We start from the raw sequence: 72,089 nt of genomic DNA, 5'->3' as shown, positions 1-72,089 counted from the left end.
TCTTTATCCATTCATCTATCAATGCACACTTGAGTTGCTTCCTTACCCTGGCTATGTAAATAATGCTGCAATAAACACATGAGTGCATATCTTTTCAAATTGCATTTTCATTTTTTTAGGGTAAATACCCAGTATTTACTGGATCCTATAGTAATTGTATTTTAAATTTTTTGAGGAACCTCCGTAATATTTCCTACAGAGGCTCCAACAGTTTGCATCCCCACCAACACTGCATGAAGGTTCCTTTATCTCTACATCCTTGCCAACAATTGTTTGTGTTTTTTATTTGAGCCATTCTGACAGGTTTGATGTGGTATCTCATTGTGGTTTTCACTTGCATTTCACTGATGATGAGTGATGTTGAGCATCTTTTCATGTGTCTGTTGGTCATGTGTCTTCTTTGGAGAAATGTCTGTTCATGTCTTCTGCCCATTTTTAAATTGGATTATTTAGGGGGGTGGTTTGTGTTGAATTGTAGAAGTTTTTTATACATTTTGGATATTAACCCCTTACTGGATATGTCCTTTGCAAATATCTTTTCCTGTTCAGCCAGGTATCTTTTTGCAAAACTTTTCATTTTGATGTAGTCTCAACAGTTTATTTTTGCTTTTGTTTGCCTTGCCTTAGGAAACATATCTAGACTAATGTTCCTATCCCAATGTGATAGAAATTACTGCCTATGCTCTCTTCTAGGATTTTTATTGTTTCAGGTCTCACATTTGAATCGTTAATCTATTTGGAGTTTATTTTTGTGTATGATGTAAGAAAGTGCTTTAGTTTCATTCTTTTACAGGTAGCTGTCCAGTTGTCCCACCACCATTTATTGAAAAGACTATCTTTTACTCATTGTAGATTCTTGCTTCTTTTGTCAATAGATTAATTGACTATATAATCATGGGTTTATTTCTGGCATCTCTATTCTGTTCTGTCGATCTTTGTGTCTATTTTTGTGCCAGTACCACACTGTTTTGATTACTATATCTTTGTAGTATATATTGAAATCTGGTTTTATAATACATTCAGCTTTGTTCTTTTTTCTGAGAATTGTTTTGGCCATTCAGGGTCTTCTGTGGTTCCATATAAATTTTAGTATTGTTCGTTCTAGCTTTTGAAACATGCTGTTGGTGTTTTGATAGGAATTTCATTGACTCTGTAGATTGCTTTGGGTAATATGGACATTTTGACATTAACTTTTCTAATCAAAAAGCATAGAATATGTCTCCATTTGTATCATCTTTAATTTCTTTCATCGGTGTTTCATAGTTGGAGTACAGGTCTTTCACCTCTTTGGTTAAACTTATTCCTAGGTATTTTATTATTTTTGGTATAATTGTAAATGGAGTTTTTTTAAATTTCTCTTTCTGTGTATAGAAACACTACCAATTTCTGGGTATAAATTTTGTATATTGCCACTTTACTGAATTTATTACTTCTAGTAGTTTTTTTTTCCTTTTTGCTGCAGTTTCAGGGTTTTCTATGTACAACATCATGTGATCCACAAATAGTGACAGTTTAACTTTTTATCACTATGGATACCTCTTATTTATTTTTCTTGTCTGAATGCTGTGGCTACAAGTTCCAGTACTTTGTTGGATAAAAGTGGTGAGAGTGGATATCACTGTCTTGTTCCTGACCTTAGGGGAAAAGATCTCAGCTTTTCACCACTGAGTCTGATGTTTGCTGTGGACTTTTCATATATGGCCTTTATTATGTCAAGCTATGCTTCCTCTAACTCCACTTTGTTGAGAGTTTTTTTTTTTTATCATGACTGGATGTTGAATTCTGTCAAATGCTTATTCTACATCTATTGAGATGATCATATGATTTTGTTTTGTTTTGTTTTACTGATATAGTGTATGACATTGATTTGTGAATAGTGAACCATCTATGCATCCCTGGAATAAATCCCACCGGAATGTAGTGAATGATCTTTATAATGTATTGTTGTATGAGGTTTGCTAATATTTTTTTGAGGATTTTTGTATCTCAGGGATACTGGCCTGTAGTTTATACTGGCCTGTAGTTTTCTCTTTTGTTAAAAAAATTTTTTTACATTTATTTATTTTTGACAGGCAGAGAGATAGAGCACAAGTGGAGAGGGGCAGAGAGAGAAGGAGACAGAATCCAAAGCAGGCTCCAGGCTCTGAGCTGTCAGCACAGAGCCCGATGCAGGGCTTGAACTCACAAACCGTGAGATCATGATCTGAGCCAAAGTCCGACACTTAACCAACTGAGCCACCCAGGTGTCCTGCAGTTTTCTCTTTTTGTTGTATCTTCACAGAAGGCACTACTTAAGATATATATCCTTTGACTACACCACAATGTCTCTCACTCTATAAAAGCTGTGGATTAAGGCCTAGACTGCAGAGAATAGCTGCATAATGACATGGGTTATCATCTGCTGAACCCCTATCAGTAAGTTACCCTGAATAAAACTCTGTGTAAATGGTATAGAGTTGCTTTCCAAATCCGAAGCAGGCTCCAGGCTTTGAGCTGTCAGCCCAGAGCCCAACATGGGGCTCGAAACCACTAGCCGTGAGATCATGACCCAAGTCAAAGTTGGACGCTTAACCAACTGAGCCACCCAGGTGCCTCAACATTGGGTTATTTTTAAGTCCAGGAGCATGCTATAATAGCTCCCTTAGAAAATGAAAAATCCCTCACACATTTCCGTTCAAATACTGTTCTATTACTCTGCTCCCCTTTAGAGTCAAACTCTTCAAGAGATTTCCTTAAATGCACTGCCACTCTCTCTTCACTTATGATATCCTTTGAACCCATTCTAATCAGGCTTTCATTTTCATGACTAGACTAAAATAATAATTGTTAAGGTCCTTGAAAATCTCAATTTTCCCGATCTAATAATCCATTTTATTTAAGAAAGTATTTCCTACAGGAGCACCTGGGTGGCTCAGTCAGTTAAGCGTCCAACTCTTGATCTCAGCTCAGGTCATGATCTCACAGTTGGTGAGTTCAAGTTCTATGTCGGGCTCCACACTGATGGTGCGGAGCCTGCTTGGGATTCTCTGTCTCCCTCTCTCTCTCTCCCCCTCCCCTGCTCATTCTCTCTCTCTGCCTCAAAATAAATAGACATTTAAAATATATGTTTTCTATTTAAGAATTAAAGAAAAGAATTAGGCAAAAGAGTTTGGTCTAGAAGCCTTAATGGTCAATGTGATCCAGGAACTAGCAGCATCTTCATCACCTGGAATCTTATTTAAAATGTAGATTCTCAGACCCATCCCCAGCCTTGGGAAATCTCTCTGAGCCTCAGTTCATTCATCTCTAAAACAGGTAATAGTCAATTCTTGATCCCCCTCTTACTCAACCTAACTGCAGCAGTGGACGAGTTGATTCTCTTTCCTTTTCGAATCACTTTCTTTACTTGGCTTCTGGAATGCCACATGGTACTAATTTTCTCTTACCACCTGCAAGTTCTTATCGGTCTCTTGCTAAATACTCTCCTACTCTGTGACCTCTAAGTGTTGAAGTTACCATGGCATGCTTTTTGACTACTGTCCTAACCAGTGTGAGCACACAGGTTATAAACGTTTCTGAGATGTGATTCCTGGAGGTTCCTGGTCATCACCTCTAGCTTCACACAATTTTGTCTGTTTGCCTCTTCAAGTATACAGCTATTATAATTTTTTATGTAGTCAGTGACATAAGAAAGATTAGAAAGCACTGCCCTGGATGATCTAACCCAATTATATTGTTTTAAATACCACTTACATATTGATGATTTCCAAATGTATATATTGAGCTTCAATTCTCCCCTGAACTCCAGACTCCTGTATCTAATGCCCTAAGCAACATCCTTACCTGTATGTCTAATAGGCATCCCAAACTAACACACCAAAGTGATTTCATAGCACCTCATAGCATCTCATGCAACTTAGATAAAATTAAAAGGAGTAATCCTTGACTCCTAATCCATCAGCAAATGTAAGAGCGAAATTCAAAGTAGTCCCCAAGTATGACCACTTTTTATTGCCACTATTACCTCAACCCTAGGCCATGCCACTGTTATTCCTCATATGGACCACTTCATTTCTCTTCCAACTCCCTCCTTGGAGGCTGGAGTGACTATTCCATAATATAAACCAAATCATGTAATTTCCTTGTTTTGACCTTTCATTAGGTCATTGCACATCACACTTAGAATAAAACTGAAAGCCTTTCTGATGACCTATTAAACTGTAAATGACCTGGTTCCAGGTTATCTCCCAATAACATTTCCATTAAATTCCCAAATATCCATGCTGCATCCACACTGGCCTCCTTACGATTCTTAAAAACCAAGTATGCACTCACCTCTGGCCTTGTACTTGTCGTTCCTCAGTGTCTAGTCCCTTTTTGTAGGTGGGTGCAGAGGTGAGGTGGTAGAAACAGCAAGAGACTGACATCTAATTTTAAGAAATTGCCACAGTTATGTCAACCTTCAACAAGCACTATCTTAATCGGTCAACCATCAACACTGAAGCAATACCCTCCACCACTAAAAGCAATAATTCACTGAAAGCTAGGATGATTGTTAGCATTTTTAGCAACAAAGTATTTTTAAATTAAGGTATGTACATTTTTCAGACATAATGCTATTATACACAATAGACACAGCATAGTGTACATGTGACTTTTATATGCACTTAAAACCAAAAAAATTCATTTGACTCATTTTATTGTGACACTCACTTTTATGTGTGATCTGGAATTGAAGCCACAATAACTCTGAGATAGACCTGTAAAATAAAAACAAAACCTACTGATATAAAACAACTAGAAATTACAGGATACAATATGGCATTATTCTTTTAAAATACATAGCTTGGGTTTCAGTTTCAATTCTTCAATTTGCATCTTCCCAAGACCTCATCTTGGCAGATGAGGGAAAATTGGCAGAAGTAGCCACAAAGCATCTCTAGAGTGATACCCATGAAAGTCAGATGATAGCAGATTTCTACAAGATACAACTCCATTAGAAATGATTACACAATTCAAAATTGCAATACATAAAAAAATAATATAACAGAAGCAAAGTTCATATGACAAACAAAACAATAGGTATAGGACAAATTTCATGAGTTTTTATAACCAGTGGGACTTAAAGCCTATAATTTTAAAAATCAGCATGCTTGGCTCTGGGAGAGCCAGGAGAGCAAGAGGGAAACTGAACTACCACCCTTAAAAAGACAGCACAAATAACAGCCCCTAGAGATACAGGACAGAAAAAACAGTTTGGAAAAGGCCTGGGGGCATAGAGAGGGAGTTATTTACTAATCTCAGAATGTGTCCTGGAGAGACAGAGATCTCTGGAAGACTCCTGCAGAAACAAAGGAGCTAGCAGGTACCATTTCCCTCCCCAGGCCCCAGCATAAATACATGGTCATCTGCAGGAATCAACATAGCGCATAATTCATTACCTAACTTGCTTACACCCTGCCCTGTCTGGCTTTGGCAAATCTGTCTTCTCCAGCCAGGCCTGCCTCAGTCCTGGTGCTATGGGTTCCCTCCACACAGAAAACCAGTATGAGCCATGCCAGCACTGTCTCCCTGCCAGCACACTTTATGTAACGTTGGTCCTAGCAGTATGGTGGCAGGTCCCCTCTGGTGGAGGACCAACATGCAACCTTGCTAAAACTGTGTATCCGAACCTCACATGCTTTTTGGGATTGCACCCTCCACTACAGTCTTGGCCAGAGCCCATTCAAACCAGGGCCACAATCCTGGCAGTATGCAAGCATCTCTGACAGTCACTCCAAAGTGACTTCTGCCATAAGGAGAGGGAAAGGCAACCACACATACTAGTCAGACTGTGGCCCCAGCAGTGGGCTGGGGTCAGACAGCTGGTCTGTTATAGGCCCTGCCCACCAATGAAAGCTTCTCAGGGGACAACACAGGGAAAGCACCTTGTGGTATGGTGCTACTGTGTCTCTGCAAATGCCTGGTCTAACTCAATTCAAGCTCAAGGCAGCTCTAGCCTAGTCCACTATCATCGCAGGGACCAAACTCTGCCCAGAACAGTCAAAGAGAGCCATTGCAGCTGACTGGACTGAAGGAAAAAGCAGATCAGCCCCAACAGCAGAGTGCAAATAACACACATAGGAGACATCCTAAACTGCCAGCTTCTGGTAACCAGGAGACACTCCATTGCAAGGCCACTACAGGACCTCATCTTCATAAGGTCACTATTTTCAAAAGCAGAAGTGGCTGACTTTCATAACATACAGAAAGAGACAGAGGAATATGTCCCAAATGAAAAAAAAAGGGCAAAACCATAGCAAGAGACCTAAGTGAAACAAAGATAAGTAAGATGCCTGATAGAGAATTTAAAGTAATGGTCATAAATATACTCACTAGACTTGAGAAAAGAGTGGAGGGCATCAGTGAGACCCTTAACAAAGAGATAAAAAAGAACCAGAGATGAAGAACACAATAAATGAAATTAAAAACATGCTAGATGAAATAAATAGCAGACTACAGGAAGTAGAATGAATCGTGACCCAGACGACAGAGTAATGGAAAACAGTCAAGCTGAGCAGGTGAGAGAGGAAAAAAAATATGCAAAATGAGGATAGACTTAGGGAACTCAGCAACTCATCAAGTATACTAACATTTGCATTACAGGGATCCTAGAAGGAGAAGGGATAGCAAAGGAGGCAGAAAATCTATTGGAAAAAATAATAGCTGAAAACTCTCCAAATCTGGGGAAGGAAACAGAAATTCAGATCCAGGAGCCACAGAGCCCCCAACAAAATCAACCCAAGGAGGTCTATACCAAGACACATAGTAATTAACTGATGAAAAGTACTGATACAGATTGAATTTTAAAAGCATAAAGAAAAAACAAAACAGTCTCATAAAAGGGAAACTCCATAGGCTATCATCAGATTTTTCTGCAGAAACTTTGCAGGCCACAAGGGAGTGGCATGATATATTCAAATTGCCAAAAGGGAAAAATCTGCATCCTAGAATACTCTATCCAGCAAGGCTATCTTTCATAATAGAAGAGATAAAGAGTTTCCCAGATAAACAAAGGTTAAAAGAATTCACAATCACTAACCATCTCTACAAGATATGTTAAAGGGGACTCTGAGTGGAAAGGAAAGACCATATGTGAGAACAAGAAATGTAGGAAGCACAAAGGCAAAATCAGCCAAGGGACTCCCACCATCTATCTAAAATGTAGGGGGGGGGGGCGTGCGAGGGGGGAGGAGTAAACAATGTGTTCAAACTTACATGACCAACAACTTAATATAGACTGCTATATGCAGAAGACATTATATACAAACCTAATAAGGGTAACCACAAATCAAAAACTAGTAAAAGATATGCAAAAAAAAAAGAGAGAAAGGAATCCAAGTATATCACTAAACAAGGCAGCTTATGGTGAGACAAGAAAACAAGGAAAGAAATGAATAGAGAAGAATTACAACAATAACCATAAAACAAGTAATAGAATGGCAATAAGATGGCATAGGATGGCAAAAGATACACATCCATCAGTAATTACTTTGACTGTAAATGGACTAAACACTCCAATCAAAAGACACAGGGTGACAGAATGGATAAAAAACAAGACCCATCTATATGCCGCATACAAGAGACTCATTTCAGACCTATGACACCTGCAGATTGAAAGTGAGGGGATGGAGAAACATCTACCATGCAAATGGCTATGAAAATAAAGCTGGGTTGGCAATACTTATATCTGACAAAGTAGACTTTATAACAAAGACTGTAACAAGAGACAAACAAGGACATTATATAATCACAAAGGGGGACAAACAGCATGAAGATATAACAACTCTAAATATGTATGCACCTAGAACAGAATCGCCCAAATACATAAAACAGTTAATAACCAACATAAAGGAACTGATAGTAGCACATTAATAGTAGGGAACTTTAACACCCCACCTACATCAATGAACAGATCATCCAAACAGAAAATCTGTAAGGAAATGATGACCTCAATGGCATATTGGAACAGATGGACTTAACAGATATATTAAGATCATTCTATCCTAGGCCAACAGGCACATGAAAAGATGTTCAACGTCGCTCCTTATCAGGGAAATACAAATCAAAACCACACTCAGATACCACCTCACGCCAGTCAGAGTGGCCAAAATGAAGAAATCAGGAGACTATAGATGCTGGAGAGGATGTGGAGAAACAGGAACCCTCTTGCACTGTTGGTGGGAATGCAAATTGGTGCAGCCGCTCTGGAAAGCAGTGTGGAGGTTCCTCAGAAAATTAAAAACAGACCTACCCTATGACCCAGCAATAGCACTGCTAGGAATTTATCCAAGGGATACAGGAGTATTGATGCATAGGGGCACCTGTACCCCAATGTTTATAGCGGCACTCTCAACAATAGCCAAATTATGGAAAGAGCCTAAATGTCCATCAACTGATGAATGGATAAAGAAATTGTGGTTTATATACACAATGGAATACTACGTGGCAATGAGAAAAAATGAAATATGGCCTTTTGTAGCAACGTGGATGGAACTGGAGAGTGTGATGCTAAGTGAAATAAGCCATACAGAGAAAGACAGATACCATATGGTTTCACTCTTATGTGGATCCTGAGAAACATAACAGAAACCCATGGGGGAGGGGAAGGAAAAAAAATAAATAAATAAAGAGGTTAGAGTGGGAGAGAGCCAAAGCATAAGAGACTGTTAAAAACTGAGAACAAAGTGAGGGTTGATGGGGGGTGGGAGGGAGGGCAGGGTGGGAGGGAGGGCAGGGTGGGTGATGGGTATTGAGGAGGGCACCTTTTGGGATGAGCACTGGGTGTTGTATGGAAACCAATTTGACAATAAATTAAATATATTAAAAAATAAAAAAAAAAAAAAAAAAAAAAAAGATCATTCTATCCTAAAACAGCAGAATACACATTCTTTTCAAGTGCACATGGAATATTCTCCAAAACAGATCACAATATTAGGCCCCAAAACAAATCTTAACAAATTAAAAAGACTGAAGTCACACCATGCATCTTTTCTCAACACAAAGCTGTAAAACTAGCAATCAACCGCAAGAAAAAAATGTGGAAACAGAACAAATACAGGGAGGTGACATAGCATACTATTAAATAATGTATGAGTCTACCAAGAAATCAAAGAGGAAATAAAAAAATACATGGAGACAAATGAAAATGAAAACACAATGGTCCAAGATCTTTGGAAGGCAGCAAAAGTGGTCCTAAGAGGGAAGTTTATAGAAATACAGGCCTACCTCAAGAAGCAAGAAAAGTCTCCAATAAACAACCTAACCTTACACCTACAGGACCTAGAAAAAGAACAACAAACAAAATCCAAAACCAGTAGATGGAAGGAAATAATATGGATGAGAACAGAAATAAATGATATAGAAACTCAATGAAACCAGGAGCTAGTTCTTTGAACAGGTCAACAAAATTGATAAATATTGAGAGAGAGAGAGAACTGAAACAAAATCACAGTGTAAAAGGAGAAATAATAACCAACACCACAGAAATACAAAGGATTATGAGAGATTATGAAAAATTATATGCCAGCAAATTGGTCAACCTAGAAAAAATGGACAAATTCATAGAAACATAGAACCTCCCAACAATGAAGTAGAAAGAAATAGGAAATTTGAGCAGACCAATTACCAGCAAGGAAACTGAGTCAATAATCAAAAAACTCCCAACAAACAAAAAGCCCAGAACCAGATGGCTTAACAGGTGAATTCTATCAGACATTTAAAAAAGAGTTAATACCTCTTCTTCTCAAACTATTCTAAAAAATAGAAGAGGAAGGAAAACTTCTAAATTCATTCTATGAGGCCAGCATTACCCTGATACCAAAACCAGGTAAAGACACTACAAAAAGAAAAAGAGAACTATAGGCCAACATCTCTGTTGAACATAGGTGCAGAAGCCCTCAAGGAAATACCAGCAAACCACAACGACAATACATTAAAAAGATCATTCATTATGGTCAAATGGGATTTATTCTTAGGATACAATGATGTTTCAATATTCACAAATCAATCAACATGATATGGCACATATGTAATGTAAAAGATAAGAACCACATGATCATTTCAGTATATGTAGAAAAAGCATTTGACAACATCCATTCATGATAAAAACTCTCAACAAAGTATGTTTGGAGGGAACATACCTCAACATAATAAAGGCCATATATGAAAAATCCACAGCTAACATCATCCTTAATGGGAAAAGCTGAGAGCTTTTCCTCTAAGGTCAGGAACAGGACAAGGATGTCAAATCTTACCACTTTTGTTTAACATAGTACTGGAAGTCCTAGCCACAGCAATCAGACAGCAAAAAGAATAAAAGACATCCAAATCAGTAAAGAAGAAGTAAAATGTTCACTATTTGCAGATGACATGTTACTCTATGTAGAAAACCCAGAAGACTCTACCAAAAAACTACTAGAACCCATAAATTAACTCAGTAAAGTTACAGAATACAAAATCAAAGTACAGAAATGCATTTATATACACCAAAAATGAAGCAGCAGAAGGAGAGATTAAGAAAATAATCCCATGTACAACTGCATCAAAAATAGGACACCTAGGTATAAAACTAATCAAAGGGGTGAAAGACCTGTACTCTGAGAATTAGAAAACACTGATGAAAGAAACTGAAGCTGACACAAAGAAATGGAAAGATATTTCATGCTTATGGATTGGAAGAACAAATATTGTCAAAATGTCTATACTACCCAAATCCATCTCACATTTAATGCAATCCCTATCAAAATACCAACGGCATTTTTCACAGAACTAGAACAAGCTATCCTAAAATTTGTATGGAATGACAAAGACCTCAAATAGCAAAAGCAATCTTGAAAAAGAAAAACAGGGGCGCCTGAGTGGCTCAGTCAATTAAGCATCTGACTCTTGATTTTGGCTCAGGTCATGATCTCATCGTTCGTGAATTCAAGCCCCACGTCGGGCTCTGTCTGCATTGGTGGTGTGGAGCCTGCTTGGGATTCTCTCTCTCTCTCTCTCTCTCTCTCTCTCTCTCTCTCTCTCTCTCTCCATTTCTCTCTGACCTATGCTCGCCCCCTCTCTCTCTCTTTGTCTCTCTCATAATAAACAAACAAACAAACTTTAAAAAAAAAAGAAAAAGGAAAACAAAGCTGGAGGCACCACAAGTTATATTACAAAGCTATAGTCATCAAGACAGTATGGTACTGGCATAAAAATGACACATGGATCAATGGAACAAAACAGAAACCCCAGAAATAAACCCACACTATACGGTCAATTAATCTTAAACAAAGCAGGAAAGAATATCCAATGGGAAAAGGACTGTTTCTTCAACAACTGATGTTGGGAAAACTGGACAACACACAAAAGAAAGAAACTGCACCACTTTCTTAAACCATACACAAAAACAAATTCAAAATGTATTAAAGATCCAAATGTGAGACCTGAAGCCACAAAATTCCTAGAAAACAACACAGGCAATACCTTTTTTTGACATCATCCATAGTAACTTTTTTCTAGATTGGACCCTGAGGTAAGGGAAACAAAAACAAAATAAACTATTAGGACCACATCAAAATAAAAAGCTTCTGCACAGAAGAGGAAATAGTCAACAAAATTAAAAGACAACCTACTGAATGGGAGAAGATATTTGCAAATGATATATCCAATAAAACAGAGAAAGAACTTCAATAACTCCACACCAAAAAAAAAAAATCCAACTTAAAAATAGGCAGAAAACATCATTAGGCATTTTTCCAAAGAAGACTTATGGATGGCCAACAGACACATGAAAAGATGCTCAACATCACACGTGGTCAGGAAAATGATGACTCATCAGAATGGCTAAAATCAACAACAGAAATGACAGGTTATGGCAAGGAGGTGGAGAAAAAGGAATCCCCTTGCACTGTCGAGAATGTGAACTGGTGCAGCCATTGTGGAAAACAGTATGGAGGTTCCTCAAAAAGTTAAAAATAGAACTAACTTATGATCCATGAATCACACTACTGGGTTTTTACCCAAAAAATACAAAAACATTAATTCAAAGGGTACATGCATCCCTGTATCCCTGTGTTTATTGCAGCATTATTTACAATAGCCAAAATATGGAAGCAGCCCAAATTTCCATCAATAGATGAGTGGATAAAGAAGATGTAGTATACACACACATATTCTCTCTCTCTTTGTCTCCCTCCTTCTCTCTCTCTCTCTCTCTCTCACACACACACACACACACACACACACACACACACACACTGGAATATTACTCAGTCATAAAAAAGAATGAAATCTTGCCATTTCCAACAACATGGATGGATCTAGAGAATATAATACTAAGTGAAATAAGTCAGTTAGAGAAAGACAAATACCATATGATTTAAGAGACAAAACAAAAAAAGCAGAAAAAAAAGAGAGAGAGAGAATCCAAAAAACAGACTTAACTATAAAGAACAAACTGATGGTTACCAGAGGGAAGGTGAGTGGGAGAATGGATATTAAGAGTATACTTATCATGATGAGCATTGAATAATGCATAGAATTGTTGAATCACTATATTATATACCTGTAAATAATATAACACTATATATTAACTACACTGAAATTAAAAAAAAAAAGGCCACCTAGCTATTTAAGGTGGTCATAGGAAATTTTTGGGAATTGTTTACTCAATCAGACCTAGTTCTAAAGAATCTTCTGATGCCTTCTTAAATACTTCTATTTATATTTACTTGTCTCATAGATATCTGATGTCTGTTGTCCAGAGTCTTAAATATTTCTGCATAATCACCATCTTGACAGATGACTAAAATGATTCCAGACAAACACAGGATAATATCACACTAATGCTCCATCTAAAAATCCTATCTCTATAAACCATAGCTTTAAATAGAATCAACAACTGTGGTAAGATCTAGAAAATCTTTGATTATCTCTTCTAGAGCTCTGGATGAATGAGAAAAAGGGAGAATTGAGAATTTAAAGTTTCTACAAGCTTTATCTAAAGTGACTGTTCTATAACCATGGGAACAAGTAGCCACCTGAATCAGTTTTAACCCTATTCAATAGAAAAACAATAACTCCTCTTAGTGAATGCACTTTTGCAAGTCAACCAAATATTATCAGCAACCTGCAGCTAAAAGTCAGCTAGTCAGGGGCAAATTCACCCCAAAAGTATAACAGACCTAAAGTGTCAAGAAATCAACCACTATCTTACCCTAGTAATGATGCTACCGCAACTAAAGATGATGTGAACACCTTTATAACTTCAAAGTCCACCAGTCCATGAATTCCTGTTTTCCACCAGTACAATCATTTGGCCACCATCTTTGTTTCCTCCATTGGCCAGGAATAATTATAGCACGTATAGAAGCCCTTATCAAATTCACCCAGCAAACCTTAAATGATGGCTAACAAAGCCTGTCCTTAACTGAACACTGAAATGTTTTTAATGAGAAAAACTGTCTTCCAAAATAGAATGGCCTTGGACATTACTAATGCCTTGTAATAGGCACCTATGCCATTATCCAAAGTGCTGTGTGTCCATACCTGATGAGTATACTAATGTGTCATCTTTATTAAATCATATGAGGATACAAGTGAACTCCTTGAGTGATCCAACCCATAGCCTAAGGGACTTAGCAATCAATGGTTTGGATCATGGGACTCTTGGTGGAAAAAAATGTTACTTAATTTGGGAATCCTTTTCATGATCTGTGTTTTCTCTTGCATGTGCCTCTACTGATGTTGTGATATCGGCCTACAGTTACCACAGAGAGCTACAATGGCTATCCAGTGCAGCCAGATAGCCACCAGACAACTCACTTCCATGTTAGTGAAACCTGCTGACTGCTCAAGACACACCATGGAAGAGGAAGGTACGTAAGACTATAAGAGCCAGTCAAGAGTTGGTGTTCTGGAGGAGGTCACTGAATGTGAATGATTGCCAGTTGACCATAGAACTAAACACTGGGCATGGGCAATCAGAGGCTCCTTACCCCCACCCACCCCCACCCCCTGTGCTTGGAGTATATACTTTCCCCACTGTTCCCATTGTGGAAGGTGTTTTCAAGGACATGGCCTTCAGAGATCAATGTATTGAGAATATCTGGATAGTATAACATGACTGAACCCAGTTAAAGACTCTATATAAACTTTTAAAATTTGGTGGATGGATGCAGAGATCTACTGGTCTTGTGGCCACCTGAGAGAAATCTGTATGGTATGCCTTGGCTTATCCAACCTGCCACTGCCCTATATGGAGTGGTCTCTTTCTTAGGTCTCTCCTTGCCCTTCTTGTTCTGGGGGCCAGTTTCAGATTTCACTCAGGAAGCTCCTGAGGTTGGTTGTGCTTAGGTTAAAAGAAAGAAGTGTAGTTGGACCAGAGGTGTTGGATTGGGGCTGGGGAAGATGTGTAGATGAAATGATGGGGAGAGTGAAATATATGCATGAGCCTGAAAACAAGAGAGAATATTTGAGTGACATAAGGAGGGTCACTTGAGAGTTACACCACACAATTTAAATGGTCGGCTGTCAAGCAATGCTTACTTCAGAAGCTTTGTAATATTACTCTACTTTCCAGATAAATCAAAGCTGGGAAACTCAATAGAGAACAGGGGGGCTAGGAAAGAAAAAAAAAAAAAAACCTCTGGGGATTAATTTTATTTGCCTAAAATGCTTATTACATTTTACATGAGACAAATCCTCGCCAGAGAAATGACACTTTAAAGCAAGGAGGCTGACACGTCTAAATTTGGTTCAGAGAGTCTGGGTTCATAGCCTCAGAGCAGTTTCATAAGGGATTAACTTCTCTGTGTGTACTTCATACTTTTGGCAGTAAATGCAAAAAAAAACACTTAATGTTCGTGTGAAGGGACTATTTTGGTTGTAAACATTGGGGAACAGGACAAAATTCACAGTGCGATGTGGATGTGTGTCCTCCCTTTTGTCCAAAGCAGTGATTGAGGGCAAACCAGAAAACTGTAGGATTTCAATATGAATGAGGGGCACCTGTGGCTGTGGGGACACTGAGACAATGAGGGACAGTCGAAAAGACTACCGCTCAGCAACATCCAGAGTAATTTCCTCAAAATCATTCAGTAGTCTCCCATTCCACTTTGGGCCAAGCAGTACAAGTGGAAAAGTGGTTAGAAATGATCAACGAGCAAGGAATGCCAAAGAAGTTGAATAGCCTGGAAAGAAACTGGGAAGTCTCCCAGTTACAGAAGAGAGTCAGTAAAATAGAGCTTGAAGGTAGCATGCAGGGCACGGAGATGAACAATGCCTGAGGCATGGCAAAATAATACACAAAAAGCCCACAGAGCCAGCCAGAAAAGACATGTGCAGGAAAAGGAGGACAATGAGAGCATGAGTCCTGCCAGATCAAAACTGAAACATATTTATAAATGTCTTTCAGAGGTAAGCCAGAGTTTTAGAATTTATTTTGAAGACCCAAGAGTATTTGGGGATGGGGCGGGGCAGAGGGAATGGGAGAATACTTAAGAAAGTATATTACTGTATAGAATTTAATTGAGTAATTATTGTTGAATTGGTTGAATGTACCTCTTAACATATTCCTGTGCATTTTAAAAAATATTTTTTTCTCTAATTTAAGGATTAAGATGTAATCTGCCTCAAGTTCTGAGTCGTGAGTGGGTGTTGAGCAGTGGAGAGATTCTACATAGTTAGCGGTTCTTGGGAAATAATTTATTTCTCCCTGAGTAACCCTGCACCAGCCAGATTTCCAGTGGTTACTAAGAAGGCTACAAGGATATTCTTGAATCTCCTCCTTTCAGTTGAGAACAGAACTAATTCCTCACAGTTACATCTTCTCTTCAAAAATGTCTGATTGTTGGAGTAGGTGCTCAGAGGTGCCAGTGAGGTCAGCAATCCAGAGTGCATATTACCTGGGCTACAAGTTTCTCTCTCCACCAAGCACAGAGACTCTCCTGCCCCAAGGGAGAATTCAACTGATCATAGAGGAATTAGGGAAGCTTCTTTAGATTCCACTACAGAATTCTACTTCTTAGAATAAGCATGTGTGTTTAAAAGAAAAAATATTTACCTGCTTATTATTTATAGGGTTGGAGGAGTTGCACTAAATGGATTCACATATAACAGGGCCATCAAAATAAACACAAAAGATCTAAAGTGAACTGAAGGTGGAGATAACAGAAGTACAGGCTAAGAGAGTTACTGCAATTAAATTCTAAAATTAGCTCAACTTCTTGGCATTCAAAACATATCAGGAAACACAATGGGCTATATATTTCCCACAGTCTGATAAAACCAAGCACGCTGGTTCTGACGGAGACAAGACTTCCTCACACTCTAAATTTACAGTTATCTTCTAGACGGCTCTATATTCTCCTGCTTCTCTCCACGGTCATGCCACAAACCCAGCCCAAAGTCCCAGGATCTCTTTTCTGAATTACTTGTACGTCTCTAGTCAGCACCTTCTCCAGATCCTGGCACAGCCTCCATACCACAGTAGTGGTCCTTTGAAATGCAAATATGAGATCACATTTGCATTTTAAATTGCATTTTAATTGAAATTATATCTCAATTTAAAATTGAGGTATAATTGACATATAGAATTGTATTAGTTTTAGGTGTATAGCATATGATTTGATATATACAGTAAAATGATTACCACAATACGTTTAAGTTGACATCCATCACCACATATAGTTACATTTTTTTTTCTTGTGCACACATGTCATTGATTCAAAGGCAAAATCCAAAATCCTGTGCGCTACCTATAAGACACAGTCTGGCCCCAGCCTTCTTCTTCAGACCAGTGACAAACAGGTCTACCCATACAAATAGTTCTAAGCCCATGCTTTGCTTAGCAGCCTCCGACTCCACCCCGCCCCCTCTTTAATAGCTAACTCACACTCTGTTACTTTATACCTCGCTAGCCCATAGGTCTCATCCGTCTGACGCTGAAGGCATGTGATTTTGTGTTGATGCTTTTTTTTTTTTTTTTGGACTAGATCTCAGCACAGACCAAAGTGCTTCTTCAAGGAATGAAACACTGCAGCAAAATGGCCTGAGCCTATTAGGCTTTCTCAACGATTAAGTTCTTTTTCATAAGTTATCAGGAGCTTCAAATAGCTAATTAAGCAGATTAAGAGGTTTAGAGCCATCCCCATAGCCCCATGACCAAGTATGAAGGCAAATGTCAGAATGAATTCTACGACACATTTAAACATTTATGTGTAAGCCCATACAGAAACAGTCCTATAATATGTTTATAAGCTCAATGATGTCCATCTCTCAGCCCTTTCAAGTTCACATCCAGTGTGAAAGATTCACTTCAGGAAATGTGACAGCGTTCAAGTCCCAGGATGCTGCTAAGATCATAGTTGGATTTAGGCAAGGAGTTCTCTAAATCAGTGACTGAGCACAGGGCTGGGTGAGAATTAAGCCTTGGGCTCCATTCTGCATAAGAATGCGGAATTCTGCTCACTCGGTTTTAGGCCTGGAACACTTCCTTACCAAGAGGTAAAGAGCCCACACAGCTTGTGCTGGGCTTACCACCTCTCTTTGCTCCACCAAACACACTTTTATCTCCAGCCTCGTTTCTCTTACCTTATAATATTTTCATGTCTTTTTTTTTTTACCCTATTAACTCCCTTAAGCTCTCCCCGTTTCTTCAACTTGTCTCTCTCTACTTTCTTACCTTCTATATCCATCTTCAATCATGCACAAACTGATGTCTACTTCTTTTGCTTCCCTTGAAAAGGCTTTTGCCCAAGTCACTAAGAATCAAATTACTATTTTTTCAATCTGAGGCATTTACAGAGTTAGTATATTAATTAAGGTAGGTGGGATAGGCTGTGGAGACCAACTCCTAAATCTTAATGGCATTACCCAATAAGTGTTTATTTTTTGCTTATGTCATGATCTGCTTATGTAAATATTCATCTTTGTGTGCCTTCTCTGTGGTGATTCAGGGACATAGGCTGCTTTCATCTTGTGGTTCCATCATGCCCTAGGGACGTCTTCATCCCCTGGACCTCTGCATCTGGGAGCTGAAGAACAAAGAGTGGAGGACTGTGTGAATCCTTAGGGGACAGAATGGGAGGAGAACTATATCGCTTCTCCTCTTATTCCGACCATACACAGTCTGAAAGGCAGACTGGGAAATGCACTGGAGCTGTCTGTCCAGTTGGAAAAAGAAACTGCTGGGCAAAACCAGCAGTTATTCTTAACCAACATCTGTCATTCCTCCTTTTTGAAACTTTCTCTCCCTTGACTTCCAAGGCTCCATTCTCTCTTCTGGTTTCAGTTTTCAAATCCTCACTGCTCGTTTTCAGTCTCCTTCAAGACTCTTCTTTCTTTTATCCATCCCCTTAACATTGATATTCCCCAGCCTTTGTCTCTTGGCTTATTTTTCTTCTCACTATACCATTCCCCCTTGGATGTTCTCACAAACAACCAGAACATCTATCTCCATCATTCTGTTCACACGTCCATGTAAAACCTTCTCTTCATCTTATAAGTCCCCATCCTGATGAATTAGGTCTACTCAGTCATTAAACCAGAAAACTAGAAGTGATCCTACATTCTCCCCTTTTCCTCTATAACCAAGGTTTCTCAACCACCACACTATTGACATTTCAGGCTGGGTAATCCTTTGTTGTTGTCCTGTGAATTGTAGGATGTTTAGCAGCATCCCTGGCTTCCTGCTAGTAGGTGCCAGTGTCTAACTGCCCCATCCTCTCATCAAGTTATGGCAGCCAACAGTATGCCCAGACATTGCCAAATGTCTCTTGAGTAGGAAGGGATCACCTCCAGTTGAGAACTGCATCATCCGTTCCTATAGATTCAACCTTTGTAATATTTATCCTCTCCATTTTGTTTTCTTGCCATTAATTCTATAAATTCCACATCATTTTGTGTCTGGATTTCTCCAGTTGTCTCCTATCTATGGCAAGTTGGGTGAACCAACAGTTCCTCTTGACTCGAGTCTGCATTGTCATAGAACAGGATACTGATTTCTTAGCCTCCCTTGCATGGCCAGGTGACACCATTTAGCATGGCAAATAGGTCTGTGAAGAGACTGGAGTTGAATTTAAAGGTTCTAAGGCTTTGGGGTGCCTGGGTGGCTCAGTTGGTTGAGCGTCCAGCTTCGCCTCAGGGCATGATCTCACAGTTTGTGGGTTCGAGCCCGCATCAGGCTCTGTGCTGACTGCTTGCTCAGAGCCTGGAGCCTGCTTCAGATTCTGTGTCTCCTTCTCTCTGTGCCCCTCCCCTGCTCACGCTTTGTCTCACTCTGTTTCTCAAAAATAAATAAATGTAAAAAAAATTTTTTTTAAAGGTTCTAAGGCTTTGGAATCATCCGGCTTAGATAGTATCTTAACCTTATCACTCTGGTGGTGGTGTTGTTTTAGGAAAGTTACTTAAATTTTCTGTGCCCCGTCAGTAATACTGGAATAAAAACAGTACCAAGCTTATAGAATTATTATGAAGTTTACAAGTTAATATGGACAAACTGTTTAGTGTATAATTGGCCAAATGTAAACACTGAATAAATGGTGGCTATGATTTAGGACTGGCAGGGATGATGTAATTTCTCTTTTCCTTGCTAATCTCAAAGGTTACTACTTCAGAGCCCATCCCTAACTTTTAAGACTCAGTTTACAGGAATCTTACTCTGGAGATTTTCTCTCACTTTTCCTTCTAAATTACAATCCCTTTCTCAGATATTACTTGTTTTTCTCCCCACTAAGCTGTGAACCCCTACAAAGCAAGGACCAGACTTTTCTCTATATATTCCCAGGACCACCAAAAGTGCTCCATAAATATGAAATGTTCAGGAAAAGTTTGTTGACTAAATCAGTAAGTGAACAAATATTAGTAACATACACCAACCTTGCAAATAACTTTCCTTCCGTTTGGCAGCAGGTAGGGAGGGTGGATTTCTAGAAAGCTTTGGACATCCTTAGAGTAAATGAAACACAAATCAACCAGGTGAATTTTTAAAAGGAAATTTATCTTACTAGCCTGGCAACTCTGTCTAGCTTTTAAGTAAATTGAAACTAGGAACCATATTATTATTGTTAGGATACAGAGGAAAACTAAACGTGTAACTCCAAACCTTTCACAATCTTTTAAAAATCTTATTTTAAATAAATTCACCTGAATTTGCACAGGAGTGTAGCAATGGGAATTGTTAATCGACAGAGAAGTCACCGTTTTAAAATTCCATTGATACAATTTCTAAAATGAGGAGCTTTAAATTGCCTTGTGGTTAAAGGAACTTTTAACTACACACACACACACACACACACACACACACACACACACCCTTTTTTCTTCTGCCCAGTCTCTAGCAGGCTGTTAATAAACTGGAAACTACCCAGATTTCTAGGGGGATAAGAGAGCAACTGTAATCCTAAATAATCCAGTGTTCTCATCCTGGGCTCTGTGGAGGAGGACCCGACCATGTTTGGTTAGGAAAAGTTGGTGGTGGCTTTTCTTGCCGGGTTTTGGACCCAAATATTTAACCACCTCCAACTAAGATCCCTTTCTCTAGATCAAAATTTATCGGAACATTTCTTCTGGAGTGATTCCTAAATGATCTTAAAAAAGCGATTGGAAACGAACTACTAGAACCTCTGAAATTTCTTAAAAGGTCTCCAAGAAAAACTCACTTTCTTTGCCTTAAGAAAGGGGAACACATCGCATATGCAACCCACTCTTTAAAACTTTGCATCTATCTGCGGGACCACAACAGTCCCAGTAACACTCGCGACTCTATTTGATGACTACAGTCCTTCAAGCCTCTAGTGCCTGTTAGCTTCCCCAGGATGCCCGTCGGTTCCTGAAAGTGACATCAACACTGGAGAGCCGGGGGTTGCCCAACAGGTGGTCTGCCGAACGGTCTCCAGAAGAGAGTGCCGCCCGCCCCCGGGCGCACCGCCCTGGAGCTCCGGGGGCCTGCGTGGGCTCCAGAGCTAGGGCTCCCGCCGCCGGGAGGGGATGAGCGCGGCCGGTTCACGTCGCCTCCACGCCCACCTTCCCGCTACGCGTCCCCTCCCTTTGCCAAAGCTCAGACTCTGGGGCCGCCCTTATTGTTGGCCGCGTCTGTCACTTTGTGGGCCGGGTGACATGAATGGATGGGCTGGACACACCTTCCAGCCTTCTGAGAGAGAGAGAGAGAGAGAGAGAGAGAGAGAGAGAGAGAAACCGACCATCCGGATCTGCATAGGGAGCGGGAGGGACTCCCCGGCGCCCCCAGAGCTTGCGCCGCGGGCCAGAGACACGCACAGCTTCCCCCTCCCACATTCACTCCTCCCATCCTTTAAGAAAACGCCCAACCCAAAAAAATAATATCGCTCCAAGCCTGCCGGCGTCCTCGGTGCCCTCTCCTCCTTCCCGGGCTCAGCGCGCTCCGGTTCCGCGGGAGGCTGCGGCGGGAAGCAGCGGCGGGAGGGAGCGGCGCGGGCCCGGTGCGGCGCGCGGAGCTGGAGGCGGGCGCGCAGGCGGCCCGCGGGCGTCGCACTATGCTCCCCAGCGCCGTGGCGGCCCACGCCGGCGCGTACTGGGACGTGGTGGCGTCCTCCGCGCTCCTCAACTTCCCCGCGGCTCCGGGCTTTGGCAACTTGGGCAAGAGTTTCCTGATCGAGAACTTGCTGCGGGCTGGGGGCGCCCCGCCGCACGCGCTGCAGCCACCCCCGCACCACGGCCCGGCGTCCGCTCTAGTGGCCGCCGCCGCCGCCACGGCAGCTGGCGCGCAGGTCCGGCCCCTGCCGGCCAGCCCCGTTCCCCTCAAGCTGTGCCCCGCGGCCGAACCGGTCAGCCCCGGCGGAGCGCCGTACGGCACGCGTTGGGCTTTCCAAGTGCTCAGCCCCTCGGCCGACGGCGCCAGGCTGCCGGGCCGGGCTCCGGGGGATCGAGACTCTACCTTCCAGCCGTCAGCCCCAGGTGAGCCAGCTTTTTTCCTCCCCAGCCGCGCCCGGCGCCTCCGACCCGGCAGGTCCGGGATCCGAGCTCCCGGGGGTGCGCGCTGCGCCAAGGGAGCCCTGGCCCCAGCGCGCCCGGATCCGCTCCGGCCTGGGACCTTCCTCGAGTGTCTCGAGCTTTATTGGGGATGCCACTTCGCGGGTACATAGGGTACAGCCACTAACTGTGACACCCCCTCCACCCCTATCCCATACCACCAGCTTCCTCTCTGTTTCAACAAGTGGTAGGGCTGCCTTGATTTTCAGGCCTTTCTGGAGAAACCCTGAATGCCCCACATTGGGTTAGCGGGAAAGAGCAGCCCTAGTCCCGAGATCTCTGGGTTCGCTGGACCAGTTTCACCCGTCTTGTTCCCAAGTTCAGCGTTTCTGCTCGCCGCCTCCAGCCCTGGAGGCCGCGGGACACCAGCTCCCTGGGCAGTTCCCGCGGCCCGCTTCGGGGGCTTTGCTCCTGCGTCTGCAGCGAAGGCCCGGGCCGTTCAAGAGCGCTCGCAAAGATTTTTGGAAGAAGAGTTGCGCAAACTTTTGGCTTTCTCCGCTCTTAGTATTTGGGATCACGGAGGCGCAAGGAAATCAAGGACGACTTTTTCTTCGTGCTGAGCTGAAACAGCTGAATTGGCACCTGGAATAGGAAGTTCACCAATAAATGGGAAATTATCAAAAGAAAGGCAATTTTGGTTTAATTTTTGCATAAAACCTAAGTGGTGTGATTGGGCAGAGGATGTGGACGGGTTAATCACATTTTAGCTAAAGCGTATGGAGGGGCAGCCGAAATGTGCGGTGAAAAAAAGGGGAAGCCTTTTGGAAACTCAGAAGCTGAGATCTAGTTGGATTATTATTAATTTTTTTTGGCTGCGTCCTTAGGCGATCTTAACTCATTCTTTTAATCCCGATGGGTTTGTCCAGAATGACTAATAGACGCTTTTTCAGCAGATTCCATTGTCCCAGCAAACTGCCAGATCAAATTTATTGCTAATGGCTGTATAGAACTTAACATGTTTAGAACCTGTCCTGGTCTTTCAGCTTGAAATGGTTATTAACAGAATGGAACAAATATAATTATATGAGTGGTCTCATTCACACAGTGTAAAACCTAAGGAACCTGGGAAGCCTTTTGCATCTAGGGAAAGGAAAAAATAACTGTTAAAGGCAGAGTTTATGTTCCTTGGTAATTTGGGCCACTCTCTTATTTTTGAAGTGTTTGGAAAATTAGAAACGTATAAAGCCGGTTCACCTAGACAAGAGTTAGTAAATAATGCTGTGTCACAAAAAAATAACATTTTCAAACAAAAAAATGGTGATTTGCATAACTTTTAGTGGTTTGGCATTGTGTTCATAGAAGTTATTTTTAAGGATTCTTAAATTGCCCCTGATCCTGATTGGCTACTCAACCAGAGAAAGTTACTTAGTTTTCCCCTTTGTAGATTTTACAGGTTAAATTCAAATAAACCAAATGCAAATCAAAGGCAGATATTTTAATAACTGAACAAGAGGTTTGTGTATCTGTTTCATTCAAAATATTGCAATTATTAGGTAAAGGGTCTCCTAACTACAAAAAATTTTCAAGGATGTATTAACTCTTGTACACTTATTAAAGTGTCAGAATACAAAAATGTTTTTTTTTTTGGAATAGTTAAGAGAATATGAGAATTTATATTTCCCTTTGAAGTATTCTAATACAGTTTAAGCACATATTTATTCCTGGTGTTTTATTGAGCCCTCATTGAAGATTTGAGATTCTCCTAGGTTGATTTTCCTCTGAACAAATAACCGTTTATTTAAAAAAATAGTCTTATAAGGGGTGTGTTTAATTTTTGAATCTACAAAAGTATCTTAAGAAAATTAAAACTCTCTATATTTGTGCCCACAAATATGCTGCTTAAAACCAGCATTTACATTCATTTATCTTTGTAATTTGACACAGAATGTCATTTTCTGAACATTGCCCTAGTTTTATTTAAGTGACAGATTTTTGTCCTACCAAATGTTGTGGGAATTCATTGCTGCTGTGTAGAATTATGAAGTTTTAATGAGTGCTGACAAGGTTACTATCACCTGAAAATTAACTGACTGACGACATAGTGATTGATGTTCTATAGAGAGTATAGAAGAGCTACTGTTTTTGAAAAGATAACAGTATTTCCTTATATTTCTTTCTGAGATGTCAGTGAACAACCACTGCTAATCCTTTAGACCCTTACTTAGGAGTGGATCACAAAATGGGATTTTTAATCATTTCAACATATTGAGTACTCACTTTTTTCCCAGTCTTGTTGAGTGTACCAAACTAAATGTTGAATGAGAAAACCCCAGACTTCCTTTTACTGGTGCCTTGGTGAAATACAGAGCCCTTTAACTTGGGGATTTATGCCACTGCATGCATTTCTGCTTCATTATCTTTGTTACCGATTTTTAATGATGCCATCTATTTCATTTGTTCAGGAAGTGCTTACCGAGTATCTCCCATGTGTCAGGCTCTGTTCTAGACCATTGGGATCGTCACTGCACAAAACGGATGACTGTCTCTGCCCCTGTGGCATTCCATGTTTGGACTGCTGTATGGCTTTCCAAGCATTTTCATAGCTGTTCGCTGCTTTAATTTTCATAGAGGCCAGTTTTTTTCTACAATGATTACTTCACTTGCTAATTTTGTTTTTGTCAGAAGTTAACAGTGGAAACATCTGTGGACTTGTGAAGGAGAAAAAAAAAAAAATGTCCCAAACCTTCGTATTCCTTATGCGAGTCTTTCATTGAATATCAGAAGCTAGTGATAACTGATTACGTGTATCACAATAATACATCAGATTGTGATTTTGTATGTGAGTCCATAAGGAAAGAAATTGCCCTTCCTGTTTGTCTTGCTGTGGATCTGCAAGGTGATGACAGTTAAGCAATAACACAGATTTTATAGGTAATAAATGAGAGGATAGCTGTCAGTTCTTCATCCCTGGAAACTAGCAAGTCTTTGAATATTTACAGTAGGAAAAAGACTCTCCATAGCTATATGTTGTCAGGTTGTTTATATATAAAACAGTTGGGGATATATATATATATATATATATATATATATAATGTAGTTTAAAAACTCTAGAAATCAAAGGGTATTTCTCAAGGCTGGAGAGGGGCACAGTGCAATAGAAGGTAGTAGATAGAAGATAGATCCAGGGTTGAGTCCTTAGATCTGTTATAGTTTATTAGGGGAAACCAGGAGGTTCTGCAAGTAAATTAGAATCATCAGAGATCCTTCCTGAAAAGTTCATTAATGTCATTATTGGGTGAATATTGTGCTAGATTACAATATTTATGTTTATATATATAAAAGAGCTTTGAAATGTAAAAAGCTGAAAATTTTACATTTCTCTTGGTTATGTCACCAGTTTTATTCAAAATACGTGGAGTCTTGCCTTTTAATAACATTTGTTATTTAAACATTTTAAAAATATTTGACATAAAGGTAATTTTCTGAATGTAACTTATTGATTGTTGAAGCTACTCCTTTTAAGGGTTAGAAAGCACATGTTTCTTCTGGATAGGTGAGTTCTTTTTTTTTTTTTTATTTTTTAGGTAATTTTATCAGGTAAGTTGTACTGTGTAGTACAGAAATGGAACCAGATCCGTAGCATTTTTCTGGACCCTTGTTAGGATTGCTTCTTACCATTAAAAATTAATGTACATCCTCGTTTCCTTGCCCATCTCCCAGTTCCAGATACTCTTTATGTGTTAATCCATGACTCTGTCTTAAACTAATTGCACTTATGTTTTATCTAGTCCAACTTGAAGACTTTGTGATCTGATTTATTAAGCCAGAGTTTCTCACTTATTTTTGCTACCACTTTGCTTTAGATTTGTTTTGGTAGATTCAAATCACAGCATCTTGAATGTTGGTGATGCTGACCCAGAATCAGGACAGAGAATGGAAAATCCGGCAAAGGTGGTTCCTTCCTCAGGCCGTCACCTCAACCACTGCTTTGGTGGAATTTGTAGATAATACTGAACCATGTTATTACTACATGTGCATATTTTTTGTATCTTCTTAACATGCCTTTGGATTTATATGAACATATTAATATAAACATATTAACATTTAATAACTTTACATAGTTCATGAGAATCAGCTCAAGTTAATGAACTCCTTCAGATTCAAGGGGAAATTCTTGCAGTGAAGAGAATAGGACTAATAGTTCCTTCCCTTCTAGTAATGACTCAGTTACCATCCTTACAGAATAACACCTGGGCTGGAGCAATTTATATGCATTGAATTTGCCCCTGACTTTAGTACTTATCCCACCCCAACCCCTGACATGTGCTTCTTTACTCCACTTAGGCAACAAGAAATGTCAATCTGTTAACAGGTATTGAAGCTGTTGAGGTTTAATAATAAAATAGGAGTAAATCCAGCAGGCAAGTAGGAACATTTTAGAACTTTCCCCTTACCTCTTATTGACTTAAGGGAGTTGAGGATTATTTTAAGAGGCACAATGGTTTGGGGCACCTGGGTGGCTCAGTCAGTTAACCAGTTAAGAGTCAGACTTTTGATTTCGGTTCAGGTCATGATCTCATGGGGTTCAGGGGTTCCAGCCCCGCTACTTGGGATTCTCTCTCTCTCTCTCTCTCTCTCTCTCTGCTCCTCCCCAACTCCCTTGCTGTCAAGGGTGCATTCTCTCTCTCTCTTTCTCTCTCAAAAATAAATAAATGAACAAGAGAAAAGAGCACAGTAGTTTGAATGCCCAGACAATTGTATACACATTTATGTATAAATAAACATAGGATTCAGAGAGTTCAGGGTTACATGCCAGAAGCCAAAGGATGCCATATGTTGTGGGCAGTTTAAAAGAATTGTTGACAATGATTTTATCCACATTTGTTTGCCATGAATGTGCCTCATACATTGGAACCAAAGCTGTGCATGAGACTCTATTATATCCCTGTTGGAGTGTGCCACCTTCTTCCTGTTCTTGTGCCCACCAGAAGAAAGTCTCCTTTGCTGTAAGACCTCATTTTATGCTTAGGTTTGTTGCCGAACAATGATAGAAATGGTAGCAATTTTAAAGTAAGGGAAGTAGCACAGGAAATAGATGTGCTTGTAAAATACTTTGAGATTCTTTGCTATGCAAGTTTTTACAGAAGTGAAATGTTCTTATCTTTAACATATTTAAATAAATGTGTCCTTATGTTGGGGGGGATAAATATTTCATTTACACCACACTCAACCTATTTTCCACCACCCTATTTCTGTTGTTACTCTTTATAACTTTAGAATACATCTTACTATGTCTTTCAAGGGGTCTTGCTTTGTAGCTCTTAATACAGTGTTTGTCTACTTAATCTTGGATTAACAGAGGCTCCAAATAAGGTGTTTTCCTAATTACAGTGATTTTTTTTTTCACAGTGAAGGTACACAGTTTTTAAGTCTGTTAAATAAGTTTTCATTCAACTACACCTGGAGTCTGTCGGGAATAAAAAGGCAAATTGGAAAAAGAAACAACATGATTTTTATCTGGGAATGCTTGTTAGAATCCTTATTTAAGACTTCATTAGATCATGCTTCTATTTTATACTCTCTTACTAAGAAATTGGATTTTTGCCTTAATGTATAATACGCTTACCAGACCCTTGTATATTTTATTCCAAAGTATTTTATTTTACTTTCAGTAATGTTTCCACTTTTAATGAAATCTCTCCCTTTTTCTTTTTAGCCTCCAGTCAGTACTTGATTTGGCAATGCAGAGTGATTCATCACTTTATATAAAGTTACCATAACTGATTTCATTTTTAATAGCATTATTCATTTTGTCAACCTGCTATTAGTTGGGAATATTTCAGGGGCACATTTTTGTGAGTTATATGAACAGTAAACTGAAGGCACTAAAATTCTCTCTGAAGTCAAAGATCAAAAAGCCTCTAAAGTTTTTAGACTTTTGTTTTAGAACCAAAGCATCTGGGAAAAGGAAAGAAAGAAAATTCACATCTTTTTCTGTATATTACTGAATACTTAATTGCCTCCTTGTTTATCAGTATCCCAAAGATGAACCAGGTTTCTAACGTTTCTTTTACGTGTTCAGGCACTTTGCCACAACAACCTCAATTTTATTAATTCTAAGTGGCTGTCAGAAATAGAACATACAATATATAATTTTTACCAGTCCTCTTGAGAGGACTCAAAATTGCTTGTTCTTTAAAGGGTTAAATCTCTAATAACTTTTAAATTTAAAATATGCGAAGGAGTTAGTAAGTTATTCTTTGGAAAGATTTTTGTCCATTGAAAGAGAATAAAAACCATGACTGCTGGCATGTTTCTTAAAGAGACTCTCCTAGGGCTGGATTGAGTTTAGGTGTATTTAACCAATTCTATAGTTATATTGGGTCTCAAACCAGAAGACAGTCCCATTCTTTCAAGCAGGAAAAGAGGCACTCCTGTGTGTTTACATATTTTCTACAGGTGCTTCTGTATTACAGATTGAATGGTTGCAACAGATTTATGGCCTGCAAAACCTGAAGTATTTATCTGGCCTTTTATAGCAAAAGTTTGCCAACAATTTCTCCAAAGCAAAAATGGCAAATTAGGTAAATTTAAAAATACAGTTTTTGGAGCTGGTTTTAGCAGCATTTCTGTAATTTTAAAGCCTAGATTCAAGTCTAAGATTTTTATATTACTGAGTGTATAATTCCAATCAATTCATATAACCTCCTTGAGCCTCTGTGTCCTCATTTCAAAATAAGAAGAGATTAAAGTCAGCATTTGACTTGCAAACACATACCACAAAAGCCTACTGATAACAGGGAAAGATGTGAAAGACTCCTTTCTACCATTCCACCATAAGTAAAATATTGGTGAAAGGGGTATTGCTGTATAAGAAGCTATTTCAAAGATTAGAAGCTTAAAGGAGCAATTTATTATTTTCTCTCACAGTCTTGTGGATTGACTGGGCCCAGCTGAGTGGTTCTCAACATGGAAACTCATGCAGTTAGATGGCAGCTGGGACTATGGTCTTCTGAAGGCTCAACTGGGCTTGATGTCCAAAATGGCTGCTCACATGGCTGACTGTTGATTGGGTGCTTAACTAGAGCTATTACAACAATCTACAAGTAGACTTTCCAAGTGTCTTGAGCTTCTAACAGCTTGATGCTTGGGTTATGAAAGGGAGAGTTCTAAGAGCAAACACTGCAAGAATCCTAGGCAGTGGCTATAAGGCTTCTTATGATCTAGCCTTGGAATGTTCCAGAATATCACTTCTTCTGTATCCTTTGGTCAAACAAGGCAGCAAGACCATCCCAAATACAAAGGAAGGGGAAACTGAGACCCAGGTAATTTGTAGCCATTTAAAGTCTGCCACAGGGTGAAATCAGGATAACCCCTATCAGATACAGTTCTTGCCAGGTCTGTTGTCTCCTGGTGGAGTAGACCAGTGCAAGAATTAGTCACACAGAGTGCAATAGCTGGGAGCTTGAGGAGTCTTCATTAAGGCTTTTAGAATTTGAGAGCTACAAGAACTATTCTGTTAGGCCATTCTCTTCTGTGACATCGACTGTATAATAAAAAGCGATGGATTTCCTTAAATTTAGCTCAGTTTTTCAGAGCTGCTAATAGAGACCACTTGAAGGGAGAGGCAGCAGAGATACTGATCATATTTGGTGATTGCGATGAACTGAGGCCCGCACCTTGAGAAGAAGCCATACCCTACCCATTTGTTCATTATGCGAGGCTAGAGAAGATGTTAGTGGCCATGTATACACAAATGGTTATCATTACCTCTTCTTTTTTTTATAACTTTTTTTTTAAGTTTCTTTATTTATTTTGAGAGAGAAAGAGAGGGAGAGAAAGAGAATACCGTGCGGGTCTCGAACTCACGAACCGTGAGATCATGCCCTGAGCCGGAATAGTCAGATGCTTAACAGACTGAGCCACCCTGGTGCCCTCACTACCTGTTCTTATAACAAATCTTTACTGCAGTGGGATCCTTCCATATAGCCTCTCCTTTCTCCACCACATCGCATCCGGTACTGCCAGGTGAATTTTCCTAAAATAAGGCTTCCTCATACTACCCAGCTACTCAGGAAAACCTTAATTATCTGCTACCTCATATTACCCAGCTACTCAGGAAAACCTTAATTATCCCCGTTTGACGATCAGATCAAATAGAAATACTCTGTTCTGCAACACCTTCATTCCATCAGCTACATTTAGCTCCTCCAAGTACATTGTTCACTCCTTTCGCCTTGTGCCAGCCATCAGGCTGGTCTCCTTAACCTGCCCTACGTGTCCCACCTTGCCTCCTTTCCTTTTGTTCAAGCCACCTTTCCTTGTTGGAATGCCTTCTTTTTCTTCTTTTGCCGTTCCAAATACCTTCCAAATCAAGGTGTGGGTTAAGATGTTGTTGCTGCTTAAAGCCTTCTTTGACAAAGCCCTCTTGACAATAGTCTTTTCTTTTTACTTGTTTATATTTCACTGGAAGTCTTGACCATGCGGCTTCTTTTTATATGTTGTCTTACTGTTGATCTCAAATTCTGTAATAATGGCAGGAGTAAAGGCTAACATTTATTGAGTGCCTGCTGTGTCAGACATTGTTTTGTGTTTTTTTCTGTGGTCTCATCCTGGCCGTGTATTATAATGACCTATGCATCTTTTGAAACAATGCTGTGCTAAGGAGCCCACTCTTAGCTGGTGATTTAACCTGGTTGGTATGGGGCCTGGACCTCTGTATCTTTGAAAGCACTCTAGATAATTCTAACGTGTATGCAGGGTTGAGAACCAACGGTTAGGGATGCACAATGTGAATTTTTTCAAATTTCATCTCTCTCTTGGGGAATGCCTCAGATTTTACAGAGGAAAATTGAATTTGGAAAACAGAAAAATTTGCATTTCATTTCGTTGACCAGCAGACAGAAATCTGTAAGTTAAGAAACACTAAATAGAAATTCTTCTGGGGAAGGAAACCATCCTTTTTCATCTTTGTGGTCCCAGTACACTGTGTGGCACTTGCTAGAGATGCAATAAATATTATCTGCACAGAATTAAAAGCACAGCATCAAAGAAGTAGACACTGCACTTGATTTATCTTCTCATGAGCTGTACCAGAACATTAAGACCTTTGTTTTTCTGTGTCTGAAATACTTGAGGAAAAGAATGTGGACTTCTGTTGTTTTCTGATGAGCAGGAAGATAAAGGATGAATTTATTTAACTTGCTTTCCCTTGTGACTGAAGGTAAATTTGCATGTGGATCACATAAATGAATTCCTTCCAGGGTGTGTGATAATCACACCTCATTAGGTGAGTGATATTTCTTAGATCTTACTACTCAGGGCTGCTGGTTGCTATTCTTTGGAGTCTCATTTTTGGGTCCACTGTATTCCAGTTGTATATTGTTTTCAGGTCAGAAGTTTAGATTTCTTTATTCATGGTTCCCATGTACCAGGCACTTGAAAAAGGTCATTTAAAACCATTAAAAAAAATTATTTAGCTCCCTGTTATTCTTTCCTTGAGGTGTTTTTTTACCCTTTAACCAAAGGTTAAAGATGCCTTAATAAGGCATCTTGGAACCTTCTTTCATTTCTCCCCATCTTTCTTAAAAGGTGCTGCCAGTTGGCATAGCATTGCAGTGGACTCTTGAAATTTATTTGAAGGTTTTATTAGTGGTCTTTAGTACTCTTTCTTTGAAACGTCAACTCAAGTCAGTTAGTACCACAGTTTTCCACTGACAATCAGAAGAATGTGGTTTCACCCCATTTAAATACCCATTGTTCTTCTCCATCAGCAAAAGAAGAATGAAAATAACAACAGAAAAGCAATTTAAAAATTATTGCTTGCTTTCTAAATGACAGACTTTTGAAAATAATTTCTCTGTAGTTAGGCTCGTAACCATCCTCAGCTATGAGATGATTGTACCACAGAACCATCTTGTTAAGTTTAAAAAGAAATCAGGCCAGTTCACCGTTAAATTGGCTCTAAGTCTCCATCTTAGATAAATGTTCAAAATAATTAATAGGTATTTTGATTCTGTGGCTCCAGATAAGTCAGAATATCTTATTAAGAAGTGAAAAGCTCATGAGGTTTTCTGTGAATAAGTGATTTTAGTCATTTGGATTCAGACAGTTTAGTTCCAAAAGTTTTAAGTTATTTATTGGTAACTGGTAACAGATTTCCACAGAAACTGGAAATTAGGTTTGTTGGTGAGATACAGAATTCGGAGTATCCTGAAGTATTGTGCTAACAGAACCTAACATCATGCCAAACCTGACAGTGTACGTTTTTTTCGATAGGAAAGGCCATTTGATTTTCTCTTATGGAAAGCTTGGGAGGTGTGTCCATTTTCTGGGCTCCAGCTCTTATGAATAACTGGCAGTATCTGTGCATGAAACCCTGATCTCTCGTGGCTAATAACTAAATATTATTCTAAAATATTTGTGTTTCTCTTGTCCTTTTTTAAAAAAGAAATTGCCGGGGTGCCTGGGTGGCTCAGTTGGTTGAGTGTCTTGACTTCAGCTCAGGTCATGATCTCACAGCTCGTGAGTTCGAGCCCCACGTCGGGCTCTGTGCTGACAGCTCAAGGCCTGGAGCCTGCTTCGGATTCTGTGTCTCCCTCTCTCTCTGCCTCTTACCCACTCGCATCCTGTCTCTGTCTCTCTCAAAAATAAATAAACATTAAAAAAAAATTGCCGAAAACAGCGTTCACATTCCAGATGCATACCCATTTGAGGTTGAATGCTAATGAGTGGATGAGATAGCGTGTGTTCAATTCATAGCAGTGCATTTTCTGTCCTTTTCAGAGCATCTTCTAAGTAGTTCTCAAAGACTTAAAAAAGTTTTAACACATCTATCAACTTGTTACTTTGTTTTCATCACAGCTGAGTTTCCTTTCTTGCTATTCCTTTAAAAAGTATATGATTGACAAACATTTAAAATTGTAATATATATATATATATATATATATATATATATATATATATATCTTTAATGCATTTCATTGTTTAAAATGGTTATTTCCTAGTGCCATTTGACACCCCTGCAGTCATAGGTTCAGCTGGATGAGCATTTGACTTATGTCAAAGTAGGCACATGTAAAAAAAAAAAAAATGGAGCACTTAATTGGAATTTCACAACAATTTTCACAGAAACCAGCTTCAACAAGGTGTGTTTATGTATGGAAACCATGAATTGACTGTGTAAATATATGTATGTCAAAGAGATGTTTTAACATGGTAAGGAAATTCTACACAAGAGAACCTGAAGCCTGGTCATGTCACATGTAGTTCCTTAGCCACAAGAGTTTATTACTGTAGATGGCATGTCATTTTGATTATAGCTTCACTCTATTAAGATAAGGTAATACATAGTAATATAACAAACTACTCAATGAAAACTTCTTCTGGTTAAATTTAACACTAAGATTGTATATCTCAGAACTTCGTTTATCACAAATGAATTAATTGATTGCTTGTCTCAAATGAGCCATTCATTTTTTTTTTATCTTTTATTTTTATATTTTTTAGGCCATAGGGTTAGATTGAGAAACAGTTTGGCTAGAATGATAAAATTTGTAATTTGTATGTATTATAATGCATGGTTATTTTAATAGTATCACTAGTGTGCTTATTTCATGTGTGTTTTTTCCAGCTATCATGATAAATGTGTTATTACATGTATGTAAATGCAGCATTGTATTTTGTGCCAAACTGCACAGTAGCCGTGACTTAATTATATGGAGTGTTTGAGATGAAATAATTTAACAGAAAATGCTTGAGAATCAACATAATGTGACAATTTTTATATGTAGAAATAGATTTTTATTTTTCAAAGTACTTCAGATATTCCTAGAATACTGGAAAATATAACTCTGCCTAAATAGTGCCATTTTCTCATAAGATATTAAAGTGAAATGATTTATCTTTTCTTTGGTGGTTTTATAGTCAGTGTTAGAACAGTTTATGATAACAGTAAAATTTTTAAAAAGTTTTATAGCGTGCCTGGCTGGCTCAGTTGGGAATGTGCAATTCTTGATCTCAGGGTCTGGTGGTGAGTTCAAGCCCCAAGTTGGGCATGGAGCCTATTTAGAAAAAAAAGTTTTTTAAGTTTTATAGAATTTTTTGAACACCAAGATGGATTTCCTTTTCATACTTTGCTTAGTTGCTATATTTTCAAAGTATCATTTTTTAAAAGATTTTATTTTTAAGTAATCTCTACACCGAATGTGGGGTTTGAACTCACAATCCGAAGATCAAGAGCTGCATGCTCCGCTGACTGAGCCAGCCAGGCACCCCTTGAAATATCATTAAGACTAACGTTTTATTATTTGAAAACTTGGATATTAAAAAACTAAGAATACGAATATTGGCAACTTTCCATTATGTTATAGAAAAAAACCTGCATGTATGACTAATTTGCAATTTGAAGGCATTAAGAACCTAAATTTTTATTGGGCAATACACTTATTTTGATATATCCTTCAAAAATATTGGCGAAAGTAAACACATGCTTATCACTTGGTTAAAATACAAGTCTGAAATTACTGTGTTCTTGAAAAAGGTATGGTATTCGTATCAAAATAATATTCACTAAATATGATTAAAATAAGAAAAAAGTTGCCGTTGAATATGTAGGGAGAGTTATAAAAATATTTATTTTCAAGTCATGTTCTAGATTTCAAGGTCATCTGTTATGGATGATACTATATTTCAAGGTGTGTCTGGGGAGCAGGGAAGGGGTTCATTCCTGATCCTCATTCTCTTCGTAAGAAGGTCGAGAGAGGCTTCCTATTTCTTAGTTTTACTAATTACTACTTATAATTATGACCACACAGAAAATGAACTATTAGGCTTGGTTTTATGCATTCATTTATTGAAAATTTGCTGACATTTACAATGTGCTATGTACTCTTTTGGGTATGTGATAGCAAAAGCAAGTTGTCCACCTTCAGGAACTTTCACCCACGTTTATATTATATCTCATTATGCTAAAGGACATGGGGTATTTAAGGTGTTTAACCAAAGCCTGACATATAGTAAGTGCTCAGTAAAGAAGAGCTATTACTAATGTTCTGTGACATCCTTTTTAGCTATTTATCATCTACTGAGAAACAGAATTTAAAATTTCTTTCCTTATAAGAGTAATGATACCTATTCCGTGTACATGTATTGAAAATGTTATGAATAGTATAGTTTAGTAAAATGAGCAGAACAGATATATGGTAAATCCCTATACTATAAACACAGATACCTTCAGGTTAACTAGTTTCTCTTGAGATAAAATGCTATTCTCAAATACTTTTGAACATGTAAAAGTGATCAGAACAAAAAAAAAAAACGTTTTGTTATGGAATTGCTCAGTAGATTATCTCTTACCACTTTGGAATCCAACTAACTATTTTGAAGAATTTTCTGAAAATAAACAGTAGAGTAATATAATCTCTTCTAAAAAATTAAACTTAAGCATATAACATTCAAATTGGTTTTTATATTTAATTTTTTACTTTCTGCTTTCAATTTGTTCCTCGGTAAGTATCATATCTTGAGCTGTGCCATTCAATGATATGATAGCTCCTAGCCACACGAGTGTATTTATTTTAAAATAACTTAAATTGAGAATTCAGTTACCCAGTTACGTTAGCCACATATCTCAGGAGCCATGTGGGAAATAGATCCCATATTGGACAGTGGGGATAAAGGACATTCATCACCACAGATAGTTGTCCTGTGTGTTGCTCTAGGATATTGTGAATGAAGGAGTATTTGATATGTACTACTTGTAATTAGGACCACACAGAAAATTATAGGTTTGGTTTTGATCATCTCGTCTTTCCACTGCATCTTCCACATCTTGATTAAATGTGTGGTAATCTCTTTGACAGATAAAGGCTACTTTAGAATAATGTTAATTTCAGTCAGAGTTATAACCAGCCAAGTAAAGGCTCAGAAAATGGAGTGTTTTACTCAGTGACTTTTGGGAAACTAGAATTTTGAATATGGTCTAAAAGAAATGGCTCATCAATGAGATCAATGCTTTCTCCGCAGCGTCTTCCAAACCTTTCTTCCTGAGTGCCTCACCATTCTACTCTGCATGCTGTGGTGGGTCCTGTCGGCGCCCAGCATCCCCCACTGCTTTTGCAAGTAAGTTTTTATGCTTCATCAGCAATGCCTCAGTTATTCTGTAAACCAAAGCAGCAGGATTTAATGTGCTCTGGAAAACTAATTGGTAATGCCATGGCAAGGAGCTAAATCCTCACTAAAAATCACAGCGATCCTATTCAGGAGGTTTCCAGAGATTTATCAGACCTCAGCACACTGAGCAATTGTGAGCCGTTTCTAATGGCATTGAAACCCAGGGCTGACACACCAAGGAAAGTGACTTGTTTTCCATTTGATATAAAAGATCTCAGAGGGACTGATTTGGCTCTTTCTGAAACGTGTAGCAATACTCATTTAGAGAAGAAAAAAGAAAGAAGGAAGGCTAAGAAATTGTGTTGTATAAAATTTCTATTCAACTTAGAATGTGACACAGAAAGTCACTAGGTGTTCATAGAAAATAATAAAAATTGTCCAGATTGTAAAAGGAGATAAATATTTCCTCTTTATGATCTTGAAAAGAACCCACCAGAGTTGTAGGAAATATTTTCAAGAGAACTTTTCCTCAAAAATTTCAAAATTTAAAATGTCCAGGGGTGGAGTGAGAACAACAACTTTGAAAAACTTTTAGAGCGTGCATGCGTGCACACACATACACACTCAAAAAGAGCAATGTCGAACTAAAAAGAAATAAAGTTCACCTTGATCTTGAGATTTCTAGGTCAAATAAGAGTTTGTAGGCAGAGATTCTGAGTGTGTGATGAAGTCCAGTAAGCTCTACTCTACTCCAGTAGAGGCCAGCACATTTATTTCAACTGCCCAGAGAAAACTTTTATTCAGGTTAACCCCTCTGTCAGGTGGAAAGTGAAATAGAAGGAGTTGAGTCAGCCTGAAGTACAGAGCTCTATCACGGTTGGATTCAGGTCCCTGCTGCCTCCCGTGAATGTGTTTTATGAATGTTTCAGGAGAGCAGTTGCTCAACAGGATGATTCCTGACAAGTGAGGCAGCAAATGCTGGCCGTTTAATGAGCTGCAGCCTTCTGAGCATCTCTTTAGGGGGCCGATACTTTCCCACAGAGCACTTTACATGGCAGGGACCCAGCCACAATGGGCGACAGACCCATGACCAATCGTCACTTTCACTTGACTCATCCACACGCGACCTCACCACGATTTTTCACTGTGCAGATGAACTTTAGGAGCCATTTCACATGGAAAAGGCTTGGGCAAGGGTCAGTTGCCCTTTTGTATGGTCATAAAGCAAGGCTCTGTGTGTCCATCTTTTCTCCTGTCTCACATTCCAAGTGAATTTCTGGACACCATTTAAAGCACTTGACTGAAAAATAAAGCAGTGAATGAAACTGACTTTTATAGACTCATTCTAGCTCATCTTCCCATATAACCCTGTCCACCTGAAAAGGGATTTAGTGGATGAGCTGAGTGTATACAGGACTTGCTGAATACATAGGGCCCATTATCAACTCTGGGGATCGTTTATTAACCAGGACTGATACACCACTATTTTGGAAGTGACCTATTAATTGTCCATTTAACTAGAATGTATTGATTCAAATAGAAAAATAGAAACCATGACTAAACCTTTTACTCGCTCCTTCAAGGTGGTCTCCTGTGAGGGCAATTGAAAACTGTTGTGCAAATTAAGGAGACATTTGTCACCATATATTAGAGTAGCAGGGAGAGGCTGCTGGAGTAGAGACGTAAGTCCCAAATCTCTGCTACTATAGCATTGTGGCGTCTCTGAGATTAAATCTTTGGTGTTGCATTCCTGGGGTAGGGATTAAAAGAGATCCCACACCTAGTTTCCGTTACTTCCCTTTGATATCATACTGGACTTCTATTTTAAAGACTCTCTGGCAATGTAGCGTAATGGACAAAAAACCCTGTGTAGGGGCACCTGGGTGGCTCAGCTGGTTACGCATCCGACTTTGGCTCAGGTCATGATCTAACGAGTTTGAGCCCCACACCGGGCTCACTGCTGTCAGCGTGGAAGCCTGCTTCAGATCCTCTGTCCCTCTCTCTCCTCTCTCTCTCTCTCTCTCTCTCTCTGCCCCCTCCCCTCAAAAAATAAATATGAAAAAAACCCCCACGTAACAGGTGGACATTCATGTATGTGTGCGTGTATATGCTTATTCATTTCATGGCAATGTTTTGGTGAAAGTCTCTAAGCCCTGTAAATTACTTTACACTTTACACTAATGCCCAGGCCAGTTTGATAAATAGAGCACATAAAAGTAATTCTAAAGACATTTCCTAGAGAACGTCATCATACTCTCAATTGCTTGAAAAATTACTTTAAGCAAGACTCATTTTCCTCCATCTGCCTCTCAGTTCTTCCCACTTTATGCCTTTGGCGTAACTGTTATATATTGTGGCATCTATCCCTAGAGGCCTATTAAGTCCTATGTTTATCTTTTTTATTTAATAAAACATATAAGGGGTAAATCAGCACAGCTCAGATCAAGCATAGAGAATGCTGTACTTGGTTTGTCTCCATTTCTGAGGTTGGCATTTTAAAAACACTTTAGAGATGCCACAAGTGTTTTTAATAAACTTTGGTGTCTCATTAGTTATAAATCTGAAATGACTTTTTTATTTTTTTGTTTATAATGTTCATCGTATTAGCAGCAAATAATAATGAAATGGTGGATTTAGGCTGTCAATAAAGAATTTTACATAAATAACCATGATACCAAAGAACGTTAATAAGGCTTACATCTGCACAGTAATCTTTTTTTATTTAAGGCATTTACTAGATTTTCTTTTTTTTCTTCTTTTTTTAATAATAAGAACAGTTTTTATGCCCAAGCATTTACATTTTTTTTCCATTGCACAGACGGAGGAAAATGAACTGTCCAAGTAATCTTGTATTAAATTTCAACCAAAATGTGCTGACATGTGTGGACAGCCAAAATCAAGGTTTATACTAAACATTTTAATAAGCAATGAAATCGGTGGCCCTCACAAAATTGACTTCACTCTTTCTAAAGTGTAGGATCGGATCAACAGGTTCCTAACAAGCAAGTAAAATATCATTTTGACTCTTGTAACATGATTCACTTGTATAAAATTGATTTCGCTTTTCTTGTTAACCTTTTAGATTTATGATTGATTTGTTGTTGCAATGTGGAAACAATCATTCATCCAGTGCCCTTCTCACATATAATAAATAGTTTAATAGGCTATTTAAGCACAACCCTTACAGTGGGGAAACATTAAAAGGCAGTGGTAAAAGTTCTCCCCTCCCCCAAAGCAGTGGAAGGAAAATCTTTGATATTACATCCATAAGGTTCTTTTCAAAATCACACATTTCTCAGCTAAAATGAAATGGAAACTTGTGGAGGGAAAAAAAACACCTGAAAAAGTGCGGGAGTCTTAATTAGGTAGAATGGCTAATTGAATTAATCAGATAATTATTTCATTTTGTCTTTGAGTACTCAACTTGCATGTGATCGTTCAACAATTCTATGCATTAAAAGACAAAGTTTAAATTTAGAGTAGTAGGATGAAAATACAAGGAGGAAAATATTCTGGGACAAACTGCTCTGCCTCTTCCTTGGGAAATGAACTTCTGTTCTACATCTTAAGATCATTTTGCTATTTCCTCTTCTTTGTGAAACTTAAAAGAACATCACATACTGTCCAAATTCAAATTTAGGATTTTGTTGACTACAGAAGGGAAGGGCCATTACTTTTATTATTGTGAACGTAGGTTGGTCTTGGGCGTCACTGCCAAAGATGGGCGATGCTCTGATTAGTATTCTTGCCACCTGACCTGCCTGTGTTCTCTTTCACTGTTCTCAGCTGGAGTCTGGGTGCCCTGAGAAAAGCAACAAGACCTATAACAGTCCTTCTGTGAGGATTTATTGTTAGCACTCTCAGATCTTCAGAGGGATGCAGCATTATGTGCTAATAAAGAAAGAAGCATGATTATTTTGTTGAAAACCTAAGCAGTTTTATGCAGTAAGTTGAGTATAGGTTTTGACTTCTCAATAGTGAAGGGAGGGGTGTTCAGAGATAAATGACAGTCGGTCAACCAGGAAGAATGTTTAAAGGAGTTGGAGACTCAAAGACAATAGATTTTCCAAGTTGATGGCTCTATTCAACGGTTCTACAGAGGCAGTGAAAGTATTTGAGTAACTTTCCAGGAAAGGAGTTCCCTTTCTCCCCAAATGTTCATAAGTAGTGGAGGCTGGGGGATGGGGAGCAGAGCTACTTAGAGATATAGGGTGCTTGTTCCTGATCTTGTCTGCAGCCCTTGCCTGACCATAGTGGGACCTCTAACAGGGCAGCTAATAAAGTCCTGATTTGAGATTCCCCAGAAGAAGAGCACAAGTACAGAATAGAGGAAAGAGAATTGGCTGAACAGAACAAAGAAGGGAAGGGTTATACTCTTGGCTCAGCATGTGTCTACAGAATGATATGGGGCAGTTGGATTATGTGTTTAGAAGTAGAATGCCCAGAACAAGGGAGATAAATAGTCCTACTAAACTCTAATGGTCAGACAGCCTATTAGAACCTGTTTAGTTCTAGAGCCCCACTTTAAAAGGCACAGTGAGCAAATAAAAACCAGGTCAGGAAGCAGTCAGCAACTAAAATTGCAAAGGATCTATATGTCTGGTCATGAATTTTCTAAAGTGATTGAGTATTTTTTTGGCCTGGAGAAGAGAATAAGGAGAACATGAGAGTTATTGTCAAATTAGATATACCATATTCAGTATAGATGTAAAGGATAGAATTGGGACCAATGAGTGGAGTTTAATGGAAATTGAATTTGGGCTTAATATAAGGGAAAGATTTTTACTAAATCAAATGAATATGATATGGTAATGAAGTGTTATAGTACAGCATTTCCAAGTACTAGATTATATAGAGATTGGAAGGTAGACTTCTAGTTTAAATAAGGTGAGCCATGGAAGGCACTATCTTCTTTTTTCAAGCCTCAAATCCACAAGAATTACATAAAACACACACACACACACACACACACACACACACACACACACCACATCCCCACACGTGAAAATATGAAGGGTTCCATTAGTTATCTAATGCAACCCTCCTGTCACCTTCCTTCCTCTGTTTCTCTGTCACCCTCCTTCCTCTCCTCCACGAACGTGTCATTTACACACAGCACACCTCAAGTTGGAGTGCCCTTCACCAGGCTCATGTCACACAGGGATTTTCTGGGGAATGGTCCTTGGGGCCATTTTAGGATCCAGAAATCACACCTTTGAAACTTTCTATCCTAGGTCACTCTGCCGCTTTAATCTTACTCTTCTCACCTCCTTACCTCTTTGCCTACTCATAACTTTGACAATCTTTGGTATAATTTTAAAGAATATTGATTGGTCTCACTGACTTCAAGTGCACAGCCTAACTTTCTGGCACCTTAGTTTTTTTCCTGTGGAAAATTAGGATGGTAATACCTCCCTCTGGGGATTGTTGTAAAGATGACATGACATGCTGTATGTACTGAGCACATAACAGTAGTACCTGTTGAGCCCCATATATATGGAAGCCACATTTTAAATAGTGATATTCCCAAATTGGTAGAGTCTGTAGCACATTGAATTGGTGGCCCTGGCTTTTAAAGCCTCTTTTCTATGTGTCTTAAACTCTATATCTGCTTATTTTTTTTTTTTAATTTTTTTTTCAACATTTTTTATTTATTTTTGGGACAGAGAGAGACAGAGCATGAATGGGGGAGGGGCAGAGAGAGAGGGAGACACAGAATCGGAAACAGGCTCCAGGCTCCAAGCCATCAGCCCAGAGCCTGACGTGGGGCTCGAACTCACGGACCGCGAGATCGTGACCTGGCTGAAGTCGGACGCTTAACCGACTGCGCCACCCAGGCGCCCCTATATCTGCTTATTTTTATTTTTATATTATATTATTTTATTTATTTATTTATTTATTTATTTATTTAATTTATTGTCACCTGGAAGTTTCCATACAAGTCAGACATTTGTCATGAGTTTAGACATAGTTCTACTAGGTGTTTGTTGCTTATAACAGTTTAGTAGTTTCTGAAAGAATTTTGAGTCACCAACAAGTTCTTAAAGTCTGTATGTTTGTTTTGCAGGCAGAGACTTGAGCACATATTCATAGGCTTAGAAGGAATGGAGGTAGTGTAGGTTCTGTGGTTTGGTTTATGGTTAGATCCAGAGAGAGCCCATAAAAGACTGTGGGGAGACATGGAAAGGAGCATCAACGGTATAAGTAGCATCTTATCATAAATATTCTTTTAGTAGGAACCTAAGGCATATCACCTAATGAAAACCAGCAGGATTTGTGTATTGAGAGGAGTGCTAAAAGAAACCAGGTAGCTAGCAAAGAAAGGAAGAATGTCATAGTCTTTATCTTTGCTGTATTTTTTTGCTTATTCATTAGTTGTATCATATTCACTGTAGGTCTGTAGGGTGCCAGGTCCAGGAGTTAACCCTTTGACCTTCATAACCACTCCAGATTTCTCAGAGATTGAGTCTGGTTTGGGTCCATGACTTCCAAAATGTTAGTACTTACCACATTGGAGAGAATAATTTATTTGTAGATTTTCTCAATGGGAATCTTCTTTGTCTTTACTTGAAAATAGTTCTATAGGAAAACGTATGAGTTTCTAATAAAAGTTTTAGGGATATTGAAATGTGTTACCCCATTGTTTTATTTAAACTTGTAGACCTTGGTGAAGAAGGGGCTAAAGGAGGGAGAATCATGGTCCTTACTTATAAAATCTCTGCTGAGAAAAAAATGTATGTAGATTTTTAAAAATTAGGCTTGTAGGGTCCATAAATTTGCTGTGCATTTCCCCATAGATATGAAAAGTTTTATTAGCTCAGAAAATACAGGCCTTTCTACAGTGCTGAGTAGCAGCATTTTAGGTGCTCCTTGAAAGGCTTTCCTCTAGGGTAAGTTACAGCATAAACTTCTTTCAGGCAAAACCTTCCCCCTGCCCCCACCAGGGCCCTAATATACCTATCTAGCTATCTCCTGTGTTTCTGCCATTCATACCCCACAGTCTGGAGATACCAAGCTGTGTGAGATTCCAGATCCACTGTGTTTTTCCATGTCCTCCTCTCACTTGTGAGTCTGCAAATGCTAATCCCTCTGCTCTGCCTGCCTTTGTCTAGGCTGCCAGCAAGAGGAATTGCTGTTCTTCTAGCTGTTCCTCTCTCTCAGGACTTACTCTGTTAGCTTCCAAGTCTAAGTGGCTTCTCATCTGGCTCTTAAATACTTTCTCTGCTGTGGTCTGTGGTTATTCATCTCACTGTGTTGTGGCTGTCTGTATATTTCTTGGACCTCTCCTTATCAACTGTGAGCACCTGAAGGATGGATTGATCTTCACTTATCAACTGTGAGCACCTGAAGGATGGATTGGGTTCATCTTCACTTGTCACTCAGTGACATCTCAATCACTCCACCAGATTATTCCCAAAAAGGTTGCTATAGTGTTTGCTTGTTTTCCTTAGAAAATAGGACCACACTTAAAATGCAGAATAGATATGAATTATTTGTCCATAACTGTACAGTACCCTATTTCAGTATTTATTTTTGCTTTTTCAGTCTTTTTTTTCCCTGCATTTGAATCTAGTTGTAAGCATAGTATGGATCTTATCATACGCATTAAAGCAGATTTTCTTTGCTGCTGCTTGATCTTCATAGTTCTTTAAATAATTTCACCAAGTGGATATAGTATAATATACATACACGTTTCTTTACCTTTGCATATTTAGTTTTTCCCCCAATTTTTAATACATATGGCTATTATAATGATAGATTATATACATTAACAAATTAAAAATGCCAGAATCAAAAAATCAAGTGATAGGGCATGCTAAATTTGAGGACACAGTTATTAGGCTGTATGGGAGCTACCATGTAGTCAGGCTCACAGGCAGGTCCAGGACAGGGGGCAGAAGCTTATAGTCACAGACAGGAACCCTGGCTTTTATAAGTGTTTCCTCCCTTCCATTTTGACATGTTGTAACATCTGAGTAAAGAAACAGTGTGGGCCAGAGGAAGGAGCCAAGAATTTTGATTCACAAGGTCCTCTTCATCTATACAGAGGATGTCTGTGCCATATGGTTCTTATAAGAATCAAATGAAATCTGGGGCACCTGGTGCCTCAGTCAGTTAAGCATCTGACTTGATTTCAGTTCAGGTCATGGTTTGTGAGTTCGAGCCCTTGTATCAGGCTGTGTGCTGACAGCACAGAGCCTGCTTGGGATTCTCTGTCTCCCTCTCTCTGTGCTTCCCCCCGCCCCCCCCCCCAAATAAATAAACTTTAAGAAAAAGAATCAAATGAAATCTAACAAATGGAAGTGGGTAGATTTGTGGGATCCTTACTGTGGGCTAGGCACTGAAATTTTCTTGTATTATGTCATCAAATCCTTAGAGCAACCCTGTAAGATAAGCTGAAAGAAGCTGAGTGACTTGCTTTAAGTCATACAGATAAGTGCAGTGATCCAAGCCCAGTTCTTCTGTATCTCATCTTTCAAAGTCCTTTGTCCTGGAGAGACATCATCCCAACAGTTGAGTCCCTGTTGGCAGGAGGGCCAATTCCATAGTCTCTATACCAAGAAAAATTCAGAGAAGAGCATTTAGAAAAAGAACATATTGAGATATATTTTTTTTATTGACCAAGAGTTCATAAAGCTACTTAAATCTTTGATAAATAGTGAATGCAGTTGCCAAAACATGACTTCAAGATATGGCCTTGGCATATGACAGGCAAAAGAAAGAAATGATGCTCTAGATGGAAAACTAACCAAGATCTCATGATAGAATGGATGGATAGAGCATCAGTAAAAGCAGACCTTTGCAAAGAATTAGGCTGGATTACATCCCAGAAGCTATGGCATTTCTAAGGAGATGCAAGTGTAACAGAGCTGGAAGGAAAGAGGGAGAGGCCAGTGGTCCTTCTAGCAATGTGAGGAGGAACCAGAATGAGATATAAACCAGGGCTGAGAGACACATTGGGAGATGATCTGCAATCTTTTAGCCAATAGGAAAGGAAGTATCATATTGCAGAAGGAGATTTGACAAGATTTATTCATCTGTTGACACTTTTTTCCTAAAATATAAGTCACATTGTGTTAGAATATATCGTGTAGAGTTGGGAGCCTTTGTTTTGAAATGAGTTGTTTTGGGTTTGAAACCCTAGCCATGTGCCCTTGGACAAAGTTTTTTAAACTATCTGATCTTCATTTTATTCATCTGTACAATGGGGAGAATAATAGTATGTAATGTTGATGGCATAGGTTGGGAGGATTAAATGAATTAATGTGTGTCAGTGGCTTAACACAGAGTAAATATAATGGTACAGAGTACTGTGTGTTTATCATTATCATGTCACACCCTGATTAAACATCTCCTCTTGATTTTCACTACTGTTGGATAATGTCCCAGACTCTTATAATCTTCTATGCTCTGGCCCCATTCCACTCTAATCTCTATGTCAAAGGTCCAAATGTCTTCAAGAGCCTGGTAAGCTGGGTGAGGCTGTGACAGACTGGGGGCCACATGTTCCATCAAGAGGGGGCACCTGCTGCGTTCTCTGGTAGCTCTTTACTTTCTGGGAAGGTGAGCCTAGTGTGGTTCCCTTTGAAGAGATGTCAGAAACCTGGACTTCACATGAAATCTCCTAGTTATGAAATGTGGACAGCTCAATCAGAATTCTAAGACCAGCAAAGCCCATCTGCAGGCTGGATAAGGGTGCCAGCTTGCACCTGCTGCTTCATGCCTTTCCCCAGCCTCGAAGACTGTTTACTTTTCCTCAGATAAACTTTATTACTTCATGCCTTAATGCTTTTTAGAAAAATGTTGAGTGTAGTTGACACACAAGGTTATATTAGTTTCAGGTGTATAACACAGTGATTCAACAAGTTTATACATTATGCTGTGTTTGCCACAAGCATAGCTACCATCTGTCCCAATACATTACTGTTACAATATCATTGACTATATTCCTTGTGCTGTGCCTTTTTATTTTCATAATTTACTCATTCCATAACTGGAAGCCTGTATTACCTACTCCCCTTAACTCATTTTGCCCAGCCCTTCACCCCTCTCACCTTTGGCAACCATCAGTTTGTTCTCTGTATTTATAGGTGTGCCTTAGTGCTTTTAGACATGCAGTCACTCTGCTTAGGTTGGCCTTGGTTCTTTCTCTCTTGAACTGGATTGTTCTTTTAGACTTGGCTCAACCTGCTTTCTCTGAACTAATTACTTCCTCCTTTGTGATACCAGAGAATTTCATAGAGCATTCTATTCTAGGGCTTAAGGCATTCATTTGGTTTTTTATTTAGATGTAATTATTGGGGCGCCTGGGTGGCTTGCTCAGTCTGTGGAGCATCTGACTTTGGCTCAGGTCATGATCTCATGGCTCATGAGTTCGAGCCCTGCATCAGGCTGTGTGCTGACAGCTCAGAGCCTGGAGCCTGCTTCAGATTCTGTTTCTCCCTCTCTCTCTCTGTCCCTTCCCCAATCACGCTCTCTGTCTCTTTCAGAAATAAACAAACATTAAAAAAATTTTTTAAAGAAATAATTATTAAGCACCAGAATGCATACCAGCTATAGCCATAAACTGGAGTCCCTGCTCCACTGGTGCTTATATTCTGCTGTGGTGTTCATGTGTCAGTCCTCCCATGAGAAGGTGAGCTCCTTAAGGGCAGGGACCATGTTCTGTGTCTGGTTTCCTCAAATAAGCTCAGTTAGTCTGATACCAGGTATCAGTGTCCTTTTGCTGTGGTAACAAATTTCTGCAAATCTCCTGTCTTAAAACAATAGAAGCTTATTATCTTATATTTATGGGGTTCAGTAGCCTTAAATGGGTCTCACTGGACTAAAATCAAGTGTCAGCAGGGCCGTGTTCCTTCTGGAGGCTCTTGGGGAGAATTTGTTTCTTGCCTTTCCCTGTTTCTAGTGGCCGCCTGCATTTCTTGGTTTGTGGCCACTTCCTTCATCTTCAAAGCAAGAGTGTAGCATCAGAGAGAGTAAATCTCTGACTATGACTTCCTTGTTTTTCTCCTTCTTCCACTCATAAGGACCCTTGTGATCACATTAGGCACACCTGGATACCCTAGAATACCCCAGGATGTCTTCTAATCTCAAGGTCAGTTGATTAGCAACTGATTCTACACTTGGAACCTTACTTTTCCCTTGTAATGTAATAAGACATATTTACAGGTTCTAGGGAACATACATAGTATGTAATCTTTGGGAAGGCCATTGTTCTGCCTATCACAGCTGGAAAGCCAAATGAATGAATGAATGAATGAATGGTGAATGATGAAGTAAACTCTCAGAGGGTGGGAACCAGTTGTGCAAAAGGCAGAAAAAATAGTAAATATCTCTGACCTGAAGGAGTTGATGATCACTTGGATTGGGGAGTGGTGGTGATTGGGGGTCTTCCAAACTTCCTTTCTCAGATTGAACATCTCAGACTCCTGTAAGCTTTCCTTGACATCCCAGATTAAGATCAGACCCTTGCTTTGTGCTCCCAAGGCAGCCTCCTTAGGAATACATCCTTACATTTGTGATGCTAGTTGAGTAAATGCCTTCCAGGGGCACCTGTGTGGCTCATTCGGTTGAGCATCCATCTCTTGTTTCAGCTCAGGTCATGATCTCAGGGTCAGGAAATCGAACCCTGCATTGGGCCATGCTAGGCCCTCCCGGTGGAACATGATGAAGATTTTCTCTCCCTCTACTGCTTGCGTACGCTGTCTCTCTCTGGAAAAAAAAAAAAAAAAAGGAAGAAAAGAACAATACTGAAAATTCAAAAGCTATTTATTTTATTTCAAAATAAGTAGTTTTAAAAAATTAAAAATAAAATAAATAAAAATAAATGCCTTCCACTAAATCTTACAGGTAATGCATACAATAAAATATATTTATCTTGTTTCTCAATGTGTAGCATTGAGCAGACGGCCTGGCATATGGTAAGTGTTCAAACTTTGTTGAGAGAGAAAACAAATGAATAAATAAATGAAGAAGTAGAGAAAAATTTAAAAATTTTTAATGTTTATTTTTGAGAGAAAGAGAGAGCATGAGTGGTGGGGAGGGGGCACAGAGAGAGAGGGAAACAGAATCTGAAGCAGGCTCTAGGCTCTGAGCTGTCAGCACAGAGCCCGACGCGGGGCTCGAACTCATGAACCATGAGATCATGACCTGAGTTGAAGTCGGACACTTAACCAACTGAGCCACCCAGGCACCCCATGGGACCATGGACTTTCTAACATGGCACCCAAATTGGGAGGGCGAGCAGATGTACTTTTATCTCATTGGGGAGCGAAGGGCATTTATCAGATTCTCAATGGAGTCCATGACCAAAAACATGGAAGAAGAACTGCTCAAAGTGTGCCGAGTTCAGAGATGAGAGTGTTTGGCCATAGTACAGAGAAGGAAGATGCTGTCCTGGGAAAGGCAGACTGACTTCTCCTTACTAATAAAGCTAACCAGGTTTTGTATATGTCTTCCCCCTCTAGGAGAAGAGAATGTGCTGTCCCTCCTGACCCAGGACTCGAACTCCAAATCTCGGCGGGGTATTTTAAGAAGAGCTGTTTTTTCTGAGGATCAGAGAAAGGCTCTGGAGAAAATGTTTCAGAAGCAGAAATATATCAGCAAAACAGACCGAAAGAAACTTGCCATCAGCTTGGGACTAAAGGAATCACAGGTACTAATGAGCAGGAAGATGTCCACTGCTCCTGATTTCTGAAGGAATACAATGAAACCCATGCGTTTGGCAAATATCTGTTGTACTAGGTATGGTGCTGGACCCTAAAGTGCTATTGAAATGATTTTCGCAATTTTTTAGTGGGTGGAAATACATATCACAATTCCTATTTGGAAATAGGTCCATTTGCTGAGAGGTCTAGGTTTTTGCATGCTTAAATCTTCCTAAATGAAGAGAAACACTAATGATGTGGCATTTGTATCATTAATTGTTTGCTCTAGTTTCAGAGTAGACTACATAATGTTCTACAAAAGCAGGAACCGATTTCCCTTTTTCTTCATTTCCAATCCCAAATCCATTCCCAAATGTGTGACTCATAAATATCTCTAACTAGATCTCATTACTCTGCATTTTGGGCTTATGTCAAGCACAGTAAAGTAGTTTCATAGTTGCAACACTTACAAACCTTTCTTGTACATTAAGCCACTAGTATTGGACTATTTAATCATTTTATAATCACCATGTGAAATAAGCACTGTAATCATTCTCATTTTCTAGATGAGAAAATGTAGAGAAGGGAACACAGATAGGTCTGATGTCACGTAGTGAAGCTGCTTGGGAATTGGGCTCTCACCCCAGGTTACCTGACTCTGGAGTTGTGTTCTCCTCCACCTGGTGCTATCCTGTATGGTTGTGCCGCATGTTCACTGCACAAGGCACTTGACTAAGAGGGATGGCAGCAGTTGAAATGTAGCAGGTAGTCCATCTGCCAAGCTGGCTTTTGTGATGCAAGGCTACAATCCACCTGGATTTTTTGAATTAGCTTCAAGGCACTGAAGTTGTTAGCACAGTCTCTGTGTTAACCACTGTGCTCACCTGTTCTTCCCTCGGTACAAATGACCTGGTTTCTAACTTTGGATTTTATTAAACCAGTTATTTTTGGATGAAACTCTCCTTAACCTTTCTTTCTTTCTCTTTAACTGCTTCCTTTCCCTAGGGAAGTGATCTGTCCCTCCCCCCACGCCCAACTGCTTCTAGCTGTAGGAAGCATTACGTGGTGTGGTAGAGTATAATTGGCCTGGATCAGCCAGTCTGTGCTTTCCTCATTGTGTGGTACTAATGAGGTCCCTAACCTTAATTGACTGCTCTATGCCTCAGTTTCTCACTTCAAAAACAGGGACAAATGTAGGAATTCTATGTCACTGAGCCATTCTGTGTATGTGATAGATAAATCAGCTGCGTGCAAGACACTGTGCGAAGTGGGCAGCAAGGAGTGTTGATAAGGACTGATTGAGATACACTCTTCGCACGCAGGAATTTACATGAGCAGCTGGAAAAATGAAGCAGAAGGTCATGAACAGTTAGATAATAACAGTTAGATAATATTGTCTCCTATGTTATGAGACAATAACATAGGAGACATCACCTGGAAGGTTAGATATACTGCCAAATAAAGGAGCTAGGTCAGTGGTCCTCAAAGTTACGTATCTCTCTGGAGCCTTATGTTAATCTCCATGTCTGGGGAGGACAGCCATATGACTGGTCCCTATACCCCTGGGGAGTCTAGTGATGGAACTGTCTCATCCTTAGAGGAATTGTTGGGCCTGACTAAGGAGGCACAGAAGCTCAGTAGGACCCACCTGCATCTCACTGATATGGATAAAAGTCTCCAGAGTTAGAGGGGAGAAACTGTGCAGGTTGGGGAGGTTGAGTCAGAACTTGAAGTAAGTGTTAAAACAGGAAACGTGGCTAGGTTTGATCTCACAGTGCTCTGAGACCATGTGAACATCTTTGATAGTACATGTCATCTTTTTTTAAAAAATTTTTTAATGCTTATCTATTTTTGAGAGAGAGAGAGAGAGGGAGAGTGCGAGCGCTAGCGGGGAGGGGCAGAGAGAAAGAGGGAGACAGAGAATTAAAAGCAGGCTCTGCGCTATCTGTGCAAAGCCCAGTGTGGGACTTGCACGTTGAGAACCGTGAGATCCTGACCTGAGCCAAAGTTGAGTTGGTTGGACGTCCAACTGACTGAGCCACCCAGGCACCCCAGTTTGTATCATCTTCTTAAGAACAGACTATTGGAAAGGGGATGCAGCAGGCATATCAGAGAATATTTACGAGGGGATGACCATAATCTGTCCGTTCCAAGAAAACAAACTTTTCCTTGTTTGTATGTTATCGTCTAGTTCTCATTCACAGGTGTATAGTGTTACATAGTTGATTGTATTGTTTTTAAAATTCAAGTGCCTGAGGAATGAATACTTTTTATGTCACTGAATTTGGTGAACATCTCAGAAGTAATTTCACATTTTCTTATTTGCATATACATCTAACTACACAATTAACACATGGCATTTCAAACAAAGGGGAAATTGGTAAAGTTAAAAATGAAAACTCATCTCCTCCCTTTCCAACCCAACTCCTTCATTTACTACTGTCATTTATAAATGGCTCTTGTTTTAATTTCTTTGATGAACCATGTATTATCTTTTTCTTTAAAATAAATGAACACAAACGCACCATGATTACCATGTGTCCTTACATTTGATGTCATTTATCCTCACAGGGATCCTATGAGGAATCTACTTTGATTTTATAATAGGGACCTAGAATTGAGACCCAGAATTGTGTGTGCATGTGTATGTGTTTCTCCTTAACTGCTTCCTTTCCCTAGGAAATATATACATATATATATATATATATATATATATATATATATATATCAATATAAAATATATAAATATTTCCATTTATATATATATAAATATATAAAAATATATATAATATAAATAAATATATTTTATATAAATAATATTATATAATAAAATAAATAAATAATAAATAAATAATAAATTAAATGAATAAATAACATAAAATAATATTTTATTATAAATAATATAAATATATTTATATAAATAAAATATATAAATATATTTATAAATATATATAAATATATATAAATAAATATATATAAATATATAAATAAAAAATATATAAATGGGATTATTCCCTACATATATCTTGATTTTCTGAAGGAGAGGACAAATAATCTGTGTTACCAACACCCAGATCAAGTAGTAGAACCCTATCACCAGGCCAGTAGTCCCTTGCAGATTCCCTCCCGGTTACTGTTTCCTTTTCTGAGACTACCCACTATCATGGCTTCTAACAACATAGATTAGTTTTGCCTATTTGGGGGTAGTTTATATAAACAGAATCATTCGGTACAAATTCTATGGTATATGGCTTCTTTTCCTTAATATTGTGTTTGTGAGATTCATTCACATCTTTGCAAGCAGTAGTAGCTCATCGGGACTCATGGCTGTGTAGTATTCCATCACACGGTTTACCACAGTTTATCCATCCTCATGGTGGGTGTTTGGATTGCTCCCACTTTTTAGCTATTGTCTGTATTATTTGTAGCAGTTATTGTAGCTGTTATCAAAATAGTTGGAATATTATAGTTAGTGACATTTTCTTGTTACAGCCGTTGCAGACTCTCCAAGTTGGTGGTTTCTTTCATTGTGGTAAAATATACATAACATAAAATTTATGATTTTAACCTTTTTTGAGGGTACAGTTTAGTGGCATCAGGTACTTAGTTCATGTTGTTGCACAGTCATGACTACCTTCAGTCTCCAGAACTTTTTTCATCTTGTAAAACTGAAACTCTGTATCCATTATGCAGTGACTCCCCATTTCTCCCTCAATCCAGCCCCTAGCAACCACCACTTTCTGTCCCTATGATTTGACTGTTCTAGGTACTTTCAAATGAATCATTTGTATTTGTCCTTTTGTGATTGGTTGATTTCACTTAGCATATCTTCAGGGTTCATCCATGTTGTAGCACGTGTCAGAATTTCCTTACCTTTTAAAGCTGAATAATATTCCATTGTATGGATATACCACATTTGTTTATGCATTCACCCATCAGTGGACATTTTGGTTGCTTCTGCCTTTTGGCTATTATGAATAATGCATGAACATGGATCACAAATATCTCTTTGAGTCTCTGGTTTTAATTCTTTAAAGTAGTTTGTGGCTTTTTCATGTTTGTGGTATCTTTATTTACACAGAAATTTCTCATTTTTATATTGTCAGCTCTATTTTTTTCTTTTGTGGCCTTAATGTTTTATGTCATGCTTAAAAAAAAATTCACCTCTCCATGACTGTGATGATATCTTCTAGTTTTTTCTAAAACTTTTATACTTTTGTTTTTGTGTTTAGCTGTTTAATCCATTTGGAAATTGTTTTTGTATTTGTTGAGAGGTAGAACTTTTCATTTATGATTTTCCCCAAAGATGTACCTTTGTTTCAATACTGTTGATTGTGAAGGAACTTTTTTGATGTTTTTTTTTTTTTCACTGAGATATCACCCAGAAACAACTCTTGATATGCAGAAAAGCGACGGGAAAAAGAAAATAATGAATGTGGCACCAGTGGGCACAAATAAATGTCTTAGTGAAAGCCCACTAGAAATACTTGGCAGGCTTTCTAGGAGTAAATGTTCACCACAAATAATAAATGAGTTCATGAATAGAACCAAATGCTCTGGTATGTACACATTAGTACTGTTTTCTTATGAAAAGCCTTAACCACAGGATTGTAACTGAGATGGCAGTCTTTTGGACTCACTTGCCTGGGGTCAGGTTCTTTGTAGCCATTTTGAAATTGCCAGTCAGGTTGAAAGAATGAAGAAGTTGTTTTCCCAATCTGAAAAGACCATCTCAATTTTTTCCTTCATTGGGAGAAATACTTGGTAATACTTCAATGATTTTTTTTTATGTAGAATTTTCTAGTTTTTGTTTTAAAAATAGAAATCCACTAAATTGTTCATGTAAAGATGCAGTGTAATGCTCAGGAAAATAATGTGATTGGATTTTGAGATGTCAGGAAACCTGTTGTGAAGTTTTCTGACCAGGCACAGTTGACTATGTAGCAGATAAAGACAGAAGTTAGTAGTAAAGACAGACTCCAGTAGGGTGAGGTGGAATATGGCTCAAATTAGAAACCACTATCATAAGTACAATTGGTTGCTGTTTATTGAGCCTAATTCTTCAAGTTTGATAAATCCTTAGACTAATCAAACTTGGAAACTGTATAAAGCCTGGAATTGATCAAAACATTATAAAATGTATTCTTAATTTAGTTTTCTAGAAGTTCCTGATGAAATCTAAATGTTATAAGAGCCTGGGCACTGGAGTAGCACAGTCTTGGATTCTGTTCTAAGTGCTTCCATTTTACTAGCTCTATGACTTTGAACTGGTTTATCACTCTGAACCCCAGTTTTCATACGTGTGAAATGAGGACTTCTTGCATTCACCGTGAGGATTAAGTTATGTATTCGGCGTAACATGCATGCCTTGACACCTGGCACAAAATAAACATTATTACTAGTCAATGGCATTTCCTTTTTATAAATAAATTAGCATTGCCTAAATGATGTTTTAAACTATTGAGAGTTAAATCAGACATCATACTTGTAGGATGTAACCAATTTATCACAGTCGTTTTGTTTCATAAGTGTGTGGATATTATGCTAAAGTAATTTCTCAGATATTTTTGAAGGAGCCCAGTGAAAAGTGATAAGGACTTTGCTAGGCTGGCTGTCATAATAAGGTATTTCGTAGAAGGTACACTAGGAGAAATTAAAGTTTAAAATACTGAAGTGAAGTAACATGGAATAAGTGATCGTTTTGTCCAATTATTTTGTCAATAGGTGAAAATTTGGTTTCAGAACAGAAGAATGAAATGGCGGAATTCCAAAGAGAAAGAAGTGCTTTCCAACAGGTGTATCCAAGAAGTAGGCCTTCAAGAGGATCCTCTCTCACGGTCTGCTCTGGGGTTCCCTTCTCCATGTCCTTCACTCTGGGAAGTCTCCCAACAGCACTCAAGTCCAAGATGGAGGGAGAATTCGCCAGAACCTTCAGAAAGACTGATCCAGGAGAGTTCAGGCGCACGGCCCCCAGAAGCAAATTCACTCCAGGGTGCCTTGTATTTGTGTTCTGAAGAAGCTGGAGACAAGGGTGTACTTACTGGGGCTGTCTGAATGGAAGCCTTCCTCCTTGTTAATTTGAAAAGGACGCCTAACTAATAATATTTTGACTCTAAAGCCAGCTAGCTTGTGCCTCATCAGTGCCTAAAACATAATATCTTTGGAGTGATGCACGAACTAATGCTTTAGGAAGTCCTCTCCAGTGTTCTCTTGTTTGGCTCCCAGACTCAGGCTTAATTTTTAATTTGTAAGTGGAATAGAATCTCCCAGAGAGTACAATGGAACTGAAAAGAATTGAGAGGTATATAGTTGGGCTCAGTCCCTACTCTGAGTGCGTGTATATACGTGCGTGTCTCTATGTGTGTATATATATAAATATTCATGGAAATGCATCAGTAGGAGCTAGTTCCTCTTTAAATATTGCATCGAGCAAATTCATTTCCTTTTATTTGAGGAAAAACCAACTGTTGACTGAATGCAATTAATTTCTTGAAAATAATGTAAAATTTGGATTTTAGCCCAAATTTTCATATCACAAGAACATGTTTTTAAAAATTCTCTATTTCCTGGTTTCTTTTAGAATCTAGCTATCGAATTTTAACAGTTCAGCTCAGCTGTCCTAATCGAATAAGCCACTGTTAGATACATACACCGAAAGCATATACTTAAAATTAACACAACAAGCAAACTATAAGAATTTCTGAATGATACTGTTAGTACCCTTAATTTTCCAAGTCTCTGGCCTTTATTAGGACATCAGTGAGTTACCCATTTAACTAACAGTTATCTTTTGATCTCTTCTCTGTAAGGATGGCCTTTAGTTAAGGTTTGCAAAACAAAACGCCTTTAAAGGCCTATGAGTGAATAAAGGGCATGGCCCACCTAAAAATATTTGAGTTTAATAATTTAAAAAATACTGTGTTGGGCACATGAAACATCCATGCCAAGCAGTTTTTGACCTCTGGCCAAGATTTAAGGAAGTGTCACAGTTCTTAAAATGTTCCCAACTGAACTTCAAAACACAATACTGATGGATTCTAGAGTGGATTTCTGTTTGCACTTCTAGTTATAGACTCAATTTTCCACTTAGGTGGTATACACCACATTTTTAGGTTATTTTTGTGTATTAACAGACACCACACAGATGTTTTATGTGTTTTGAGTATCCTGAAATAGTATTATAAAATTGCATTTCTGGTAACGATTTGCTTAGTTAATCTGGAAATTTTTATTCTAGGTCCAAGAAAGAATTATGTTTCACTTTGAAGGAAATGAGGCAGAAAAAGGAAATGATGTGGTTTTGAACTTGGTTATTATTAATCTGTGGACAAGAAACATTATTAGAAGTTCATGATGTGGAATTTTGTTAGTGAGGAATCTGTGTAAAGAAAGTGGCTTCTAATTTGCTTACATTCCTAGTTATAGACTTTGAGGCTTTCGGGCTTAAAGAAGGTAATGTCTTAGAAGACAACAGTTTCAGTCAGCATCAAGAAATTATTTTGTGTGAACGTAATTTGAATTGGGGTATGCTAGCCTGTGCCTTTATCTCTAGATGTTTTACTTAAAAGTCCTCTCAAATAAAGCTTGTCTCAGTGTCTCTGTGGGAAGTAGGAGCAGGGATCTGCTGACAACAATTTAAAACTTAAAACTCGTCTTTAAATGATTTATAGTATTGTTTCTTTCCTTTGTATAATGTTAACCTCGTTTACATATATTGGGTCCTTTTTTATGCTCTAGAGAGTGTGCTAAGCCTATTAAGGTGGATTAATTCATGACAGTCCTCATGACAATAGTCCTAGGAAGTAGGCACTGTTACTGCCAACATTCCTGTTGCCCAGATGAGGAAGAAGGGACAGGACGAAGGCAGTGTGGTTAGGGTGATGGCCCTAGGTCATGAGGTTAATGAATAGAGTTTGGACCCTGGCCATCAAGTTTCAAATCTTGAAATCTTACCAACCATATGGGGGTGCATACCACTGTAGAATGTATTCACAAGTTTATGGGATGCATTGTAAGACATACGTTTTGGGGATTACAGTAAGATTTATTAAAGAAATTCAGAAGCATTTTGTACTTTATGATCTCTTACTTGGGGAATGGTTTTCTTTCTGGTATTCTCTTCTCTGTTAACTTTGAAGTTTGAGGAAAGTAAAGAATTGCAGAAACCTTCAACTATCAAGCCTCTATAGACGATAGTCCCATAGGAGTGTTTAAGTGAAATGAATTTTTTTTTTTCTTATTCATGGCTAAAAATTATGAAGTGCTTACCTATGGTTAATGGTTCTGGAGGATAACTTGAAGATCAAATGAGAGCAATCTGCTTCATGGCCATCTTATGACCCAGGTGTTAGATGTGGGTTAATTGGTGCTTAGATGATCTTCCCCCAGGGTTTCACCCCAAGCTCTGAGGCTCAGCAGAGGCTCCTCTCTGCAAGGTTGGCCTGATATTCAAATATACAGATAAATATTTTAATTGGTTTCTAGCATCAAGGCTTAGGAAAAGTATACTTTAGATGACTATATTAGGGATACTTAGAAGACACACACAAACATACACACATGGTGCACATACATATATGCCTCTTACTTTGCCTTTACTTACCTGAATTACTGGACAGAACCACTGAGCTTGATATTCTAATTGCAAGTATCTCCCTTTCTCTCTCTTTTATTCTAAAGTTTATTTATTTTGGGAGAGAGAAAGAGAGCATGAGTGGGAGAGGGGCAGAGAGAGAGAGGGAGAGAGAGAGAATCCCAAGCAGGCTTTAAGCTGTCAGCATGAACTGTGAGATCATGACCTGAGCCAAAATCAAGAGTCCAGTGCTCAACGGAGCCATCCAGGTGCCCCTCCCTTCTCTCTTAATTTCTTCTCTGTCAACTCTCCCTCTACCTATTCCACCTCCCTCCACTTAAAATACTTATATGTGTATTTTCCTCTGTTCTCTAGATGCAGACTCCTTTTCTCCTTGTGATCACATATATATTTGTATATTTGTTGTCTGCTTTCCAGACAAATACTGCTCTCATAAGCACCAGAGACAGAGAAGCCTGGAGGCAAAGGTATCTTAAAACTTTTAGAAGAAATTGTAAAATGGATTTTAGGCAGATGAGAAGAAAAGGCGGCGAGCATCATCCTCTAGCTTTTATGAAGATAAATATTTTATAAACCTGAATATCAAGGATTGGAAGTATATAAGCAGGTTAGGAATGGTCACTGGATCTGGCGACAGTGAAGGCCGTGATAATTGATGTAGAAAAGGCAATTCTATTTCCTTAGTACTGATGTGGGTTCAGTGGGGGAACCCAACTGTTCAGTCCAGTGGTTCTCAAACTTTAAAAATCCATATATATGAACATGCCATACCTTCCAACAAGTTTTGGGCATGTGCTCAGATTTGGGCATATACCTCATATATTCAGCATCCATACCTCCCACTTCCCCCCCCCCCCGAGAATCATTGTACATGCTTTTCACTTTTTTTATTTTTTATTTTTTACTGTTTGTTTATTTTTGAGAAACAGTGCAAGCAGGGGAGGGGCAGAGAGAGAGGGAGACAGAATCCAAAGCAGGCTCCAGGCTCTGAGTTGTCAACACAGAGTCCAATGTGAGGCTCAAATTCACGAACTGTGAAATCATGACCTGAGCCAAAGTCGAATGCTTCACTGACTGAGCCACCCAAGCGCCTCTCACTTTTCAAATATAGTCATAATTGGGGTGTCTGGTGGCTCAGTCAGTGAGGCATCTGACTCTTGAATTCAGCTCGGGTCATGATCCCAGGGACATGGGATCAAGCCCTGCATCGGGCCCCCACACTGAGCATGGAGCCTGCTTGGGATTCTCTCTCTGCCCCTCCCCCCACCCACTCACATGCACACTCTCAAAGTTATTATCAAATATAAAGTCATAATTAAATATGCTTTTTCAAGCCACCCATGTCTTTTCTGGTCCCTTTCATTCCACATTCTGATGCATTTTTTTTAAAGCTGCATACTCCCCAACATGTTCATGACCTACCCCTCATGATGATTGACTTCATCAACCTCTGTTGGCATTTAATACAGCAGAGTTGGGGCGCCTTCGTGGCTCCGTCGGTTGAGCGTCCGACTTCGGCTCAGGTCATGCATGATCTCCCAGTTTGTGAGTTCAAGCTCCGCGTCTGGCTCTGTGCTGACAGTTCAGAGCCTGGAGCCTGCTTCAGATTCTGTGTCTCCCTCTCTCTGCTCTTCCCCCACCCATGCTCTGTCTCTCTCTCTCAAGAATAAACATTAAAAAAAAAAATTAAAAATACAGCAGAGTTTATTCCATTGTGTTCATAAACTTGTTAGACACTGCCTCTGCAGTCATTTTCTTTCTGAATTTCAACACTTACTGGGTACTCTTTGTGAGGCACTGTCCTAGGCTTTATGTAAACAAATGTGAGGGAGAATATGGTCCCTGCCTGCAAGAAATGTAGACTTAGTCTTGCCAAATAATATTTTGATGTATTCCATGCTGTTGGTACCTGGGTCCAGTAAATTTGGACCAAAAAATAATCTTAACATCCTCCAAAACCCTATCTCTCCATTTGCAGTTGGGCGAGTGAAGTTTATGAAGTGCTCCACTATTCAGAAAAATACAAACTACTTGGCATTGTTGGTATTCCGCGCTGTCTCTCCTCCATTTAAGCCACACTGGTCCCAAGAGGAGTCAGAGTCCAAGGGAAGAATTCATTATTGTTTTGTTCATAGTGCAACCTACTCTCTACTTTTGTCTTTCTACCTTCTCAAATAAACTTGTACCCATGGCGGGTAAGAACAGTGAAGGAAAAGCAAATAGCAGAAGTGAGGGGAAGTCAGGATGATGAGTATTCTTAATACATAAGAAAATTCTGCAGAATTTACATCTTTTACAAACCATCTCTGGAATAAGCAACTACTTTAAGAATGTAGCACTAGCCCCATGAAGATGGTTCATAGTTTCCAGCTATTAGTTGTGTTCTGTTACTTTCTTATTTTTGGTTGTAAGAGTTATGTATGCTCATTATGAAGAAACACACTGGAAAATACTGCTAACAAAAATTCCACCATTTTGAGATGGCCAATTTAGCTCTTTTGTGAAAAATTTTCACTTTGAATGTATGTGCATATAAAGGTGTGTGTGTGACTAAATTTGAATCATAGTATATATCCAGTTTATCCTGCTTTTTTTTAACTCAACTTTTAACAGAGAACACTTTCCCATGCCATTAAAAATGTTGAAACTATTTATTATGCCTGCATAATTTTCCATTGTTAACTCCTTCACTTCTTGAGGTGGACCAGGGGATGGGGCCAGAGGATGGCAGGTCATGGAAAGAATGATCATGGGGCTCCTGTACCAAATGTAGAATCTCTTCCAAAAAGCCACCATGAAGTTTATGAAAACATGTTCCATCCAAAGTCCAAGGGAGTGTACACACTTGGATTTCAGTATATTGCCAGCAGCAAACATATTAATGCAGAGCAATATTCTACCTCTCTTATTAATTGTGCTTTATTACAGTCACATTGATATATCAGTTTAGCTTTCTCAAGTATGTTTCATTGTCCACAATTTGTGCAAAATTCAAGCAAGTTGTTGGATGTCTGGCATCTTGTCATTGTTTTGAAGGCTGAGATGATAAGACTGCTTTGCCTAGTTAGTCCAGAATCCCCCAGTTCCTACAACTGTATGGACATTCTCAAAGTTGCCTGAGCAACAGAAATTATAGGGAGAATCTTTTGGGATCAGAACATTCCAAGGTTAAAAGGGAGTCTTCGATGTTACTTAAGCCCAAAGCAGAGTCATCAAGTGTTTGATGCTAATCAAAAGCCAAAAAATCAGGGACATAAAATTTGAATAAAATAAAGTGATATAATTAATTCATAAGGTACAGCTAATCTTATTACTACGAATTTCCTTTGTAGTTTCCTAGGGCAGCCATAACAGATTATCACAAACTGTACGGCTTAAGGCAATAGAAATCTATTCTCTCACAGTTGTGGAGGACAAAAATCCAAAATCAAGATGTCAGTAGAGTAGTGGTCCCTTGGAAGATTTTAGGAAGCTGCCCCTTCCAGCTTCTTTTGGCTCTAGGAGTTCTTTGGCTTGGGCTGTGCGACTCCAACCTCTACCTCTGACTCACATGGCCTTCTATCCTTTGTGTCTGTGGCACAAATTTCCCTCTGCTTTTCTCTTATAATGACCCCTGTCATTGAATTTAGAGCTGACTCCAAGCCTAGAATGGTCATATATCAAGATCCTTAACTTAATTGCATCTGCAAAGACCCTTTTTTCAAATAAGGTCACATTCACAGGTTCCAGGAGTTAGGACATACCTTTTTGAGAACCACTATTCAACTGACTACAACTGTATCCTACAATATTACAGCCAAAGATCTAGAAAAACAAAAATGAAATTTAAACTATCTTGGCTTTCCCTGTAATGGAATTTGACTTACATTGCTTTGACTTAAGGTGTTGTACCAATTATGTGATGCACTACTTGCAAGAGTATTTGGGGAAGGGAAATTTTTGTAAAAGTTTCCTCCATTTTGGATTTCTGTCCACACTGGGACAATTTAAGAATATGCAGCCCTAATTTTTTAAAGCCCTCACATGGATTCCAGATGTTGACCATTTAATCCAAGAAGGTGTTTCCTTCCTTATTATACAAATGTGGTGCACATCAAAAAATTGGCATTGTTTAATTTATGACTCACACGTGAACCATTGTTTTTTGTGATGTCGTTATTTTAAGTGATTCATAAACTAAACAATGCCAATATTTTGGACACATACCATATTTGTATAATGAGGAAACACCTTCTTGTATTAAATGGTCAACATCTGGGATCCATGTGGGAATTTCTTTGAAATTTTAAATAAAGACAAATTAGCATGGCATACATTTTCTCAGAGATGCAGCTAGCTGTAATCAAAAGACAAAATGAACTTGGTACTATATTGTGGTTAAGAAAATAGGAATGCTGTTGACAGAAACGTCCAATAATGTTTTTACAGCACTGTTTTGATGATGGGGTAAATGGAGTTGTGGAATGAAACACAATACGGGCAATGTTGAGTCAGGGATCAAAAATCAGCTCAAATGTACTCTCTCAGTAGAATGTAAGTTACCAAAAACTTTCTACAGGGCGATTTGGTAACACAAACAAGTTGTTGAATGGGCATACCCTTTGACTATACAATACCACTTAATGAAATTTATCTTAAGGAAGTAGTCAAAAATGTGCAAACAATCTTATATAGAAAGGTGCTCATCAAAAGATATTTGACTTTAGTTTTTAAAAATCAGTTTTAGGTTCACAGCAAAATTAAGTACAGATATACCCCATATGTCCCCTGCCTTCACGTATGCATAACCTCCCCATTATCAACAGTATGCACCAGAGTGGTACATTTGTACTACTGAAGAACCTACATTGACACATCATTGTCACCTAAAATCCATACTTTACATTAGAATTCACTCTTGGTGTTGTACAATCTATGGGGTTTGAAAAATGTATAATGACATGTATCTACCATTATAGTATCATACAGCGTAGTTTCACTGTCCAAAAGTCCTCTCATAATATATTTTTATATTTTTACTTTATAAAAAGGAATTTATTAAATCAATTTTCGGATTTATATAATGAGATCATATGCAGCCATTGAAATTAATATTGTAGAAAAAAATGATGATGTATAAAAATGGCCAGGATTCATTGTTAAAGGGATAAACAGATCACAAGATAGTATGTTGATAGCCTAATTGTGTGTGTGTGTGTGTGTACAGGTTTAGAGATAAGGCTATAGAAACATACATGAACTATAGCTGTCTCTGGGTAGGGGGGTTAAAGATGATGTTTGCTTTCTTTTTCTTGTTCTTCTTTTTCCAAATAATCAAACCTACCATATTACTTCTAAAATCAGAAGATATACGTCTTGGCGTGGCTGTCTCAGAGACATCTCAAACTCAAATGAGCTCTTCTTTCATCTCAAGTCTTCACCAGCATTTCCTTCTTTCAGTAAATGGCAAAATAGGACAATGAGTTTACACTGTGGTAGTCATCTTGCCTCTTTGCTCCCCACTCCCATTATATAGAACCAACTGCCAAGGCTTCTTGTCTCTATATTCCCCTAAACATGTCTTCAGTCAGTGCTCCTCTGCCCAGATCTACAGCCTCAGGAGTTCCAGATCACCATTCTCTCTTATTTGCTCTTCTTGTTTCCTGGAAGTCTCTTTGCATTCCTTCTAGCTTCCTTCCAACTCCTACTGCAGGCTGTAAGCAGACTAACTTTCAAAATTCAAATCTGGTCATGCCATCCTCCCCTTTAAAATCTTTCTATGGTTCTTCCCCAGGCTAAGACCAAGACCAGCCTCCCTCACCTAGCTTATGGTGTCTTCTAAGATCTAATTCCTGCTCATCTCTGTGGTCTCATCTCTCTCCACTTCCCTTCTTGTTCTCTGAATTCCAGACGTGTTGGATTTTCTTCATTTCCTTAAATTTCTTACACTCTTTTACCTCTTCCAAGCCTTTGCACAAGCTAATCCCAGACTGCTGTCCTTCTCTGCTCCTCCCGACACTTCTCCTCACCTACTTTTACTCAGCTTTCAAGTCTTCCCTGGACTCCCAGGTGGAATCCCTACTGTGTGTTCCCTTTCCCCAACATTGTCCCCACCCTTGTAATTACCTGTTCGTCTTTTGTCTTCCCGACCTTATGAATCTAGATAGACTTAAGCTCTGTGGGGTCAGGAAACCTATCTGTATTTTCCCCTCTCCATCATTAAGAGCTAGCAGGGAGGCTGGAATTCAGTAATTCCACAATAAATATGTGTTTGTTTGATTTGAAATTAAACATTATGCAAGAGTTTCACTCTAATTCCCCCCCCCCCATATTTGTCTTTTCCACAGCTCTCTTGTTAAATGAAAGTAATGGGGGAGTGAGGGAGGACTGGGAAGTGGCAGTGGCACACAGAGATTGCCTCAGCCTGGGGGTGGGCGTGGTAACTTCCAAAGTTTGTCAGACCCAGCATGAAATGCTATAGTTTTCTACACAAACTCAGTAGCTTAAATAGCAGAAATTCATTTTCTCACAATTCTGGAGGCTGCAAGTCCAAGATCAGGGCACCAGCAAGGTTGGTTTTGAGACCTTCCTTCCTGGCTTGCAGATCACCACCTCTCTATGAGTTCACATGGGCTTCCTTCTGCGCATGTGTGGAAACAGAGAGAGAGAGAGAGAGAGAGAGAGAGAGAGAGAGAGAAAAGCCTTTGCTGTCCCTTCTTATAAGGACACCATTCTATCAGATTAGGGCCCACCAGATGACCTCACTTAACTCTGAGTGCCTCTTTAAAGGCTCTATGTCCAAACATAGCAGATTGAGGGCTTAAGCCTTAAACATACGAATTTTGAAATGACACAATCCAGTTTATGACAATATTATCTATATCTCATTCTATTATATATTGATACTATTGAAACTATTTTATTTTAACATTGTAAGTATTTAAGTTATACTTTTCTTTTTAAAGTTTATTTATTTTGAGAAAGAGAGAGAAACAGAGAGAGAGAGAGAGAGAGAGAGAGACAGAGAGAGAGCTTGAGTGGGGGAGGGGCAAAAAGAGAGGGAAAGAGAATCCCAAGCAAGTTCCACACTATTAGCACAGAGCCCAGCTGGATTTGATCTCACGAATCGTGAGATCATGACCTGAGCAGAAATCAAGAGTCGGTTGTTTAACTTAATGATCCACCCAAACACCCCAATACTGAAGATAAACTTTTGTATTAATTTCCTGTGGCTATTGTAATAGTAAATTACTGAAAAGTTGGTGGCTTAAAATAACAGAAATGTATTCTTTCACAGTTCTAGGAGCAGGAAGTCCAAGATCAATATTACTGGGCCAAAATCAAGGTTTTGGCAGGACTGACTTCTTCTGGAGATTCTAGGAGAATATTCCTTGCTTCTTCCAGCTTTTGCTGGCTGCTAGCATTCCTTAGCTTGTGGCTATATGGCTCCTATCTGTCTCTGTAGTCACATGGCCTCCTCTCTTGTCTGTCTACTCTATTCCTGTCTGTATCAGATCTCCCTCTGTCTCTCTTTTATAAGATTACATGTAATTACATTTAGGGCTCACTCAAACAATGCATGGTGGTATCCCTATCTCTAGACCTTTAACTTAGTCACATCTGCAAAACCCTTTTTCCAGGTAAGGCAATATTTACAGATGCCAGGAATTAGGACCTGCTAATCTGGGAGTGTATTTTTCAGCCTACCACAACCCTTATTTTAAGAGATCCTAGTCCTTTACAATTAAGCCTTGATCTTAAAGTGCAATTTCTCTTGGTCAAAAGTATGTTTATGTGGGCCCATAAACATATATTAATCTTCTTTATGATGAAGAACTTCAAGTCATTAAGGTCAAAAATAAAATCAGAAGCCCTAATACCATTATTTTAAATGGGATACTATTATCTTTTCTCTATATACCATAAAACTTTTATTTTCCCTTCATGCAAATAATACAAATTGGCCCACTCATTGATCACTTGTGCTAAAAGAAATGACACATTCAATTTAAAGATTTTCTATCCTTTTTATCCTCTTCACTTAGTTTAAGTTCAGTTCATGTTTTATCATGTGATTTATTATTTTCTGTAGGTATTTTTAGTCACTGAATTTTTGAAGTTCCTTTTTGAAGTTCCTTTTTACCTTATATCATGTTATTCTCTTTTCTTCCCTTTTGTGAAATATCTATAGTAACTATAGTGTATGCTATTTATTTATGCCATATTGTTTTTACTTTTATAAGATTTGTCTTGATTTATCTCTGAGAATTTATATCTTGGGTTTTTTACTTTAGCAATGGAATTTGTTAGGCTCATCTTGTGAGTTCCACAACCATTTATTAACTTTATGTTTTATTCAAGACTGATTGCATATTCCTCTCCAAGTGAGAGAAACTTCCTATATCTTCCGACCAAGTGAATGCACTGCTTGTATCTAGACATCTAAACCAGAAACCTGCAAGTAATCCTGGCTATCTTTCTTTGTCTGATCCTCTCGTCTCCCCATATAGTTAATCACAAAATGCAGTCAGTGGTAAACATTTATCTTATATCCATACATCTTAAACATGTATTTACTTCTCTTTATAGCACTTGCTTTATTCCATTCCAGGATATTCTCTCTTACTTGGAATGACCTCCTAACTGATCTTCCTATTGCTAATGGAGGAAGAGACTGACTAGCACTAGTCTATTCTTTCAAGTTTATCTCGATCTCTCTAAAACAGGGTTTATTTTTTATTTTTATTTTTAAAATTTTTTAATGTTCATTTTTGAGAGAGAGAGAGAGAGAGAAAGAGGGGGAGGGACAGAGAGAGAGAGGGAGATATAGAATCCAAAACAGGCTTCAGGCTCCAAGCTGTCAGCACAGAGTCTGACGTGGGGCTTGAACTCACAAACCATGAGATCATGACCTGAGCTGAAGTTGGATGCTTAACAGACTGAGCCACCCAGGTGCCCCTAAAACAGGGTTTATTAACCTTGGCGCTATGGGCATTTTGTGCCAACTAATTCTTTGTTGTGCAAGGCTGTCCCATGCCTTGTGGGATGCTTACCAGCAACCTTAGCTTCACCCATTAGCTCCTCTTTCGCCTCTGTCATAGCAATAAAGAACATCTCCAGACATTGCCAAATATCCCAGGGTGGGTAGAAGGGGATTTCCCCCAGTTAAGAACCGCTGCCCTAAAACATGGATTTGATCATGTCACTCCCCTCTTGCTATTTTATTGATTCCCTATTTCATTTAACAAGTATGTGTTGTGTGAGGCTCTGTGCTACAGTATAGAAACATGATTGTGAACAAGTTAGATGTTGTCATTGCCCACACAACTTATATTCAAATTCGGTAAACAATGTAAGTCAATAAAAAACACAAATTATAAAGAAAGAAGGGAAGAAAAAGGCTATTCAGTAAACTAGCTGGCAAATAAGGAAATGACAGTGGACAAAGCTAATGGTGTTTTAAACGGAAAGAAATGAACACGTTTGAGACAAATTTTAAACCTAGAATCAGTGGGGCTTTCTGATGGGTTAAATGTGATGGATGAGGGAGATGAAAGAATCACAAACATTCTGAGCCTTGTGGGTTGAACAATGAAATGAGCAATGAAGGTATTTTTAAGATAGTGAAGGTATGAGGAATAAGTTTGGGCTGGAAATTCAATATTGGACTCATTAACCTGGTGAGTCATTCAAACTGAACATTGGTTAAAGCTGGTTATAGGAATCTGGGGTTGAGAGGGGACATTCATCCTGGAGATATCAATTTGGGAATCATCAAAATATAAGTGGTATTTAAGACTATTATATGGGACCATATAAACAATGTAGAGAAAAGGGCAGAAGAGGACCCTAGAATGCTGATGAAGGTAAGATAAGAAATGTTCTTTGAATTTGACAACAGAGAAGATGATAATGTTGTTGACAAAAATAACCATAACTGGAATGTTAGGAAGTGAAAGCCAGGCTGGAGGGGGTTGAGGAGAGAATGAAAAGTAAGAAAGCAGAGACCGTTGAGTATATAAAAATTTGAAGCAGTTTTGCTGTGAAGGGGAGTGGAGAGATAATGTGTGGAAGCTGGAGGGGTTTATGCAATGAAGTTGGGATATTTTTCTTTTAGGTTGGGGCCACTAGAGAATATTAGGATAACAATGGAATGATTAAGTTGAGAGGGGATGATGATGATGTCGGAAAGGGAGAGGAGGAGCCAGTTTGATGCCAGCAAGAGAGACTGGATAAAGAGCCGGGTTTATGAGGGGATATCCTTTAGGAAGAGAGAGCATTTTCTCCACTGAACTCATAGAGAAGAGAAGTGTGGTGGCAGGTCTGCTTGTAGGTGGAGAGAAAGAAGAGTCTTCCCATTTTTGGCTTCTTAATGAACCACGGAGAAGTCATCTGCTGAGAGTGAAGGTGAAAGCTGAGGAAGGATATGGGAACTTAGAGGAAAAAGGAGATTAAATGAGAGAGGAGGTAAGGAAGAGAATCTAGGAAAAACAGAGTAAGATTGCTGGGTCTTTTTGAAAACCTGTTTGTGGTCTGTGATATGAATTTCAAGTGAAACAGCTTAGTTTACAAATACAGTTTTTCTCTACCAGTTTTTAGATGCCAGTGCACATATAAGAAGGCAGATTAACAATCAGGGTTTTGCCAGGAGAGTAAGTAGTATGAAAGTATATTGACCCTGACGAGTGCAGGGTCTTTGGAAAGAGTGATTATGATGGTGGACCATGGGATCTAGGCTAAATAAGGGAAGAAAAGAAGTAGCAGGGCCTGCTTATCAGCAAAAACAGTTGTGGAATCAGTATAGTGGGGAGCTTGGTGAAGGTGGATGGTTTTTAGCTTTGGGAATACATAACTAAGTGATCTGGTGGTTGGAAAGTGTAATATTTGAAATTAAGACTTTATTTTTACTTTTAAAAATGTTTAATTGAAATTTTAGTTAGTTAACATACACTGCAATATTGGCTTCATGAGTATAATTCAGTGATTCATCACTTAGGTATAACACCCAGTGCTCATCACAAATGCCCTCAATACATATCATCCATCTAGCCCATCTCCCACCCATGTCCCTCCATAAACCCTCAGTTGGTTCTTAACTTTAGGAGTCTCTTGTGGTTTGTTTCCTTCTCTTCTCTTTCCTGCTCCCTTCCCCTATGTTCATCTGTTCTGTTTCTTAGATTCCACACATGAGTAAAATCATATGGTATTTGTCAATCTCTGGTTGACTTATTTCACTTAGCATCATACACTCTAGCTCCATCCAGGTCATTGCAAATGGCAAGATTTAATTCTTTCTATGACTGAGTAATATGCCACATCTTCATCCATTCATCAGTCAATGGACACTTGGGTTCTCTCCATAGTTTGGCTATTGTTGATATGCTGCTATCAGATTTTAGAAGTAATGTAGTTTGTAGTGCTGATGAGATCAAGAATGGGAGCATGATGATGTGTGGCTGATATGATGGAAATAAAGGTTGGTGATAAAGAGGTGAAGGAATTGGAAGGAGTCCCATTGCTTTTAGGGTAAACTTTGCATTCTTTAATAGAGCACACATGGATCTTAATGAAACGGTCTCTACTTAATTTTCAGTCCAACCTCATCATTCATCACCATCTCCTCACTCCAGGCTTTTTTCAGTACATCCTGCTCTTTATACTCTCACGTTGCCTTCAGATCTTTGCTCATGTTCTTTCGTTCTGCCTAGAACACTCTAACCTCACTGCACTCCACTTCCCACCCTCAGCTATACACATCTTTACAATTTCCAAGGTATTATTTCTTCCATTAATATGGGTCTGAGCATAGAATTCTGAGCGAGGCTTTCCTCTGTTTGCTTTCAGAGGGACTCTGTACTTCCTCTTTTATAATTGTAAGTGTGTTTCCATGCTGGTCTGTATGGTAGTGATTTTAAATATTTACTTAAACTTATTTATAGCATAGTACTTGCTCAAATTTTGTAATTATTTCACTTGCTCAAATTTCATAATCATTCCACTTTTTTGACAAGAAAATATTGGATGCAAAGTTCTCTAAATTCATTCATTTGCTCATATGTTCACTTATTCATTTTTTCATTTAACAAATATCTATTAAGCATGCACAATGTACCAGAAGATGCCTGGGATACATCAGTGACTAAAACAAACAGAAATCTTTGCATTTAAGAGCTTACCTTCTAGTAAAGGAAGACAGATAATAAATAATGAATGTAGTATGTAAGTAGATGAGAAGTATGTAAGAATCTGATAAAAGGGGAAAAGGTAATATGTAAGGGCCAGAGGTGGGTTTTGCAGTTGTAAATAAAGGGGTCAGGGAAAGCTTCACCAAAGATGACATTTGAGTAAAGACCTGGAGAAGGTAGGGAAATTAGTCGTGTGGGTATCTAGGGAAAGAGCATCTCAGGCAGGAGGAATAGAGACTGCAAAAAATCTAAGTGGGAAGACGGGGTACATGGGTGGAGATGCTGGTCAATGGAAGCTTGTATGGTATGTTCAAAGGACAGCAAGGAGGCAGTGTGACTGGAGGGGAGCAAAGAAAAGAGAATAGTGAAAGATGAGGTCAGATAATAAGACCTTCTTTGTAAGGTCTTTGGCTTCTACTCTAAGTGAGGGGGATCAGGAAAGTGACATGAAGTGATTTATATTTTAAAAAGGTCACTGTGGCTACTGGGTTGAGAATAGACTACAAGTAGAAAGACGGAAGCAGGAAAGTAAGGAGGATAGTGTAAGAATTCTCAGAGGAGATGATAGTGACTTGGACCATGGTGGTAGCACAGTAGTAGAGAGAAGTGGTTGAATTCTGGATATATTTTAAAGACAGCCAAATGGATTTCCTGACAGAGTAAAGGTATGAGACAAAGGGGATAAGGATGATTCCAAGGTTTTTGCCTGGGCTTATTGGGCAGGGGGGGTAGAATCATCATTTATTCAGATAGGGAAGTCTCTGGGTGAGCTAGTTTCTTTCCAGGGATGATTAGAGGTTAAGTGGGTTTGGTTTTGGTTTTCTGGTTTTGTTTTGTTTTGTTTTGTTTTGTTTTGTTTTGTTTTGTTTTGTTTTTAAGAGAGAATGCATGAGCTGGGGAAAAGGGTAGAGGGAGAGAGAGAATATTAAACAGGCTCCATGCCCAGTGCAGAGACCAATGCGGGTCTGTCTCACAACCCTGAGATCATGACTGGAGCCAAAATCAAGAGTCAGATGCTTAAATGACTGAGCCACCCAGGTGCCCCAGAAGTTAAGTTTTAAATGCGTTGACTTTGTGGTGTCCATGAACTCTTCAGGTGGGGATGTTCAATAGGTAATAAGATATACAAACTTAGATCTTAGGAGAGAAGCCTGACATTTGGGAGTCATTAGCATATAGACAGCATTTAAATTTTTAAAAATTTCAAATTTTCAAATTTCACAGTCTCAAAATTTCAAAGTTTAAATCATTCTGAACAGCTAAGGAATCAATCTGAGGACTGAGAGAACAAAACTGTAAGTCTATGAGTAGAAAAGCAACCACCTCATGGAAGGTAGGAGCTGTGGAGAGTTGGTTTGGGAGAGATAAGAACTGCAGGTGCTGAGGAGGGGAGGGAGCCCTGCTTACAGAGACTACTGCAAGGTATTATAAGCAGCAGAGTGCAAAATCTGAAGTTTTAGAAGTCTGCCATGGGTTTAGTCTGGCTTAGCGGTGCTCCTGTGGGGAAGAAGGCCGGAGACCTTGGAGAGGACAGCATGGTCTGAGGATCCCCTGGGTCACACGGGGAGAAATGGTTCTGCTTGGAGTGCATTTGGGAATGGTGGCAAAGCCTCTCCAGGGACAGAAGAACAAGTGGGGCCAACGTGCTGCACTGTTACCAGGCGTAGGAGCAGGGACATTAGCTGAGTGCAGTGAGCCCTGGTGCTGGCTTTCTGCTCGACTTTGCCACAAACTCCAAACCACTGTGCAGTTGTAGGACTGCTTTCCTGGGCCTGGCCCGCAAAGGTCTAAAGCCTGGTGAGACCCTCTCCCAGAGGATCAGCACTGGGCACAAGTCCCTAATATTTGGAATTTAGAAACTCGGCCACCAGTGCCTGAGATAAAACACAGGAGTACTGTGTGGCCTGGCAGGTGGGCAGCTCAGATGCTTAGAAGGCAGGGATCTGACAGAAGCCAGGGACACAAGAGGGGTGATAGTTTGCTCTTCTGTGCAGGCTTCTTTAAGAGTGGTGGGCACTAGCTCTCTGCACTGGGGACAAGAGAGCAAGGTGATGCTATTTTGTTCCCTCCATCCACACTGACTCACCTCAGTGAGCTAAACAGAGCCACCAAGTGGAGACTGGAGCCACTTACACCAAGTCCTGTCCCTCTGCACCTTGCAGGTGCTTCTCTATGAGGGCAAGTTGACCTGAGAATCAGTGCAACAGGCCCTTCTGCTTGAAGACCAGCATAAACCTCTCACACACCCCAAGTGTGCTGATCATAAAGTGCTGCAAAGCTTCAGCTCTAGGGGAAATAGGATCTAGCTTCCTTTTTATTTTTAGTTTTTAATTTTTAAAATTTTTAAAAATCTTTATTTTTTTATTTTTTATTTTATTTATTTTTTTATTTTGGAGAAAATGTGAGTGGGGAAGATAGGCAGAGGGAGAGAGAAAAACCATGCTCACTGTGGAGCCTGACTTGGGGCTCAATCCCATGACCTTGGGATCATGACCTGAGTAGAAATCAACAGATACTCAACCAACTGAACGACCTAGGCACACCATTTTTAAAATTTTTATTTTTATTTATTTGGATCTAGGTTCTTTTAACAAAACACACCTAGGATCTAGCTGTGTTTGTGTTGTT

General features: G+C 39.1%; 1 protein-coding gene across 1 annotated transcript; it reads left to right on the top strand.

Moving 5' to 3' along the window:
* Positions 1-21,509: 21,509 nt before the first annotated feature.
* DBX2 (developing brain homeobox 2) lies at positions 21,510-56,759 on the top strand. Its single transcript, XM_049625338.1, has 4 exons — positions 21,510-21,930; positions 35,971-36,066; positions 48,525-48,712; positions 54,429-56,759. Exons 1-4 carry the CDS (start codon positions 21,510-21,512, stop codon positions 54,756-54,758), a joined length of 1,035 nt encoding a protein of 344 aa, XP_049481295.1. The 3' UTR covers positions 54,759-56,759.
* The last annotated feature ends 15,330 nt before the right edge of the window (positions 56,760-72,089 follow it).

This window comes from Panthera uncia, chromosome B4 (genome assembly GCF_023721935.1).
Source record: "Panthera uncia isolate 11264 chromosome B4, Puncia_PCG_1.0, whole genome shotgun sequence".
Lineage (NCBI taxonomy): Eukaryota > Metazoa > Chordata > Mammalia > Carnivora > Felidae > Panthera > Panthera uncia.
This window is presented reverse-complemented; position numbering and strand designations above follow the sequence as displayed.

Excerpts from the sequence above, each read along its gene's own strand:
- DBX2 (XM_049625338.1), top strand. The coding sequence starts at position 21,510 with ATGCTCCCCAGCGCCGTGGCGGCCCACGCCGGCGCGTACTGGGACGTG. Across the intron at positions 36,067-48,524 it reads ATCCCCCACTGCTTTTGCAA|GAGAAGAGAATGTGCTGTCC; the intron begins GTAAGTTTTTAT and ends TTCCCCCTCTAG. Across the intron at positions 48,713-54,428 it reads TGGGACTAAAGGAATCACAG|GTGAAAATTTGGTTTCAGAA; the intron begins GTACTAATGAGC and ends TTTTGTCAATAG.